Consider the following 72,089-nt stretch of genomic DNA (forward strand, 5'->3'; position numbering starts at 1 on the left):
TTCATCCGAAAATGAGCCTACAAAGCGACCTTTTTCCTTCTATCTAAAGGGAATTGCTTGTCAGATATCCTTAGATTCGAGGTGTTTAAGAAACCAGACTCTCTAAGAACGAAGGATTTGACAATGAAATTAAGCTAAGAATGAGTATGCAGATTAATCTAGAATGAAAGATGCAATGTAATCTAAGAACAAATAAAGCAAACTAGATTAAGCATATGTATGATTAAACTAAAATGAGATTAAACTAAGAATGAGAATGTATGCAAGAAATGTAAGTAAATGTGAGCATGAATTTCAATAGCAATTCGATAGCAAATTAATTCATCCTCCTAAATGAAGAGATGAGGGTCTCTTAAATAGACTTTCCTGAAATCCATCAATGGTTGAGATCAATTCGGATCAATGGTTAGGATTGAAGATGAGGTTCAGTCATAAAGGGAGATTCCCAAATTAAAAGGAGTTAACATATTTAATTTGAGTAAAAAAAGGAGTTAACTGATTTAACTCATTTTTGATCAATAGTGAACTAGAAATTTCCCTTTTTTGAACTGAAGAGAGATTTTGTTGAGATATTTAATTTAATAAAATGAGATATGCTCTCATAATTACTTTTTCTATTTAATTAAATAATCTTTAATTAATTAGAGACACTTTTCTTATTTAATTAAATAACTTCATTTAATTAATTAGGAATGGCTTCCCATTTAATTAAATAACTTTGTTTAATTAATTAGAAGTAAGTACTCCATTTAATTAAATAATTTCATTTTAATTAATTAGAAATACCTTTTCCATTTAATTAAATAATTACATTTAATTAATCAAGATAGACGTATTTATTAAATTAAATAAATTTAATTCCATAGTACATTAGCCTTAGGATATAATTATAATTTAATTAAAGTATAAATACTTAGTAATTAAATTAAATATTAATCAATAGGTTTAATGCGACTAACATGAGTTCATACTATAGAAATTAAATAAGAAATATGATGAATGAAGATTAGGGTTTTCTGCATCTGACAATTAAGTCAAGTAGCGAATAGCAGAATGAGAATTGCCTATTAGAATAGGACTTAGAAATTATCAGAAATACACCAGAATTGGTTGAGATGGAAATGAGCCAATTTTGGGGTATTACATTTTGCCCCTCTTTGAATGAATGTGCGAGCAACACATTCAATTCAAAGATAATCAGAAAGCATGATGTGAACATGAGATTGGTTCTGAAGTTGATTACACGAAGACCAATTGATAAGCTTTTAAGGATTATCTCTAGAACAGAGCTTAATCCCAAGAAATCCAAGTAGAGCACCTAGATACCTAAGATTGGTAGCATTTAAAAGAGTATCTCCAGAATAGAGCGTAATCTTTAAGGATCCAAATAGAACGTCTAGATACCTGAAATTGATAAGCATTTAAAAGGTTTCTTCAGAACAAAGTTTAACCTTTAAGGATCTAGATAGAACATCTAGATACCCGAGATTGAAAGCATTTAGAAGACTATCTCCAAAACAGAGCGTAATCTTCAAGGATCTAGATAGAACACCTAGATACCTAAGATTGAAAGCATTTAGAAGACTATCTCCAGAACAGAGCGTAATCTTCAAGGATCTAGATAGAACACCTAGATACTTGAGATTGAAAAAAGATAACAAGGTCCAATCATGAGTCATAGAATCATCCCCAGAACGAGGCTTAATCCTCAGGAGTCGAGGTTTAGATTGTACCAATACCTGTCCATTGAACTCTGAGAAGAGTTGTTATAAGGTTAATCAATTGATGAAAAGATAAGATAGATGGCAAAGATGCCAGATAGAAGGGAACAAAATGCCCCGAGTGATGAGATGCCCCAAGTGATAAGGACATAAGATGGGAACCAAATGCCTCGAGCAATAAGTATTTAATGATGTAATCATCCTGCCCCCTTGGGAGCGAAATCAAAAGATGACACACCAAAAATATGATTTGAAGCAGTATATCATGAGATATAGAAGAAATTTGAGATTCAGCAGCATCTAGAAGATATCAAAATGATCTAAAGAATATTCAGGGTTGATTTGAAATGATTGCGAAGTCACAAAGACCAAGTTTGACCAAATATTGATCAGATTTAACCCTGGTTGACTTGAGTTGACTATTTTCAAAAAGAATTTTCAAAATATGGAGAATATAAAGTTGAAAGGATTCCAAGAATTACAAAGTATCAGAAAGATTTGGGCTGCACAAGCGTTCGATCGCGTCAGTCCCCAAAATTTTAAAATGCATTTTTGAGGCTCTTAGGTGTGTCAGATTTCGAATTTGATCCTAAAAATGGATCCGGAATGGTCCAATTAGCCAGGGGTGTGATTTTTGCGCAAATCTAAGAACTTTGAAAAATTTGGTCAACACCTATATAAGGGCTCGAAGGGTCATTTTCAATTCATTTGTGCTTTTTGTCTTGTAGTGATTTTGAGCTCTGATAGAGGCATGGCAGTGAATGTGAGATATCATCGTTCTGAGCACTCCAAACGACACAGCTGGCCAGCAGACTACGGACCACTAGTAAGTCGTCGATTTCCCATCTTCATACTTTTGTTTTCACGCATTTCGAGTTCATTTATGCACGTTTTTAGCATGTTTTAGGATTGTCAATTCTTTCTTCGTGCGAGACCAATCTCTTCTCACGCAAAGATCTTCTTTCTTCATGCGAAGAAATAGGATGCACTGTTTCTTCGCGCGTGGCTGGAGGATCTTCGCGCAGGGCTATTTTGGTTTTGCACGAGGATGAGGATTCTTCGCGCCTGGCGATTCGTGTTTCGCACGAGAAACTCTTTTCTCGCGCGGGTAGCTCTATCTTTGCGCAAAGAGATATTTTTTCACACGAAGGCTAGATTCTTTGCGTGAAGAAAGAATTATTTCATGCGAAACTGGATGTCTTCATGCAAAATCGAATGTCTTTGCATGAGATTTCACGAATCTCGCACGCAATTCTGTGACAGTTTTGTGATTTCACACTTAGAAATTGCACTTTATTTCATTTTGATGCTTCGATTTGACTTGATACTGATCGTTTGTTTGTCATTTTTTGTTGTGTATGCAAGAGGTCTTCGAAGACATTTCATTTCGATCTCATTATCCGCCATATGGAGAGTTATTGCGGAGTTTGGATGACGCAGATTGGGCACACATTGCCCGATTGGGTTTGTCTTCACTATGCCGAATTCCAGCCATGATGGTGAATCACGATTTACTGACTGCTTTGGTAGAGCGTTTCCATTTGGAGACGAACACATTTCATTTGCAGATGGGTGAGATGATGATTACCCCAAAGGATATATGGAGGATACTAAGGATCCCATTTCACGGTGCCCGGGTCGTCTATGATATAGTGCCTTGGTTAGGGACAGAGGCACTTTCCATTGTATTCGGGAGAGAGCTACTGAGAGGTAGGGCCATCAGCTGGGATGAGTTGATGCATACTTATGGACCCACACACAGGTTGGCATCCGTGTTGGTTATATTCTTGAGCTGCTTCCTATGTTCTGACAGGGGACAGCATGGGTTAAAGTGTGGATGGGGTGTCATGCTTCGTAGGATGCTGGAGGCACTAGAGATCTTTGGATGGGGTCAATGCATGTTGGCCAACCTTTTCCATGAGATGCACGAGGTCGTCTTCCATGAGAAGAAGACCATGGTAGCAAGAGTTTATGTTCTACAGATCTGGGCCTGGGAGCATCTCCCTGTATGTAGGCCAATTTTTGAGGATGCCCGGGAGCCTATGGAGCCCTACATATGCAGATATTGAGGGCATATTACCCAAGCCCACCTGAGTAAGACTGAGCACTGGCAGACACATCTTGATGACCTAGTGTCTGTTGTATGGTGACCCTGGAGAGAGACAGAGGACTGGGATGATGCCCCCAGAGAGCTTTCATGGATGTTTAGTTTTCGATCGCTGGCGGGTAGGACGACATCAGTGATCGAGAGATTTATGATCTCACGAGTGTGGCTGCAGTATGGTCGACTACAGGACATTTCACTAGAGTATTATGCCTATGCCAGGGTGCAAAAGGATATTGAGCGGGGATGGCCTCCATGGATGGATCCAGGGTGATCCATGATAGATATCTGTAGTTTAGCTGTTGTTCAGTGGGACTACCTGCCAGAAGTAGTAGATGCAGGGATGATGCTTGCATATTAGGCATTTTTTATCAGCCATCCATTCCCACGCTTCACAGATCCACTAGGGATGGCAAGGTAGGTACAGGGACAGGGATAGGTGCCCCAGCAGTAGTAGGCACAGCCACAGATGCCACCACAAGTCCACCACCGGGTACAACAGATGTCTATTCTTCCACATCAGATGGTATCAAACCCAGGTGTTGGGGGCAATGGGGCAAGACACAATCGATGGAGGAGGCAGAGGACAGAGGAGCAGGCCCCTCAGCAGTAGGTCCCACAGCAGCAGGTGCCTTCACAGCCACAGGTACCTCCACCGCAGCAAGCACCTCCACTGCAGCAGGCACCTCCACAGTAGCATGCACCAGAGATGGTTGATGAGGATATGTCAGATCAGCTAGCAAGTGGGGTACAGGATGCGGTTCGACAGTATCGAAAGCGGGTTCGTGCGGCCTCCTGACAGTTGGGAGAGTTGCAGATTGCATTGGCAGTCAGGGATGCGTAGTTGGTAGAGCGACAGTGAGAGAAAAAATTTCAAAGAGAGCACGCAGAGACTGCAGAGCGGAGATTGGAGCTGGCACAGGATGAGATCCGCTTCCAGTCAGCTCGGGAAGCATACTATTATGCGGCATATACTAGTGCAGTACCTGATGAGACATTGTAGGTTCAGTGATTCTCTCAATATGCACGAGAGTCTGGAGGTGCACGACCTCCTGTCAGGCCGGATATGCCACCACCGCCTCTGCCACCTGCTGCCCCTGCACCTCTTGCTCCTCCTGGAGGCGATGGTTCGGGACAGAGTTAGATGTTCTGTGTCTGAGTTTTGGTTTTGATCTCTGGCTATGTATCAATTGGTGTGCCAGCACCACATGTATCATTTTTGATCGATTGCGCTCGAGTAGCGCCCATTTTTGTACTAACCCATATATATATATATATATATATATACGAGATTTTGAGCTGAGTATTCCTGTGTACATGTCATTGTCTATTTTGTTTTTCTTTGATGTACATGAGATGTATGTTGTACTTAGATAGAATGCATATGTATGAACTGACGTCTTACTTAGTGTTGCATGTTTTTGTTTGACAGTCACAGATATTCCATTGAGGAGTGTGAATCGACGAACCAAATGTTTGTGCAGTCATGGAGGAATCTGAGGCATGTGGAGTATGAACAGAATTACCATCGAATTGCATGCTAATGCAAATAAAGTATGTAATGCAAGACTATGTTAAATGCAACCCTAGGTCTAGTTACCAAGCCTCGACGATTTATCATCATTGGATATAAAATAAAGCTCGTATGTTATACAACTCCCACTGACATTGCAATCATGAAAATATGAATATAACATACTTTATTGGGATGTCAAGATTAAATGTAAGCATTCGAGGTACAAGAAGCCAGAATGACCAAAACATTTGTCCCTTTTAATGTAGCAAGTTAACATAAGCATCAAAGCATAAATGCTAGGATGACATGAATGTTTCTTGCATGACTGGCACACCAAACACATGGGAGATTCCTCTTATACTAAGTATTTAGTATTCATTATGTCTGCAACGACCCTTGCATTCGTAACCTAAGACAGAAGTGTGCTAGATATACTCGCAGTGACCCGTATGTTCACTTAATAGGATGAGTATCAGTATGTACTATAGAAATGAAGAGTTCACTCCAAAAAACTAGGAGAAGAACCAATGTCATTGACGTATCTATATAAAAGGAGTCGCGGTACATACGGCCATCCAATACGAGATGGAGGCTCTTACAGTGGACACCCCTCTTATAGGAATAGATCAACTTATTGGAACTAAACCGCAAACAGAAAGCAAAGAAAAAGATCATGCCCCCCAGTCATTACTTCTCTAGTCGAAGATGACATCATCAAGTTGCTCAAGGAGATATGATAAAACAAAACAAAGAAAACAAAGAAAATGCTCAACATATCCAAACAAGTATATCATTTTTTTTGAGTTTAATATTTTCGGGTTGATGTCAAGTGCTAATGTCCAGAACATGTAAGAAAGAAATCTCTTCAGTAGGGTGAGTACAGTAGGTAGACACAGTTAGAACGACTGGTGACTCAGGTCAAAGAGGAATCTTCATGATGAAGAACCTAAGAAGGACTAAGCAACAATAGACAGACACAGCCAAGACGATTGGTGACTGACGCAAAAGAGATCTTCCATAAAGGAATCTTGAGAAATGACTCGAGCAACGATAGGCAGAAATAGTTGAAACAACTGGTGACCATTGTGGAAGAGATTCTATGAGAAGAATCTCGAAAAGAGTGACACTGGTGACAGTAGGCAGACACAGTCAGAACGACTGGTGACTGTCGCGTAGGAGATTCTATGAGGAGAATCTCAAAAAGAGAGTGACACTGGCGACAGTAGGTAGATGCAGTCAAAATGACTGGTGACTGTCGCGTAGGAGAATCTATGAGGAGAATCTCGAAAAGAGTGACACTAGTGACAGTAGGTAGACGTCGTTAGAATGAGTGGTGATTGTCGCGATGAAGATTCTATGAGAATAATCTTGAAAAGAGTGATACTAGCGACAGTAGGCAAATGCAGTCAAAACAACTAGTGACTGTTGTGTAGGAGATTCTATGAGGAGAACCTTGAAAATAGTGACACTAAGGGGGAATGCCCCCAAGCTGTGACAAGACTCAATCCATGGATACATGAGCAAGAAGTAGGAAAGCAAAAGCATGAAAGTGACTATGCAGAATAGCCAGAAGATGTGCTGCAAGATGGAGCATTGGGAACAAGAGGCGCCTATTTACCAAGTTTTCACCTTCTTGGCAGGATTTCCTTTTTTTGTTACCATGATACCTGTAGACACCTAAAAACCTTTAGAAAATAAAGTATTTTTATTTTCTGAAAAATCTCTGATGACATCATCATTTATTAATTAATTATTTATTTAATTAATTAATTAATTGTTATGCCATTAAATCCCTTTATCTTAATTAAAAATATTTAATTAAGGAATCCCTCCCTAAAATGTTTAAATCTTATTTAAACATTATTTCCTTATTTATTAATTATTTAATTAATAAATTGACCAAAAATCCTAAAATAAATAAATAAATTATTTTTTGCCCAAAACTTGGCCAATTTCCTTATGACCAATAACCTCTTCCAAAATCTTCTAATCCTTCTTTAATTTCGATTAAAGGCTAATCCCATCACTTCCTACCCCTAATCCCAACTCAAAATATTTAATTAAGATTAAATATTAATCCTCATGTTTATTAAAAAAAGTTTTAATAAATATCTCCTCAACCCAAACCCTTGAAATAAATAAAACTTTATTTATTTCCTAAAAATCTAATTTATCCTCACCCTAAGAAGTTCTAGACTCTTCTAGAAAGTCTTCATCCTCATCCTAGGAAATTCTAGACTATTCTAGAAAGTCTTTATCCTCATCCAAAGTCTAGACTCTTCTAGAAGATGTCTTTAAAACTAATCCTAATCCCCTCCTAACCATGTCACATTCCCTAAACATGGGTTAAGACTTACTAACCCAAGCCAAAGTTAACAAATATCTCCTCCTTCACCCACCCTCATTAAATGCCATCCACTTGCCTATCCCTAAGCTAATCCTAAACCATCCTAATCCATCCTCTAATAATTTGCACAAGCCTAAACAAGCTTAAAACCTTCCTAATCAAGTCCAAGTCGAAATTGCTCTCATCACCCTCAAAATATCTCAACCATAAAACTTTATGAAGTCCACTAGGTCATAAATGACTCTTGCAAGCCCTTTTATTGCTCTTACAAGTCATTATGAGGGTCTTTATGAAGATTTTATCCCTTGAGCCTCCTTTTTTGACTCATCCTTCCCCTTTCCTCCATCCTCTCACCATGTGACATGTGTCACTCCTTGATTGGCTATAAGGAAGCACAATCCATGTGCTCTCCTCTCATGCAATCTGAGCCCTCCATAAGCTTTTTCTCATCCTTGCATCTTAGCCCTCAATCCCTCAAGCCTCTTGCCTATAAATTGGATCCTTCCCCTTTGCAAAATAACACAATCCATGAAGTAAAGTTATAATGCTATTTTGAGAGCCAAATCCATAGTAAAGCCATCTATCCACACCAAAAATCTACAATCATCCATTGAAGCCTTTGGAAGCATATTGAGCATACATCCTATCCATTTAGATAAAGCCACTCAACAAGAGAGCTTCTCATTGAGAGAGCCCATTAATGGCTCATATTTTCAATTGAGAGCTCATCTTAGTCTATCTTGAAGTTTATGAATTTTGTTTAGTTTGTAGAAGCTTTATTTAAATTTGGTTTCTATTAGCATACTAACATTGCTCATATACAATACCTGTTTCCAGGTTTTCACCAATGGCACTTTTCTTTTCTTTTTTCAATTTTTTTGTATTTTTCTCTTTTGATTTTTTTTTTTTTTGTTTTTTTTTTTGGACTTTTTCTGATTTTTAGATTTTTTTCAGGACATTTAGATATGTACAGAGAGCTTGCTGAGATTAAATCAACTGTAAAACCACTTTAGGTGGAGAGTATTCATAGGCTCTTTAAGCACTTCTCCTTTGGTTGTGGAAAGCTGATAGGCGCCAGATCCATATACTGCAGTAATGATGTAAGGACCTAGCCAGTTTGGTTCAAACTTTCCCTTTTGCATTCATTGTTGTTGATTCTTAGGGTTCTCTCTCAGGACGAGATCACCCAGCTGGAAGTCACGTGGCCTAATTCTCCTATTGTAGCTTCGTGCCATTCTTTGTTGATATGCTCGTAGATGATCACAAGCCACTTTTCGTCGTTCATCCAGCAACACAAGCTCTTGAAGCCAAGCTATCCTATAGTCATCATCAGTGATAAGGCCTTTCATAGAGATTCTCAAGGTAGGAATCTCAACCTCTATTGGAAGTACAGCATCCGCCCCATATACCAATGCAAAAGGAGTCATACCTGTTGGATTTCTAATGCTTGTTCTATATGCCCATAGGGCTGGATTGATTTGGAGATGCCAGTATCTCCCTGACTTACTGACTGTGCAATGAAGAATTTTGAGGATCGCCTTATTGGATGCCTCAGCTTGGCCCTTACCCTGGGGGTAATAAATCGAAGACCAATGTTGTGTAATCTTGAATTTCTTGCACAGTTCTTTGAGGTCTTTATTTTTGAACTGTCCTCCATTGTCAGTAATGACTGAGGACGGTATACCATATCTACAGATGATGTAGTTTGTAATAAAAAGTGCTACAGTTTTGCCATCAGCAATTGTGAGAGGGACTGCCTCTACCCATTTCATGAAATAATCTGTAGCAGTGATAATGAACTTATGTCCATTAGAAGAGGTTGGGTGAATCTGCCCCACCAAGTCAAAGGCCCATTGTTGAAATGGCCATGTCGTAGTAGATGGAATCAGCTCTTTGGTTGGAGCGTGAATGAGATTCCCATATAGCTGACACTGCTTGCAAGACCTAGCACATTTAATAGCTTCTTGCTCCATTTTAGGCCAGTAGTAACCGGCACGAAGGAGTTTATGAGCTAGTGTTAGGCCATTGGAATGAGATCCGCAAATGCCTTCGTGAACGTCAATTAGTGCGTGTTTGGACTCGTCAGTTTCTAAACACCTAAGGAGTGTTCTGTCGAGACCTCTCCTATACAGATCGTCAGCAATAATGACATAATGTGAAGTGTTATGGATTAGGTAACGTTTCTCATTTCGAGTCAGACCTTCTGGAATGGTTTGATTATGAAGGTAGGAATAGATGTGATGGTAGCGGGATGATTCTTGTCCTATAATAGAACAGATCATCTTGGAATCAGGTGTGTCATAGGCTGGGTAGTGTAACGCTTCCACCAAGAACTCGTGTCAGAGATCATTTTCTGGTATTTGTAGAAGGGAGGCCAGAGTGGCCATGGTGTCAGCTGCTTTATTATCTGTGCGTGGAACTTGTTGGAAGGTGATCTGTGCAAAATATTTCGTTAAGTCATCAACCATGCGTTTGTAAGGAATTAGTTTTTCATCCTTTGTTTGATACACATCATTTACTTGGTTGATGACAAGCTGAGAGTCACCGAAGACATCCATCTGATCTACTCTCCATTCAACTACAATTTTCATACCATTGATCAAAGCTTCATATTCAGCAATGTTATTTGTACAAGGAAATAGAATCTTGTACGCTTTGGGCAATGAGTATCTCTGTGGTGTGATGAAAAGTAATCCAACACCTGATCCTTGTTGTGTGAAGGACCCATCAAAGAACATAACCCATGTATGGTGAGTGAGTGTTAGAATTGACTCATCTGGAAAATCAATGTTTATTGGTAGAAGACTCTGTATGGGTGCCTCGGCCAGCTGGTCTACAATTGCCTATCCCTTTATAGCTTTGTGTTCAACATATTGGATGTCAAACTCACTCAGTATCATGACCCATTTAGCCAATCTTCTTGTAAGAGCTGCCTTACTGAGCAAGTACTTTAATGGATCTATTTTAGCTACAAGCCGTGTAGTGTGGGCAAGCATGTAGTGTCTCAACTTTTGGGAAGCAAAGACAACTGCCAAGCAAGCTTTCTCAATAATGCTGTAGTTTTTCTCATAAGAGACCAATGTTCAGCTCAAGTAATAAATAGCTCTTTCTTTGTTGTCATTGTCTTCCTGAGCCAACAGGATTCCCAAAGATGTTTCAGTGGCTGAAATTTATAAAAGAAAAGGCTTCCCATGCATAGGAGGCATCAGGATTGGTGGATTGACAAGATATTGTTTAATCTATGTTAAGCTTTGCTCACAATCCTGGCTCCAATTGAATTTTATACCCTTATGTAAGGTCTTTGTGAAGGGTTGTGATTTATCCGCCAATTGTGAAATAAACTTGCAAATAGATTGAAGCCTCCCCTGTAGTCCTCTCATCTGACTGATGTTTCGAGGTGGTGGCATGTCCATTACTGCTTGTACTTTTTCTGGATCTACTTCAATTCCCTTTGCAGAAACAATATATCCTAACAGTTTTCCTGATGTGACACCAAATGCGCATTTCTTAGGATTGAGCCGAAGACTAAACTTTTCCATATGATCTAGGATTGGTCCCAAATCGTGCAAATGAGTATTGCGTTTAGCGCTTTTGACCAAGGTATCATCAACATAGTCCTCCATGGTTCTATGCATCATGTCATGGAAAATTGTAGTAACAACTCACTGATATGTAGCTCCAGCATTCTTTAAACCAAATGGCATCACATTCCAACAAAAGGTTCCCCATGCACATGTGAAAGTTTTTTTCTCTTGATCTTCTGGCGCAATTTTTATCTGATTGTATCTAGCAAAACCATCCATAAGTGAGTACATCTCATAGCCAGTCGTCATGTCCACGATCATATCAATATTAGGGAGTGGAAAGTCATCTTTAGGACATGCCAAGTTAAGATCACGGAAGTCTATACAAACTCTGATAGACTTATCATGCTTGGACACAGGGACAATATTGGATATCCATTCAGCATAATCAATTGCACGAATGAAACCAACCTTCAAAAATTTCTCCAATTCGGCTTTGACTAGAAATGCAACATGAGGATGCATTTTCTGAAGCTTCTGTTTAACTGGTTTGATACCTGGTGCTATGGACAAGTGATGCATGATAAGATCAGGATCCAATCCTGGCATGTCAGAATATGTCCAGGCAAAATTTATTTTCTTCTCCTTGAAAAAGGCAATGAATTGTTCCTTTTCTTCAGTTGATAATGACTAAGCCAGATGTATCACATGAGGATGTTCTTCTGTGCCTAGGTTAATTGGCTGTGTCGACTCTATTAACATTGATGATCTCTCTTGAAAGTGACTGGGAAGGACATCAAATATCTCATCCGCGGGCGCCTCAGAGAGGTTTTCACCCTTGGATACATCTTTTGTTTTTACTTTTTTGGGATCCAACACTGCCACAATGTGGTTTTCACCATCGGACCTCTTGCATTTTTCCTTTTTAATTATGTGACTAAGATATTTGATGTCGGCTTCAGTCATGTTGATACTCTGCTAATTGGTGGAAGACGTTACAAGTTCAATAGTGTTTAGGTAATAGGCGAGAGCATAGTCATTATGGAATGTGGGGATTTTGTTAGATGCATTGGGGTTCCAGTCTATAAGCTCGGGATGTGCGAGTGAGAGAGTAGTGACTGGTTCAATTGCGTTCACAGTATAGTCATTAAATGCATGGATCAGCAATTTGAGACCTACGGCAACCTCACCCACAGGTGTATTCAAACGCCTTAGAGTATGAACGTTAGTAATTGATGACTCTAGGACACTAGTTGGATCAGACCCCCATGACCTATCCCTAGACGTTTCACTCACTTCGATTTGATTTTCATAAACATGCACTTGGTCAATGTCTTTATCAATAGTCGCTTTTGAAAGATTGTCAAATTCATATTCATGAGAATCGGTGCTACATGGTGAGAGACTATAGAACTCCCCAACAGTGATAGGGACATACTCTCCTTCAGCCTCTGGATTCTTACACAAATACTCAATATGGCATGACTGACTAGATTCTTCCTTTTCTGAATGATATTTGAGTTGCTCAGCATTGTCCTCAGAAGAATCACTAGTATCATCCACAGTTCTAACATGTGGCACAAGGTCATCTGGCTCAGCAAAGAATTTAGCAAGATTATAAGGAATAGGATGAGGGTAAGAATCCTCATCATCAGATTCTTCCTCTTGAGTTCTTAACTCAGATTGTGACTCATTTTCAGATGAACTCTCAAGTACAGGTATGAATTTATTGGATCCCAAATGGAAAGGGACCTTCTTAAACCCTAGGCCAGTTGTGTCACTATTGCTTCGAGCTGTTGCTTTGATAGGATCTATTAAACCATTTTTATTGCACCTAATAGGGTCGGTTCCCTTGTAACCAAAACGCTTCATAAGCTTAAGACCAGGCCCATACTTCTTAGGAGTGATTTCTCAAGCTTGTTTTGTTAGGTCTACTGGAGCCTCTTCTTTGTAAAGCCATGCAGCAATGGCTCTGTTTTCGCTTTCATCTTCTAAGGGAACTGTAGCTTTGACAAAAGAGCCATTAAACTTGGTCTGAGGTGTCAACATGAATGGCTTCTTTGCTTCTGAGGGTCTCCCAAAATGTCAAGGGGACTCTGGAATAGATGTTAATGATAGCACTGGTTCCATGTGGTACTCTCCCATACCAGTTTCTTTCAATTTAAATGACTGCTCAATTTGTTTCAGCTTATTGTTGTGACAATCAGTAGACTCGCAGTTAGCAGGGACAAAAGAATCAGCAGCTTTGAGCATATTGTAGGTGTAGCTAGTAGTGGTAGGAATAGTAACTTCGGAGCCATGAAATGGGAATTTAATGCATTGGTGGTATGTGGATGGCACAGCACGCATCTCATGTATCCATGGCCATCCCAACAGAATGTTGTAGGCTAAGGGAATGTCAAGCACCCGACAGGTGACATCCCTTTCGACAAGACCGACGCGAATTGGTAAAGTCACAAGACCTAGTGACTTTCATTCTACTTCATCGTACACTTTAATAGTGATCTTTTTTCGAGGATCAATAGAGTCCTCAGAATAATCCAATTGTCTAAGCAGAGCAGCAGAAATAATGTTTAGGCCAGCGTCATTGTCAATGAGTACCCGACGAACATGTGTCTGGTGGATCATAACCTCAATGTGTAGAGGCTAGTTGTGTGGGTGATTCAGTGAGTTGTCATCCTCCTCGGAGAAGGTCATAAGATGAGGTGAGGTCAGGTGACCTACAATGGATTGAAATTTCTCAAGATCAAGATCTTGAGGAACGTTTGCCTCAGTGAGGGCTTTGTCCAGAATTTGCCTGTGAGCAGGCGAGATTTTAAGCAGCTCAAATATGGAAATATGAGCATTGGTTTGTTTCAATTGATCTAGAACACTATAACTGTTTGCAGTCAAGTTCATCGTGTGTTTTGCACCTTGACCGGATGGACCAGCAAGGGCTTTGTCCTTGTGTTGTTGGGTATTTGAAATAGAAGGTGTAGGGCCTTTGAGCACCAACTTTGCATGAGAGCGAGTAACAGCATTAGCACAATATTGTGAAGACGCATTATCCATGTTATTGGAAGTAGGGCCTTTTAAGACAAATGGTGTCTTGGATTTGTCATTATCTTACTTGTCCTTTATGTTAATAACGTCGCAGCATTCAAAATCTACAGGTTCAACCATGTGAATGACATTGTCATCGTTGGAATACGTATAGTTGACCTTATTGTAGGGTTCTGGTTTTGAAGTCTCTTCTTTTTCATAAGTTGGGAAAGGTTCTTTAAACGCCTTGTGGTCCAAGTTTTTGTTATGTCCATCTACCACAAGTTCACCAGCATCAATCATGTCCAAGACATTATGACGTAAGTTTATACAGTTGCTGGTTTTGTGTCCCTTGTTTTGGTGATACTCACAAAATGAGGTCTCATTCCACCATGGTGGACGTGGTTGTGGATCATAGGGATGAGGTTTATCCATTGGTGAGATAAGCTTGTGTTGTAGCAATGTTTTGTAAACCACATCCAAAGGTTCTCCCAAAGGCGTATACTGTCGCTTGGGTCGTGCTACCCATGAGTTTCTCGGTTTGTTCCCAGACGCCTTATTGTCAGGAGGAGGCTTCTCAGCATTTTTGGCCGCTTTGAGGTAGTCTGTGAGGTTAAATGCTTCTTTAGCAAGTTTTGGTGTGACATTATCAACAACCCCATCATGTACAATTTCTCGGTTCTTGTTGACATGTTTGGTTTTATCCCTGTTGGAAGTGGAACCTTGTTTTGAGTCTCTCTAAAGAGTGAGCTCACCTTTCTTGACCATAAATTCTTCGATACAGATAGCCTGTGTAATCATGTCTTCAAAGGTATGTGGACCTTGTAGTTGGACTCTATACCCGAAATTAGGTAAGAGGTTATCAGTGAAAATGTCGAGCTTTTCCGTTTCTGGGATTTTACGAGAATACTTAGTGTAAAGTTGTCTCCATCGTTGGAGAAAAGTGAGAAAAGGCTCACCAACCTTCTGTTTAAGGTTGCATAAATCTCGAATATTTACAGGATGTTGAATGTTATGAGAATATTGCTAAACAAATGAATTAGCAATTTCGTCAAACGTCTTGATACCAAGAGGTAAATGTGAGAACCACTCCAAAGCCTGACCACCTAGGCTTCTAGGAAATAAACGCATGAGGTACGTTTGATTATGTATAAACTCCATAGACAAAGCACCAAATTCCCGCAAGTGATCTTGGGGATCAATAGTACCAACATACTTGTCATATCTGGGTAGTTCTACGCCTCATGGGAAAGGCGACATGTTTATACTTTTGTCAAATGGGAATGAACAAAGAGCATCCAATGTGTATGTCTTTTTGGGTTTCTCTTTCTCATGCATCATCTAAGCCAATTGGTCTTGCATAATTTTCAGTTGTTTTTGGAGTTTAGCAGTCTCAGTTTCTTCTTCACATGTGATAATAGTCTCCACATTGAAATGTGTGGGCAGTTTAGCTCCCTCTTGGGCGAGTTTGAGAAATTACTTTTCTTTCTCTTCGTTGAGTAGGATTCCCATGACCTTCTGAAAGTTCTTGGCTCTTTGACATTTTGCTATGTGTTCAGGAAGGATTTCCACCTCTTCCTGTTCCTCATCAGTGTCATATTCTTTCTCTTTCTCCTTGTCATCCCTAGATTGTTCTTGATATCGACTATGACTACCTTGTTCAGGTTCACGATTAGTCATTACAGGAACGTGTTCAGTTTCTATACGTTGTGTTTCAAAAGGGTCTATGGAGAAAGGATCATACATTGTATTTGGGAATGTAGGACCTCTACTTGTTTCAGTATCCTCTTGGTAAAAAGGATTCCTAATTTGTTGCAAATTGGAAAATGTTCATTGAACTTGAGATGACCTTGCAGGTGAGGAAGATCGTGAAGATGCCTCACTAGCCAAACTGGATACAAATTGTGTAGCGAAAGGTAAGCTACCTCTGTCTTGATTACGACCCCTAGCACGACCACGTCTAATGTTATCAGGATAAAACACGTTGCCACTTCTGCTTGTGACAGTCATAGGCAAGGACAAGAAGCTAGAACTTGGGCAAGGACTACACTAAGACTGAGTCTCAAAAAGGACAAGATAATAGCAAGAATGTTGTTCATTAAGGCACAAATGATCTGATTTAAAGGCTAGAACAGCCAGAGATTATGAACACTGCGACACAAAGTATGACAAGCATTAAGACGAGGACCAAAATTACTTATGAGATGAGACTAGTCAAGGTATAAGACACAGGTCTTTAGCTAAGTGAAGTGTCGTTGTTTTAGGACTGTTTGCAAACAGAAAGTGAGAAACGAACGCAGAAAAGGACAGTGTGCAAGCCACAGATAGCTAGAACAGACCCAAATTGTTAATGCTGATACAAAGTCTCGCGCGAAAAACCTTTATGGGTCGCGCGAAGAAGTTTTACAAGCCACACGAAGATGTTTCTATCTCGTGCGAAGGTCAGTAACAATTTTTAATTTCGTGCAAGAATGTTTACGGATCATGTGAAGATGCACAACAGAAGTTTAATTTCGCACGAAGATGCACAATAGAAGTTTAATTTTGAGCAAGGACAAATTGGCTTCACGCAGGAGCCAGATGATTTTGCACGAGACCCAAATGATTTCGCGCAAAAGGACAGAACAGTTTCACAACAGCGACTGATTTTGACCAAATTTTTTATCGTTCCAAGAACCAGGTAGATAAACAGGTATGTAGAATAGAAAGCAAGTGATTTCAAGCACGTCTAAAAACAATGAGCAAGGGCAAAAGCAACCTTGCGCATGAACAATCAAGTGACTTAGTTTTTGCTAATCCCTAAGAGAGCTATTTGTGTATGTTTTCAAAGAGTTTTGCAATCACGCATACATCCCTAGAAAATAAAAGTTGGCCTCTCTAAGGTATTTAGTAATGGTTTGACTCTGCAACTTTTATGACTCACAAGGGTGACCTCCAATCCCGGCACACCGAGGTTTTGACACAGTCCAAGAATTTAATCTTCAAGAGTTGCTAGGGAGATCTGACAACCCACAATGAACCACACCCGTAGAGATTTCTTCCACAAGGACATTTATATAGCAGTTGTCACTACCATGGCGAAAATGGCTATTACTGCTTGAGGTTCCGTCAATGCAGTTTTCCTTGTAGAGGGATTGTCTGCTACGGTTAACCCTCTCTAAAGGTGACAGACTCACAGTAGTATACCACAAGGGGACTTAGCTTCCAGATTCAAGGTTTTGACACCTTTTCACCTTTAGCCCAATAAAAAATAGACAGATTAATCTGACATGCTAAACTAAGATTATCTCTTAAAGATCTATGATATCATCTCCCTGTGATCTATCAACCTCTTTGGAGAAAGGATGCCTTAATCAACAAGTCAAAGATTCATCTATCTATGAGATGCTCAAAGTATCCTCCCCACCTACAAGGAATCCATATTAGAGAGGAGTTTCACTAGGAATCCACTCCCTCAAGATCCACAAATAGTGTTCATGGGGGCTTAATTACTATGTGTGTACAAATGTTAATTTCTGAAATAAAATCTATCCAAAAGCAATCAAAGAGCACAAGGTGGTACACTTAACGCTTTAACTAATGTGGGGTGAGTCCAAATATGTGGAACATTTAACCCCTCACACAAGCTAACACGAGTCCACAACTCAGAAACTAGTGAGTTGTAGAAAGCACAAAAGGGTTACCTAGTGGAGCCTTTAACGCTTCTATCTTGTAGACCCCTCCCCTTTAACGTGGTGTTGATCTTGCAACCACAGGGTGGAACGAGGGGCCGGCGGATTAGCGAGTCCAATAACCCAAAATAGCTATCTAAATCTATCACTAGTACCTAAGCCTGCTAAATGAATACTAACAGAGATCACACCCTAGTATCAAATTATGCATGTGTTGTAAAATGAAAATATGGAAGGAAACACACACAAGCTCAACACGAGGGATGTTTGTTTTAGATCCAAATGAAGTGTTATCAGTTGAGGAAGGTTACCTGATGATCCTCGCAACGCGTTTAGTAGATTTTACCTATTTTTTAGTGACTTTATCACGCTTTTCCCATTGTCTCGCAAATCGCTGTTATGTTGTTCCAAAAAAATTAGAAAACATAGAAACACTAGAAACCACGAACAGTCAGCAGAAAAACCAGAAAATGTGAAAATCAATGCAAAAATTTGCCTTTGTCAGTAGAGTTTCGCGCAAAATTCTTGATAGTCCGCACGAAGAAGTTTTACGGCCCACGCGAAATTAGATTCAACTCGCGCAAAATTATATTCGGCTCGAGCGAAGAAACAGGTTTCACGCGAAGTTTCGCGCGCAAAAGAACTTTCTCGCACGATGCAGAAAGAATCTTTGCGAGAAGATTTTGGATCCTCGCACGAAAATGAACAGTCTCGCACGAAGATTCTCGAATCTTTACAGAACAGTACGGACAGAGAAAAAAAAAATGATTAAAAAAATACAGAAAGAGGCCAGAAAAATTGATTTTTGGGCCCCATGGCGAGCGCCAGAAATGTATGCGTGAATATGTGGCCTCTGCTAACACACACACTTCAACACGGTCATTGTATGCGGATTCATCCCAAAATGAACATTGGATTGTTCATCTGAAAATCAGCCTATAAAGCGACCTGTTGCCTTCTATCTAAAGGGAATTGCTTGTCAGATATCCTTAGATTCGAGGTGTTTAAGCAACCAGACCCTCTAAGAACGAAGGATTTGACAATGAAATTAAGCTAAGAATGAGTATGCAGATTAATCTAGAATGAAAGATGCAATGTAATCTAAGAACGAATAAAGCAAACTAGATTAAGCATATGCATGATTAAACTAAAATGAGATTAAACTAAGAATGAGAATGTATGCAAGAAATGTAAGTAAATGTGAGCATGAATTTCAACAGCAATTTGATAGCAAATCAATTCATCCTCCTAAATGAAGAGATGAGGGTCTCTTAAATAGACTTTCCTGAAATCCATCAACGGTTGAGATCAATTCGGATCAATGGTCAGGATTGAAGATGGGGTTCAGTCATAAAGGGAGATTCCCAAATTAAAGGGAGTTAACAGATTTAATTTGAGTAAAAAAAGGAGTTAACTGATTTAACTCATTTTTTATCAATAGTGAACTGGAAATTTCCCTTTTTTGAACTGAAGAGAGATTTTGTTGAGATATTTAATTTAATAAAATGAGATATGCTCTCATAATTACTTTTTCTATTTAATTAAATAATCTTTAATGAATTAGAGACACTTTTCTTATTTAATTAAATAACTTCATTTAATTAATTAGGAATGGCTTCCCATTTAATTAAATAACTTTGTTTAATTAATTAGAAGTAAGTACTCCATTTAATTAAATAATTTCATTTTAATTAATTAGAAATACCTTTCCCATTTAATTAAATAATTACATTTAATTAATCAAGATAGGCGTATTTATTAAATTAAATAAATTTAATTCCATAGTACATTAGCCTTAGGATATAATTATAATTTAATTAAAGTATAAATACTTAGTAATTAAATTAAATATTAATCAATAGGTTTAATGCGACTAACATGAGTACGTACTATAGAATTAAATAAGAAATATGATGAATGCAGATTAGGATTTTCTGCATTTGACAATTAAGTCAAGTAGCGAATAGCAGAATGAGAATTGCCTATTAGAATAGGACTTAGAAATTATCAGAAATAGACTAGAATTGGTTGAGATGGCAATGAGCCAATTTTGGGGTATTACAATAATGAAGTCTTGTAGATAAACCAACAAATTAGTCGAATGGAGCTATGAATTTGCAAAGTGAGTTATATCTATACAAATCAAACTTGTTGTCTCTTTCTAACCATTGTGGTAGTAAAATTATGTAATCAAGGTTGACCAAATAGTCATTTTGTAAACCCTTTTAATCAAGGTGTCATTCTAATGAAGTGATTTGAATTCCTCTAACCAAGGCACTCCTAATAGGGTGATTAAATCCTTTACCAAGGTCACACCTAATAGTGTGTTTTGTAACCTTTAACAGGGTTGGCTCTTAATCAAGCTCACTTAAGAAGAGAGAAAAGTGTTAGCATGTTACTTGGTGGCTTTTTCCAGATTGGGTTTCCATGTTAAATCCTGGTGTTAAACATGTATGAATGGTATATGTGTGTTGCATGCTATTTACTATTTTTTATTTTTTATTAGTTAGCATATACTGAACAAAGAGTAAAGTGATAAATAAATATGATAAGTTGTTGAAGAGTTGCTATATGGACCGAGTGGTTTTATGAGTTTTTTTGAGCTGTTTGAAGTTAGTAAAAGTTGAATTAGTACATCTAGACTCGATGATAACTGATTCACCCCCTCTCCCCCACCCTTCTCTTAGTTATTAATTAGTATTAGAGCTTTTGGTGCTTGTAAGGAAAGTTTGAAGGGACTTAAGATAAAGATCAAGATATACAAGAGAGAGGTACCTAAGCTAAACAAGGAGAACTTCCCAGCATAGCAACAACTAGTGAAATTGCATATATTTGGAGTTGGAGATTTTGCATTGTACTACCTGGAAAATGAATACATTAAAGTTCCCAAACCCATGATTGTTGAACAAAAGAATGAGAAGAAGGAACATAATCAAATGATTATAGATCTGGCATCTTCCCCAAGCTATGTTGAATTTGATGTTGTGAAGGAATGCACTAGTGCAAAGAAAGTGTGGGATAAGCTAGCTCAAATCCATGGAGGAGACAAAAAAGTGTTGACGGCTAAAGTTGAAAGTTTGAGAGGTAAATTTGATGGCATGAGAATGAAAGAAGCCGAAACTTTTGCACATTAATGTGGCCAAATCAAGGAGGTTGTGAATGCTATTAGAGGAGCTAAAGGAATCATATCTAATGAGATTGTGATAAGTATGGTATTGAGAACTTTCCTATCTATGCAATTAGAGTATCTGTTAGATTCAAGAACTGAGATGTACACCTAGTAATGATCTGATCTTAGATAGTTTGATTGATAGACTTGTTGCATTTGAATTGTCACATTTTGATAATTATACACCATCTAGTATTGAATTTTCTTTCAAGTCTCAACTAACCCTTGATGGATCTAAGAGAAAGAAGGAGAATAGGCATGTGGACAATGATAGTGAGTCAAATGATGAACTTTATGACTTAGAAGCATTACTAGCAAGAACGCTACCAAGAGGAAAAGGAAAATACAAAGCTAAACTCCCTATTATCTATTTTACATGTAACAAAGTTGGTCATATTGATGCAAGATGTCCTGATAGAGATGAGAAGGAAGAAAGGGAGAACACAAAATATTAAGGAAGAAGAGACAACAAAGACAATCGAGGTAACAAAGACTACAAAGGAAAAGGTATGAAATCTTGTTACATTGCTAAAGAAGATAGTTCTGATAGTGATATTAATGAAAATGATGAGGAATTTGTTTATGTTGCAATGAAAGACAAATCTGATGAAGATGAGAAAATTGCATTGATTTTACATGTGAATAAGAATGACAAATGGATAATTGATAGTGGTTGTTCACATCATATGACTGGTGATACAAGTTTAGAAAGTTAGAACATTATAATGGAAGTAGTGTTAAGTTTGGAAATGATGCACCATGTTAGGTGAAAGGTAAAGGATCAATTATACTAAATGAAAAGATCAAATTTGAAAATGCATATTGGATTGATGCTTTGAAAAATAACTTGTTGAGTGTGGCACAGTTGATTAGTTCAAGCTACCAAGTTGAATTTCAAAACAAAAAGACAAAGATCTATGATGTAATTGGTGATCAAACAAGAGCTATTTTCTTTTCTATCTAGACCTATCTAAAGATACTTGTCTATTTCCACAATTTGAAGATATTTGGTTATGGCATAAGAGTTCATGTCATGTAAACTTTGATAATTTGGTAAGCATTAGCAAGATTAAAAGAGTTAGAGGATTAACAAGATTGAGCAAACTTGATAAGGTGATGTGAAAACAATGTCAAATGGGAAAAATGACAAAGTCTAGTTTCAAGAGAAAGACTTATTATTCTAATGATATTTTGGAGTTAGTGCATACTACTTTATGTGGTCCTATTGGAGTGTAAAATTTCTATGGTGACAAATATTTCATTTTATTTGTTGATTGCTTCTCTAGAATGATGGATGTGATTTTTCTTAAAGAAAAATTTGATTCATTTCAAATGTTTACGTGGTATTTGAATAGAGTTGAAAAGGAAATAGGCAAGAGTCTGAAGTGCTTGAGATCATATAGAGGAGAAGAATTCATATTAGATGTGTTCATCATTTTTTGCAATGACAAAGGAATCGATAGACAAATGAGTGCACCAAGGACTCCATGACATACTGGAATAGGTGAAAGAAGGAATAGATCAATCATTGAATATGCAACAACATTGATGATAGAGAATAATGTTTCACAAAAATATTGGAGAGAAGTTGTAAGTACTGCATTCTAAACTCTGAACCAAGTTCAAGTGTTCAGAAAGGTACAAACAAAACACCTTTTGAACTTTAGTATGGCTATGTATCTAATGTCAATTATTTCAAAGTTTTTGGAAGAAAGTGTTACATATTGAAAGATGCAAGGCATATAAACTTGATGCAAAGAGTGATGAAGGTATATTCCTAGGGTATTCCACTAAAAGAAAGACATATAAGTGTGTGAATTCTAACATTGACAAAACTATGGAAAGTACAGATCTTGGAGTTGATGAATTTGCAGAAAAGAATGAAGAGGAATGCAAGAAAGAACCTAAAGATTGCAGAAATTGTGTCTACATCTATGAAGGAGAACCTAATACTTTACCTAAACCAGAAAAAGAGGTTGTCAAGCATCAGCAGCCAGGCACTGTCGAGGTTTGGCAGAATATTTGTTTCTTTCCATCTACCCAAATAGTATACTAATTTAATCTACCATCATTAAAAGTTTGTTTATCATGCTATCAAGGTCCACCCTAAAGAACATGACAATAATCCATAATATCACACAAGACTTCATCATGATATTTCCCAATTTTGAATTTAACAAGAAATTTCTCACTTAAAAGTAATTTATGCTCCTTTTGGATCCAAGCAACATGAAAAGGCTTAGGACGTATGAATCTCTACAATTGCAATTTGTTAACCAACTCCTCAGATGATAAATTGTCATAACTTTCACTATCAATTATTACCTTGCAGCATTTTCCAACTATCCTAAATATGGTTTTGAACAATTTTCTTCTCAAAATAAGTTCTCAATTAATTTCCTTATTCCACAAGATCCTTCTTAACATAAGGTTCTCACTATTTTCAAGTTCATTAGGTGTCTCAGTAACTTCCTCATAAGCCAAAGTGCTTCTTCTATTCCCTCAAATCTTCTTTCAAGAGTTGGTACATTCAATTTAATCTCTATGTCCTCCTTCTCCACGTGTATAGAAATTACCCTTAAACCAAGATATTTCTTCTCTTTTTCTGCCATTATTGTTCCTAGTTTAACCAATATAGCTACCTCTTATGTAATTACCTATTTTACTGACAGATTCTTCCTTTCATTATGATTCTCCTTTATCTTTTGGTTGCACTGTCAGATCTACTACTTTCTCCATATGTGTCTCCTTTGGTTCTCTAAAATCTACTACATCTTCCTCTCTATCTCTGATCATGTCTCTTTGCCAATCTTTATTTAGCCTTCAAAGCGTATTAGTATGCTTCTTCTACACTACCCATCTTAACATAGATGATCTCATCTTGAATTAATGTCCTTGAACCATTCAGGTATCTAGTTACTTTCTTAACTTCATCATCCACATGTCTAGATTTGATATCTAATATGTAGAATTCCTCTATATATTCCTTCACGCTCATGTCATTTTGTCTCAAATTTTGCATCTTCCTTAACAAGGTCACCTAGTAATCAACAATGATAAACTTCTTTTTCATCTTTCCAATTATCTTTGCCCATATCTCGATCTTTTCCTTGCTCCTTTTTCGTCTCTCAGTTTAAAAATGATCCCACTAAAGTAAAGCACGACCCTTCAACTTTGTGACTAATATCTTAACTTTCTTATTATCAAGAGTACCTTCATACTCAATGTATTTATCCATCTTAGTGATCCAATCTAATACAAAATTAGTCTCAAGTCTTCCATCATAGCAAAAAAATTCAATAGCAGGTCTAGTATTCACCCTAGTCAAAACCCTAATAAGCCTTTCCTCATCTTGTTCATCCTCAGGTTAGGGTTAGGATTCGGTGCTGCCTCTTCATCATCATTAACATCTTCAATATGTACAACTCTTCTTTGGATTGTCTCCATAACTTCAAGTCTCATTGCAATCTGCATCAACATGTCCATATTAGCATTATCAACATTTACTCTACCACAAACCATCTTGACAATAATTCTTGCAAGATCGTAACCTTTTGCAAGTTATAGGTCAGATTTTAGATATGTCGCCCTACAACCAAATTCAACAAGGTTCTCCATGATCCAAGCCTCAAGAAAGAACTTGCTTTGATATGACATAGGGAGATACAGGGATTCCAGAACAACATGTGAAATAAAGTCAACTTAGACCATCTAACACTCCTTGCTCATAGATGCACACAAAATCTATACATAAATTAATGAAACCGCAGAGAACATGAGGCTAGATGCAACATATTTTTAGGTGTAATTATTTCACTTCACATATAAAAAAAACTACAACATGCTCAATTGTGAGGCCTTTCGAGTTATGACCTTATTATAGAAAGGAATTTTACAATCTCAAAGCCTCAGCTCACATCCTTTATTTTCCATCTTCCATCTTCTAATCCTTCTCCACACTTTCCTATATTTAACCAAGCTTATTTTATAGCTAGCTAAGTCACAAGTTTGCTAGTCAAGCATCTAATTACAGTATAGGTCCATACTTGGAAGAGTAAACCAAGTTCCACATAAAGGATAATGTGAAATCATGCACACTTAAAGGTACGTCCATGCATGTCTTAGGAGTTGGCACCTAATTGTGCAAGATGCCACCTAATCAAAGTAAAGTGTGTCGATCAAAACAACATGCTTCACTAGATAAAAATAAAAGGAAATAGGGACCACAAATAATGACACAGAACTTGAGAAATAAGGAACAAAAGAACTTGAGAACTTAGGATAAGGATCTAGGATAGGTCCTAGACATGATGACAATTGCGCACAACATGAAAACAAAAGCAACAACAACTACTTCATGAACAACATACTCATACAAAAAACAAGAAATATTTTTGGTTGATGCAAGATTGCTCAAAGACCCAAAATGCTCCTGCATCATTATCAATATGAGAGAATTGTGAATGTTGATTTGTAGGTTATATTACTACATTTCAATAACAGGTTGCAAGACATGAAAATTCAACAACAGAGAAGTGAGACACACTCTCGAAGTCTTCTCCAAGTTGCCACAATGAGAGTCACAAGTTATATACATAATGAATTAGAAAAGAAAGAAAATTAGCTCCCATTGATAATACAACCACCCATCATTTTGTGGCCATTATTTTCTATCAGGGGTGACCTCAGAAAACATGTATGACAGAGATGTAGAAGATAAACACTAACAAGAGTTAGAGAAGATGAAGGGCAATTTATGACTTAAGACAATTTACACACAAGAACAACCATTGAGGGACCATTGGTTGAATCAGTTGTGGGGAATGATGAGCCTCAATTTTGGCATACTTAGGCTAGTAGATAATATGCTTTTCATATACTTTCAAGAACCTTTTCAAAAGCTTTTTATGTTATTACATAGATTTTAAGTATTAATTATGGACAATATGTGGACTTTTATAATTAGCATCATATGCTAATATAAGTACGTCTTTATGTTATACCATGCTTGAATATTTCTTGTTTTGATGATAACATATAATGTATTTTAAAATTACATGCCTAAGAACTTCATGTAGTCATTGTAATTATGCGTCCTACAGCCATTATGGAGAATTAATGCTTTAACTTTAATATAAGGAATAAATATGTGGATGGAATGATGAATCATATGTAAGGTTTTATTTTGAATTAGCCCAAGATTGTAGTATTGTTAGTTACAACATGCAGGTACCGAAGTTGAGAAGCAGACAGGGCCGCTACTTTAAGAATACTACTGTAGGACTATGTCAAAGAGGGACTCTTCAACAATAATCAAGGAAGCAGTTGACGGTTTAGCCAATGTTCATTGTAATGCATTAAAGGATTCTATGAGAGGTTTATGTTCACCATATATCTAGCAGTAGTGCTTCTTTATAAATCCAACAATCTAGGGCAATGGTTCCTTAATTCTCCTAACTGTTCTGACTCTTTCCTTGTTCTCATTTAAATCCTTCTTCATTGTAAAAAATGATAAAGCTATAATACTTTCGAGGAAGCGATTAGTTAGTTAAGAACTCTAGAATAAAAGGGTCATATTCGTTCTTAGTAAGAATTAGGATGATAGGTTAATGCACTTTGTAAGAACAAGTCAGTTATGAGCATGTTGTTGTACTTGTTGAATTTCTTATCAATAAAGTTATGATTTTTTTCATCTAGATCTTTTTTGTTAATCTAGACACTACCTAAGGGGGCCCACTTAGGGAGTCATCCTCTTTCATTTCTAGTAACATAGGTTAGTTATCAATATTTTTAGTTATGCTTCCTATATTATTTTTCAACAGTAACTCCATGTGACTACTCTAGCTGGTAGAAATATAGAGTTGTTTGTTGTTCCTACAACCACTAGGAACAAAATTGTATTTACTTGTAGTAGGAGTAAAGTAGTAAAATCAGCATTTACATTTTAATAAGATGATTCTAGGTAGAATCTATGTCTGAAGAGGAACTTAGTGCATATATCATGGTGACCCATTTCAAGTTTAATGTCCCTGGGTTGATGATTAAATGATGTATTGGGTCCTAATTTGGCTACTAGTTGCGATGTCCAATCCCTAAGTAAATGAATATTTTTTCCTATGTCATAAGTCATATCTAGGATACTAAAGTCTACATTATTTAAGCAATTGGTTCAATTTTGCATACACATTATCCTATAAGGTCCAAAGAGTGTATTTCCTTGCATTTTGTTCTCCTTCATAATTCAAATTTAGAATTGGCTCCCTTTTTCCTTTAGGTCCTAGCTAATCTATTTTGGCTTCTAAAGAGGAGTCATATTTGGAGATTTTCCTCTTTCCATCACATACATATTTAAATGGCTTAGTGGACCGAAAAAGCGAAGATTTGCATCTTATTAAAGTCTCCCTTTTTCTCGAAAATAATTAGACCAATTGAACAACTTTATTGGAACAAATAATATACAATTGATTGGATATTTGTGCATAAGCATTGGACGAGTTATGGAAATTTTGTGTTGGTATAGAGAATTTTTAATGAGACAACATAGAACATGTATGAGATGTCAATGCAAAATGACCACTTTAAAACTCTTACGTGCATAATAAATTACACATTGTTCATCATAACTACCTAGAGGCCAAAATGATGCTATACACATTTAAATTACATGCAAATTTTTTTTTTTTTTATAATCAAAATCTAATGTACCTCATAAGAATCTAAGCTATAATAACTAAATAGTACCCTTCCTCTAGAAGTTCCTTATGAGCATTGATTTCTTAAAAGAAATCATAATTACAAACCTCATCACAACTTAATCCTTACCTCCAAATTTTTTTGATTCGGTAAAAATTTGATCCATTAGATATTGACCCATACGTACCTAGTAGAAGAGTGACTTCCTACAAGCCCAATATCAACATAGACGTTTATATATTGTGGCAACAAACACAATGGGCAACTTTGACCTTGAATTTCAATAACGCCGTGTCCAATATTTTTGGTTTAAAGGGTAACTGCTTGGTCACTTCTCTCGTCCTCGTCTTATCATAGCACAATTGCGGGTTTGCCTGCCACGTGCCACCATCATAAGCATACGTACTAAGTGATCCCTTCCCCAAAAACAAAATATCTCACAGTTCCAAACTCCAATAAATATCTTAGATATTATATTGTGTGTACTGGCAAAAATTAGGATTATATAAATAACCTCACTCTATGGTAAGTGAGACGTCCAATCCGAACTCATTTTCCTTTGCTTTCCTTCTCGAAACTTTCCAACTCTGAGGATAGAATTCGTTGCAATCTGCATCAACATGTCCATATTAGCATTATCAACATTTGCTCTACCACAAACCATCTTGACAATAATTCCTACAAGATCGTAACCTTCTACAAGTTATAGGTCAGATTTTAGATATGTCACCCTGCAACCAAATTCAACAAGGTTCTCCATGATCCAAGCCTCAAGGAAGAACTCGCTCTGATATGACATAGGGAGATATAGGGATTCTAGAACAACATGTGAAATAAAGTCAACTTAGACCATCTAACACTCCTTGCTCATAGATGCACACAAAATCAATACATAAATTAATGAAACCATAGAGAACACGAGGCTAGATGCAACATATTTTTAGGTGTAATTATTTCACTTGACATATATAAAAAACTATAACATGCTCAATTGTGAGGCCTTTCGAGTTACATGACCTTATTATAGAAAGGAATTTTACAATCTCAAAGTCTTAGCTCACATCCTTTATTTTCCATCTTCCATCTTCTAATCCTTCTCCACACATTCCTACATTTAAGAAAGCTTATTTTATAGCTAGCTAAGTCACAAGTTGGCTAGTCAAGCATCTAATTACAGTATAGGTCCATAGTATAGGTCCATACTTGGAAGAGTAAACCAAGATCCACATAAAGGACAATGTGAAATCATGCACACTTAAAGGTACATCCATGCATGTCTTAGGAGTCAATTCCTAATTGTGCAAGATGCCAACTAATCAAAGAGAACTACATCAATCAAAACAACATGCTTCACTAGATAAAAATAAACGAAAATAGGGACCATAAATAATGACATAGAACTCGAGAAATAAGGAACAAAAGAACTTGAGAACTTAGGACAAGGATCTAGGATAGGTCCTAGACATGATGACAATTGTGCACAACATGAAAACAAAAGTAGCAACAACTACTTCATGAACAACATACTCATATAGAAAACAAGAAATATTTTTGGTTGATGCAAGACTGGTCACACACCCAAAATGCTCCTGCATCATTATCAATATGAGAGAATTGTGAATGTTGATTTGTAGGTTAGATTACTACATTTCAATAATAGGTGGCGAGACATGAAAATTTGACAATAGAAAAGTGAGACACACTCTCGAAGTCTTCTCCAAGCTGCCACAATGAGAGCCACAAGGTATATACACAATGGATTAGGAAAGAAGAAAATTAGCTCCCATTGATAATACAACCACCTATCTTTTTGTGGCCATTATTTACTATCAGGGGTGAGGACAACATGTATGACAGAGACGTAGAAGATAAACACTAACAAGAGTTAGAGAAGATGAAGGGCGATTTATGACTTAAGACAATTTACACACAAGAACAACCATTGAGGGACCATCGGTTGAATTAGTTGTGGGGAATGATGAGCCTCAATTTTGGCATACTTAGGCTAGTAGATAATATGCTTTTCATATACTTTCAAGAACCTTTTCAAAACCTTTTTATGTTATTACATAGATTTTAAGTATTAATTACAGACAATATGTGGACTTTTATAATTAGTATCATATGCTAATATAAGTACATCTTAATGTTATGCCATGGTTGAATATTTCTTGTTTTGATGATAGTATATAATGTATTTTAAAATTGTGTGCCTAAGAACTTCATGTAGTCATTGTTATTATGCGTCCTACAGTCATTATGGAGAATTAATGCTTTAACTTTAATATAAGGAATAAATATGTGGATGGAATGATGAATCATATTTAAGGTTTTATTTTGAATTAACCCAAGATTATAGGATTGTTAGTTATAACGTGCAAGTACCAGAGTTGAGAAGAAGATGGAGCCGCTACTTTAAGAATACTATTGTAGGACTATGTCAAAGAGGGACTCTTCAACAATAATCAAGGAAGTAGTTGATGGTTTAGCCAACGTTCATTGTAATGCATTAAAGGATTCTATGAGAGGTTTACTATTCACCATATATCTAGCAGTAGTACTTCTTTATAAATCCAACAATCTAGGGCAATGGTTCCTTAATTCTCCTAACTGTTATGACTCTTTCCTTGTTCTCATTTAAATCCTTCTTAATTGTAAAAAGGGATAAAGCTATAATACTTTCAACGAAGCGATTAGTTAGTTAAGAACTCTGGAATAAAAGGGTCATATTCGCTCTTAGTAAGAATAAGGATGATAGGTTAATGCACTTTGTAAGAACAAGTCAGTTATGAGCATGTTGTTGTACTTGTTGAATTTGTTATCAATAAAGTTATGAATTTTTCCATCTAGATCTTTTGTGTTAATCTAGACACTACCTAAGGGGGCCCACTTAGGGAGTCATCCTCTTTCATTTCTAGTAACATGGGTTAGTTATCAATATTTTTAGTTGAGTTTTAGTTATGCTTTCTATAGTATTTTTCAACAGTAACTCTGCATGACTGCTTCAGCCGGTAGAAACATACAGTTGTTTGTTGTTCCTACAACCACTAGGAACAAAATTGCATTTACTTGTAGTAGGAGTAAAGGAGTAAAATTAACATTGACATTTTAATAGGATGATTCTAGGTAGAATCTATGTCTGAAGAGGAACTTAGTGCATATATCATGGTGACCCATTTCAAGTTTAATGTCCTTGGGCTAATGATTAAATGATGTATTGGGTCCTAATTTGGCTACTAGTTGCAATGTCCAATCCCTAAGTAAATGAATATTTGTTCCTATGAAATAAGTCATATCTAGGACACTAAAGTCTACATTATTTAAGCAATTGGTTCACTTTTGCATACACATTATACTATAAGGGCCAAAGACTGTATTTCCTTGCATTGCATTCTCCTTTATAGTTCAAATTTAGAATTGGCTCCCTTTCTTCTTTGGGTCCTAGCTAATCTATTTTGGGTTATAAAGAGGAGTTATATTTGGAGAGTTTCCTCTTTCCCTCACATATATATTTAAATGGCTTAGTGGATCGAAAAAGCAGAGATTTACATCTTATTAAAGTCTCCCTTTTTCCCCAAAATAATTAGACCAATTGAACAACTTTATTGGAACAAATAATATACGATTGATTGGATATTTGTGCATGAGCATTGGACGAGTTATGCAAATTTTGTGTTGGTATAGAGAATGTTTAATGAGACAATATGGAACATGTATGAGATGTCAATTCAAAATGACCACTTTAAAACTCTTATGTACATAATAAAAATGAGACAATATGAAACATTTATGCGATGTCAATGCAAAATGACCACTTTTTAACTCCTATGTACATAATAAATTACACAATGTTCATCATAACTACCTAGAAGCCAAAATGATGCTATACACATTTAAATTACATGCAAATAAATTTTTATATTTTTATCAAAATCTAATGTACCTTATAAGAATCTAAACTACACAAAGCTAGCTATACTAATTAAATAGTAATCTTCCTCTAGAACTTCCTTATGAGACGTAATCCGAGATTGATTTCTTAAAAGAAATCATAATTACAAACCTTATCACAACCTCATCCTTACCTTTGTAACATTTTAATTCGATCAAAATTTAATTCATTAATTGACCCATACGTACCTAGTAGAAGAGTGACTTCCTACAAGCCCGATATCAACATAGACGTTTATATATTGGCGACAAACACAATGGGCAACTTTGACCTTGAATTTCAATAACAGCGTGTCCAATATTTTTGGTTTAAAGGGTAACTGCTTGGTCACTTCTCTCGTCCTCGTCTTATCATAGCACAATTGCGGGTTTGCCTGCCACGTGCCACCATCATAACCATACGTACTAAGTGATCCCTTCCCCAAAACCAAAATATCTCACAGTTCCAAACTCCAATAAATATCTTAGATATTATATTATGTGTAGCTCCTAACTCCAACAAATATCTTAGATATTATATTGTGTGTACTGGCAAAAATTAGGATTATATAAATAACCTCACTCTGTGGTAAGTGAGACGTCCAATCCGAACTCATTTTCCTTCGCTTTCCTTCTCGAAACTTTCCAACTCTGAGGATAGAATTTGTTCAAAACTACTCGCTAACCCATGCGTTGAAAATAATATCATATCCCGCCCACGTGGCAGTTCCCTATTGGAACATGGGACCTCAGTAACTAATAGCAGGTCTGCTCTGCCAAATGGCAGTTATTTACCAGTTACCGACTAGGCTTTTCCCGTTTTCGTTATGCCTGACCGGCGACTGTCAGTGGACTGCATATGATTTATATTAATAAAAGTATATATGGGACTTAGGAAGTCTTCTGGAGTTGTACTACTTTGGGTAGACCGGAGAGCTCTGCGAACGTTAAAAATAGCTGCACCAGGAATCAGGAGAGTTCTGAGAAGTTTCTTCTTTGCATTGACCATTTCTGCCTTACTGCAATCTTTTGTATTTGTTTCTGAGATGTATGATGTTTTTCATTATTTTAATTTTTCAGGCTTTTGGATCTGTCCGGAACGGGTGTGCAAATGTACAGAGAAGGATGCAGTGGTCACAGTTACCGTTTACATAGTAGGAGTGCGATTGGAACCCGGTCGGACTGGTTTTTGAGAACTTGTAGTGAGTTTCAAGATGAAATTGCAGGTAAGTTGAGAGAGAAAAAGAAATGAAGTATTACATTTTAACGATTTTATTATTATTATTTATAGGTATCTTTAAGATCAATGGAAGTGATTTTAATTTTGGTTTTTAAGAAGAAGTATTTTAGTTTTATTTTAAAAAATTACAAATTTGGTGTATGAAAAGTAGATGTTTAATAATGTTTTCTATTATAGTTTGGATTAAAAGTAGATGTTCGAATGTTTGGAAAAGTGGTTATAAAGATGGCAATAGATACAACAAACACCTAGAAGAACTCTTGGGCTTCATGAAAGAGAGATTAAATGTGCTGGATTTCTCAAATTTCAAGTTTAATAGGTTTTCATGAGAATATGTGTATTTGAGTGATTTATAAATATTTCATATCTATTAGTATTTAGGCTTAACATGCATCTTGCTGCTATGTTTAATGAGCTTGTTGGATCAGCTATTAGCACATTTGTCGAGTGTACTAGTCTAGCTATATCTGTAAAGCGTGACTACATCTATGTCTTGTTTTTCATTATTCTTGAACTTTTGATTGTTATTTATTTGCTTTTATCAATCTATTATCAAGATGGAATAGGTAGTTAGAAAGAAGAATCAATTATGAAAAATTAATACATGATATGTGTCGATACATATTCTCTCTTTACACTTAGACATTTTTAAAGATAAATGTACGCTCTAATGTGAGAGCTCATAAATTTGTCTTGTCATTTTTTATTAATTCGCATAAGTATTTGTTTTTAGCAATATATTTTATAGAAATAGTTGATTATTTATGTAATACACTGATATTAATAATTGCTCATGTTTTAATTAAGTCAAAAAATAATAATTTCGTAAGCTAACAGCTACCTATTGATAATGCCTACTAGTTGGAAGAAAAAAAATTAATTAGACTAATTGTGCAACTTTAATGGCATGAATAGTATGTTGATTATTCAACCATTTGTGCATAAATATTGAATCAATTATGTAAATTTTGTGATTTCAAAATACAATTATGGGAGTAACAAAGAATATATATTGGATGTCAACTCAAAATAACTACCTTTTGACCCTTGCTTACATAACAAATAACAAATCTCATAATATTCAACGTAGCTACCCAAAAGCTAATATAGTAGTTACGAGCACTCAAGTCCCCTACAAAAACAAAAACAAAAACATCAATCAAAATCTATCCTTTTGTATTATTTTTCCAATCTGAATATAATTTCACCATAGGAATGCTATAACTAATAGCAACATTTATTCCCCTCAATTATATTACTTGTCCTAGTCAATACTATTGCATTCACTTCTATTAATTAGTGAATTAATTTGCACCAACAAAAGATTTTATTTTTTCCTTACAATAACTAATTATCATTTTTCTTAAGTTTCTATTTATTTTTTCAAAAAAATAATGATTTATATGAAACATGATTGTCTTATACCAAATTGTGTTATAGGACCAAATTTTTGGAAGGCATCGTTCACTTCCACATTTAAGGACAATTTAATTTCTCGTAATATTTACTCAACATAAACTATTTGTAATCTTATTGATTTAAAACTTTGTACATGAAAAAAATAGTAATATTTCGTCCATTAAAAATCTAAAGCAACTTAATATTGAATTTTATTATTTTAAAATAATTAAAATTTTAATTATTATTACCTATGTATAAGTTTTAACTTTGTATACATATATTAGTCAATAAGAAAAAGTAAAAAATGTACTATATTTTGAATCTAAATTTATAATAGAATAACTTTTATTTATTGAATTACCATATTAATAATATTTTGCTTCATGTGTAAGTTTGATTAGAAATAGAATATTACTATTATTATTTACTTTCCTACATGTTGTGTACACTCTTTCAACATGATTATCTTATTAGTTAACTTACTAACGTATTGGGATGGGTAAGAAATGGTTATCAAAAAATCGTAACTTGAATTTTGTAATGATGAACATCAAACATTAAGATTGTGGTTATCAAAAAATCGTAACTTGAATTTTGTAATGATGAACATCAAACATTAAGATTGTGGAAGTCTATTTTATATTTATTCCTAAAACAATTTTTTTTTCTTCAATTCATCAAACAAATGAAAGGAGGGGGGTTACTTTTTCCATGTTGGTAATTGTTATTGCTAAATGGTTATTCAAAAACGAAAATAAAATTGTTGTTAAATTTACCTTCCATGCTTTGATAGAAAAATGATTGTTATAGTGAACAAGCTATTGTCAAAAGTTAACATGAAGGCATACTAAAATAAATGTTGACGATAAATTTTAAACAAAATTGATGATATAATGGCCTCGAAAAAAATATGCCTTTACATAATGTCTCCTACTATAGATGAATAGTGTATCTATTCATTCTATAGCTTGCTATCAATTTCTTATCTTCTCTTTTCAATCCCTAAAGTTTGAAAATAATATTGCATAACTATAATAACAACAAGTACATGCCAATACGTGGCAATTGTTTTGTATCATTATTTACATTATTTCAATATACAAAATTAACCAAAATCTATCTATCATCAAGAACTTCCAAGTATAAGAAGTTAAACTTTAATGTTTATGGCACCTTTGCCTCAAGCCTGCTTCATTTAAGAGTCAAAGATATTCCACTCCCAAAAAATTTACATATTCTTTTTAAATTCATTAGATATTATCCTATTCTTATTTCAAAATGCGGCGCTATAAAAGCCTTCTTGCCAGTATTGAGGCTTGTATATTTTGGCGACACTAGATAGGGGATATGACCTAGTAGCCAACCATGTTCTAATGGCCACTACATCTATTGTTATAGACCGCCCTCCAACAAAATCGCTCATAAAAAACCCCCAAAAATGATAGCACATGTACTATTAGCCGATCACACATGTATTTAATAATTGATCATTTTTTTCGATTTCTTAGTTGTTGACTGGTCCATTTGTGCAAAAAGTACTTGTCTGGTGAGCTGTTATTTAGGGTTGGAGGTGAATGTTTTAAAAATGACACTTTTAGACCACCCTCGCACTCTACGAGATCTATAAAGAGCTTCATTAGCTTCAAACTCTTCCCTCAGCTCCGAAGTACTGAAGTTAGCTTAGTCGCTCCCCTTGATCTTCGATTGCAATGGCGACATGTCCAATACTTTTGGTTCAAGTCCTTGGTCATTTCACTTGTCCACGTGTCATCATGGACGCCAGTGTGGGGTTTGCCTGCTACTTGCCCCAATCTTGACCGTACGTATTAGCCCAGGGTTCCACCTAAAACAAATATCTTCGTTCCAAACTCCAACAAATATCTCCATATTATAATGTACGGGCTGGCATGCTCTGGGGTGAGTGAGATGTCCTACTCCAACAGCATTTCCTCCTGGAAAGTTTCAACTCTCAGGATGATGACAGTTTACAACTCATTCAAAACTACGGACTCAAAAACTTACCGAGGGGGCAAAGGGAGTATTGAAATAAAAAAGCTCAGTACCTGGCAAGGGCGGATGCATTGCACAATCCGCCGTATACTTACAAAGTAGATCTTACATCCGCTGAACTGCAGTGATCCACGTGGCTAAATTTGGTTGGATGTAGCTTTAGTAGTGGGACCAAATAACAAAAAGCACATCTTCTCTGTGTAGTGGCAGTTGTTTACCAGTTTCCGACCAGGCTGTTCCAGTTTCGTTATGTGTGACATGCGACCGTCAGGTGATGGTATATGATATTTTTTTAAGCGGCCCATATATACTTACAAGTCGTCTGGAGTGGTACTACTCGGGTAACCGTAAACAAGTCCTCGAACATTAAAATAGCTGCACCTGCAGTAAGGAGAGTTCTGAGCAGTTTCTGCTTTGCATTGACCAATTTTTTAAACTGTAATATTTTATATTTGTTTCTGAGACGTATGATTTTTTTGTTTTCTTGCTTTTGGATCTGTCTGCTCCAACCGTAGATGTGAACAGAAAGATAGTTCTAATGTATTGAAAAAATGGAAAGGAAAGGTGGTTTTATAATCCACGACACTATGTCATAGTTTTTGGGTTTACATATGATGACAGTGATATGGGACTAACTCGTACTCTTTTTTGAGAGGCACTTGGCGCTACAAATGAGGCGTACATACCCTACCCTCCAGTGGGATTTGAACTTGTGACCTCTCTTTCAGAGTACAAGTTCTCCACCACTAGGCCAACTCAAGCTGAAGATTAGTTACAAAGATGGCGAGATATAGAAGAGATACCTAGAGGAAATTAAACATCAATTATTTCACTTCATAAAGAGGAGATTAAATCTGGTGATCACCTGCACAAGCCATTCAAATTTCAATTTGGAGATTAGTTGTAAGTTGTTTGTTGCATTACAATCGTTGATGATTTTAGTAAACTTTGTATAGTTCTTTTATGTATTGTTAGTTAGTGGGACGGCTTAAACATCACACACTAAGTTTAATTTCTAAACCAAAATTGTTAAATAGTCAAAGTTGACATTTTGTTGCCAAGCTTAATTCTTCCCTTAGTGTGTGATGTTTAAGGGCGACTCCACTTAGTCTGTCCAGCTAGGTCTATACAATTTTACAAGTCTTGTTGAGCTCGTCTGTTCTCCAGTAAAAAACAAAACAATCCTGTTCAAGTTTTTTAAAGATTGTTATTTGTTTTCTTTTTATTGTTTACAGATAATAAAAAAATCATGCACAATCATATTCATAAATATATAATTAAAAATACAAATAAAATTATTTAAAATACAAATTCTAAGCTAAATCTTTTAAAACATTCCATATAAGTAAGCCTCTTATTTTTTCGAACATTTCGTGAGACTTATCTTATATAGAAGGAACTGAAAGCAGTCATACTTGGTATGCCCTCGTGGTCTTCTGGCCTAATGTCAATATAGAAACGCCTTCCCAACGCGCTGATACGATATTTTGGCGAGACTCATAATGGACAACCAGATACAAACAATTTCGGCTAAATTTCAAATGTTTGGTCATTGCATATGTATAGGGTGCACCTGCCACAGGCCAAAAGCTGGCAAAGCTACACGTTTGGCATCGCCGACTTTATTTTCCAAAGCAGAGCCCTGTTTCCCACAGCTTTCCTTTCGCATGCTCTGCAAAGTGACTGCTTAACCTTTCCAACCAATGGTCATAAATTGGCAACAAATGATTTCGGAATAGAAGAGAGGATTTATAAACCTTTCCAACCAAGATTGATAAACTAGGAACAAAAGGGAATCGAAGAGAATATTTATAAACCTTTCCGACCAAGCTTCATTAATTAGATCCAATTATTTCAGAGTAGAATAGAAGAGAATGTTTATAAACCTTTTAAATGAAGACTCATAAATTAGCATCAAATGATTATTTTGAATATTGGAGCACATTTATAATGTAAATGGGTTAAAAATAGTTTATTTTATTTTATTAATTTGTTGGTGAATTAATTAGTAATGAATGAATTCATTTTATATTTTAAATTCTAATATAATAAAAGATAAAATAAAGATTATATCTTAATCATTGGTGACTTTCATTTATTGACTTTTTCCTTTTTTTCTTCTAATTTTTTGTTTAAAATTTTGATATTTTTTCTATTTAATTTGACAATGAACTCTCTAATTCTTTGGAATATCTCTTTACCACATAAATCTTGAATGAAAAGAAATGATCATTTAATTAGTTCTGTAATTGACTTAGATGTCATTGTAAGTCTTATTTTTCAAAATAAGGTCCTTTATGTTTAAATTGTCTCAACTCTATAAGATACACACTCTTTCTTCCCAAACCTTTTTTTTAAATTTCAATCTTATGTGTTTCACACCAAAGACAATGCAAATTTGTTCACAAATGGAGTATGAAAATATTATTCTCCAAGAAAAATTTACCTCTGATGGACAAAACCTTTTGTCCATAGATAAAAGTGAAGTTGAATTCTTCAAGATATTACTTTTCTTGTCTATCCATTTTTTCCTACCAAGTCTTGAGTAATTTATTTTTAATTTATTATGAATGTTTGTCGTTATTGAGGCAAACATTCGAGTGAATGTGGTATTTTATTACATTCACTTTAGTTTTGTTTCATCCATGACATTTTCTCTTTCGTTCAAGACATCTTTAAAGACAATATAGAGTTAATAATTTACCTCCATTTATTTGATTTTTTCGGACATCTTAAAATAGATACTATAATAACAACTTCATTAAGAATTGTACCTATTTCAGTTAAAATAATTGTAAATGAGAACAAAGTTCTTAACTTGAATTTTCTTGGGGTCCTACATTTTTGGATTCTTTCAAGGGGTTTAGACAACCTATTATTTCTCGTGTTCCAATTAGCATTCATTTAATTCAAGTTACAATAACTAACAAATAATCTATTGGGCTAATAGCCACCCATTTTCTAGAGATCAAGTTAGTAATTAAACCACTTTGCACAACTTTATTGGCAACAAATAGCACACTATCATTGGCACATTTGTACATAGGTATTGGCTAAATTGTACAATATTTTTAAAACAAACAAGTAATGTGACAATATGGAATATGTCTCAAATGATACTTTGAATTTAATACTTGTTTACTCTTGCAACATATTAGATCTCACATGTAGATTGAAAGTAGTTGATGATTTTTGAATGAATCTACTTGAGAATAATTAGGGAATCAAATATAATAATGGATGGTCTAAGGAAATTATATTCACCACAATATTAGTAGAAGGACTAAAGAGTTTTGATACTAAGATTTGTCTTGCTCTTATGAATAGAAAAATTATTAAATAGTTTTAGTTTCTGAAAAAAAAATTGTTTATAGAACAACATGCTTTTCTCTTTTCTCATTTTGAAATATTGATCTCTTGCTATTCAATTTGATGATGAACTTTCTGATTATTTCAATCATTTCTTTGATAAATAGAACTTTAAAATGAATTTGTTGCTAAATTACTTGCATACTTGACCTTAATGTCATTGCAAGCTTTCCATTTCAAAATAAAGGTTTTTTTTTTTTTTTGTTTCCAATGTCCAAATTGTGTGGAAGACATAAATTCTCTCTTATGAAATCTTTATTGGTCATTTCTATTTTATCTATTTGACACCGAAGACAGTGCAATTTTTTTCTCAAATGGAGTATGCTAATCTTTGTTGTTTTGGTGAAAATTAAAACACTTGATATTAAATTCTTCAATATAATAATTTTGTCTACATATTTTTTTCTTTAAAGACATGTGATTTTTCTTTAAATAATATTATTTGTTTGTCATTATTGAGACAAGCATGATAGTGAATGTGATATTTTCTCATTCACCTTTAGTTCCATTTCATCCATGACCTTTTCTATCTTGATTAAGACATCTTTAGAGACAACATGGAACCAATAATGTACCTTCATGAACTTAAAATTTTGGGACATCTTAAAAGATCCACCATAATACTCACTCCTATAAGAATTGTACCTATGTTAACTAACGAATCTCACATAAGACTAGAATTCTTAACTTCAATTTACTTGTGATCATGAATTTTCTAATTCTTTATACACACGAAAATATTACTCCTTATATTTTCTATTTATAAAACACACCATTAAAATTACTAATATTTTACATTTGATAATTATTTGACATTTGATAATTTTCTATCTCAATTTTATTTTGAAAAGCAGAACAAATACTTTCAAACCTTCCAAAATTACAAAATACTTATTGTCTATTACTCTTCAAAATAATTCCTCATAAAAATCAAATTTAAATTCTTCTACTTTTCCTTCATCACAGTGAAAACTTTACATCCCCACATTAACCACACTGAGAAAAAGTAAATTCTTTCTATTGAGAATACGACGATTTTACATCCAACGTTTTGTGGATGCTCTTCTAATCAAATCCACCAAAGAAGGTACATGCATACAGCATACACTACATACAAACAAGCCGTCCTAATCCAACCTCTTTTCACTTTGGTATCTTGCTGTGTAGTTTCACCTCTGAGAATGGTCAGACATCACAGCTAACCACAAAAGCAAGCGCATGTAGATGAAAATTTGTCATTTACTTAAAAGAGGATATCTGATATCTGTGGGGACATTGACTACAGCATCCACGTGTAAGTTCTTTATTAGGGCATAGCTATGGTGGGATCCAGTAGCCCAAAGCGCGTACGTCTCTGTCTCATGGCAGTTTCCTACCGCTTACTGTGATGCATATTTTATAGCTTTCTCACCAGACCCTCCCTCCTCCTTTATGCTGATTTTGACATATCACTGGGCGGTGTGCTCAGCATTTTTAGTATATATATATCCATAACGGAGTCTTCTCAAGTAGTGCACTAAATTATCTAGATCAGCACAAACAGGGCTTCCTTTTTTAGCTGTAGCTGATACATTTTTCCTGAATATTTGTGTGATTTAGAGGAAGAGAATGATGAAGGCGAATCCGGTCGGTACTCTGGAATATTTCTCAGATCTATTTAGGCGTAGTTCAAGGCATAAGAAGCAGAAAACTTTTCAGGTAAAAAACAAATTCTTTTCTCTCTCTCTTCATATGTTTAGGAGTTGGTAGGAGGGTTTGTGAGTATGAAATGGAGAGAAAACATTGTCTCTCCAGCATGTTTATCTTAGGTAAGTTGAAATGGGTTTGTGTAGTTACTGGTATAGTATGTTATGTTTATCAGGTAGATTTAAATGGGTCTGTTAAGTACGGTATGTTAATCTCGGATAGAATTCAATGGATCTGTAAAGTGTGTTATGCCCACATGAGATAGGTTTAAATGGGTTTGTGAAATATGGTTTGTTCATCTCAGATCAATTTCAATGGGTTTGTATAGTATGTTGTGCTGATCTCAGATAAATTTAAATGGGTCTGTGTAGTCTTTATGTTAATCCCAATTTCAATAGGTCTTTATTCTATGTTGTGCTTATCTCAGATGATTTCAATGGGTCTGTGTAGTATTTTATGTTTATCTCAGACTAGCTTCAGTGTGTCTGGAAGATTATGTTATGTTTATGCAAGTCAAATTTCACTGTGTGTGAAGTAGAATCTGCTAATCTCAAACAAGTTTCAACGGGTCTGTACCGTACCTTATGTTGTGCCTGTCTTAGAGAAGTTTAAACGGGTCTTCTGGTCTAGCACTCTTCATCTTGATTTGATGATGGATCATTAAGTACCTATATGATTCGTTCAAAAAAACATTGATCGTTGATCATAACATTTCAGACAGATTTAATGGGTTTTTCTTAAATGGTATAGAAATAAATGGCCTTAGTTTTACAAGTCAAAATTAGTGGGTCTGTAAGTTACAATTTATGTTTATCTCAGACAAATTTAAATGGGTTTGTTTAGTAGCTGATGGCAATCACTAACAATGATTTCTTGAATGGAATACAGACAGTTGAGCTGAAGGTCAGGATGGACTGCGAAGGATGTGAGCTCAAAGTGAAGAAAGCCTTGGAGCGCATGTCAGGTAAACATCATAGAAAACCCCAATTCCTCTGTTTATAGAAAGACCTAAATTGTGGGATCTGCAATCAGGAGATTTTCATAGATCAGAAACCTTTTTAAGGCTAACATCTGATTAAAAGCATTAAAACTGCAGTTTTTTTTGGCATTTGTTTCTGATAGTTGTGGTTTAGTGTTTTTTATCTTGGATCTGTGTGGAACAGGTGTGCAAACGGTGGATGTGAACAGAAAGATGCAGAAGGTAACAGTAACAGGGTATGTTGAGCCGAACAAGGTGCTGAAGAAAGTGAAAGCCACGGGCAAAAAGGCAGAGATATGGCCATACGTCCCATACAACTCTGTAACACAACCAATGGTGACTGCACAGACATATGACAAGAAAGCACCAGCTGGGTATGTGAGAAAAGAGTCATTCAATAATGCGCCCAACGCCAACCGCCAAGATGAACAGTACTCATCCATGTTCAGCGAAGAAGATCCAAATGCATGCACCGTTATGTGATTTTAAAATCGTATTCTTATGTAAAATGTACCGTTTATCTGAGAAGATTACTCTGTAATATGTAAAATATTAGTTTTCCACTTGTGTCAGTCCTCAGCTTCAGGACTGCTTTAGGTTTTTTTAGGGGGTATGAATGGAACCTAGGGACTCGCAGTGGATTAATATTTTATTATTATTGTATGGCGGGTTAGGGTTTCGAGAACAACTGCTGTAAGTTTTGGCTGGATTGGGGCTTGATAGAAATAAGTCTGATTTGGTATCCATCTCAGATTCAATTATTGATGGTAATTATGTAAGCCACATGACGTGCAGTTGTTGGTCGCTGTTGTCTTTGACGTCGTGAGGTGGAGGTCGCTTTTGGAGTGGAAAATGGAGTCATGGACATGTGAAGGCATGAATGAAATGAGCTGGTTTGTTAAAGACTCAGTCTTACCGTAATCAATGGAATTGTGAAAATATCTACATATGTGTTTCCATACTTTTGTGATCGTACCATGTGGGCTTGAGAAATTGCAGGATTGACTTTGGGATGTATGGAAGATGTGATCTTCACACAAATTATATGGTCTTCAAACAAATTATATACCATGGGAAAGGAGCTGGTAGCTTTTTCACCTTTTTCACCTTTTTCCAGGGTTATGTGTTTAAATTATGTTTATTTTTATTTATGGCTATTTTTAATTACTTTATGTTTTGGCACATTTCTTAGATGCAATTTGCTTTATTTGTTGGTCAATTATGGCGGGGAATTTTTTGGTTTTTAGAATTAATTTATTTTTTCATATGTTTAAATTTTTGAAAAGTTATATGTCTTTGGTTCTATTTGCTTTTGATAGACACAATCATTGCTAGTTTTGTGAAATAAGTAAAAATTCTTAAATTTTGACTAGTGTTGACAATACTGGTATTATAAAATTGGTATAAAAAATGACAACAATCTTAAAATAGTGTTGCATTGAATATTTAGTAGTGTTTGGTGTAATGTGAAGATGAAAGCTTTTTAGGTGTAAAGAAGACAAATTTGTATGAAAGGAATTATTGCAATTTTTATTGGTCAATACTTAATTATAATTGAGTTCACATTCAATGCATATCATTTTTTGGAGTCACATCATTGTTAAATTTATTTTTTGTTTCTTGAGTTTACTAGTTAGCATTGTATGCTAATTATCACAATATGATAGAGAAGTAATAATGCTTTGCAACAGAGGTAACTTGCTTTCACTAACTCCAATGGAATGGAAATCCAATATTAAAAACATGATATACACAATAACATTACTATTTTCATTACAATATTTTACAATATTTTTATTATATTAAGGTTTATTGCAAGGTAGCTAATGCATCTTGTTTGATGTTAACCAATATTAACATTAAGGTTTATTGCAAGGTAGTTAATGCATCTTGTTTGATGTTAACCCATTTGTGGTCTACTTGCCTGGTAATGTTTTTGCAATTTGTGCTTTGTTTGCATCAAATGTTGTATTTTATTTCATAGCCAAGCAATAATGATTCTTTTGTGTTTGTAAATGGCAGGTTAAGCATAGTGTTTAGCTAGAAATTTTAACGGTCAGTATGTGCATTGTATTTTACATAATGTATGACATGTGGCTATGCCTACTTTTAATCTTTAGTCGGTTGAGTACATTGTTGCATATTCAACGAGTGATGATGTCTAAATTTGGGTGATGTATGTATTTTTCAACTCCAAAAGTATACATAATGTTTTTAAAGCCATCTTGTTCCTTCGCTAATAGTGTACAAATTTTTAACATGAAAACCTTGGTGGTGCAATATTGATGAAAGTTGTTTTCCTTAAACTTTTGCTCAATGGGAGTGAAAGAGTAATGTGGATTGCATGGTGAGTTCACATTTGTTGGTAGTTAAGCAATGCATTCCCTAGTTTGTATGTGATTGTAACTATTCATTATAAACATAAGTACATTGTTGTCGTGTTTGACGAAATGCAAACAATAATGTCCTGTCTTATTTTTCCATATGTAAACTATAATAAAATGTGTTAGCATATGCATCCAATATAAATAGTGTCTCTATTTTCATATCATAGTGCTATAACTTCCCTAGCAAATGCATTTATCCACATATCAGTTAGATGCCTCTTTAACTAGATATTTTTTTGTGATAACATTGTTACACTAGAGTGCAATCTGCCTCATTAATTCGGAATTTATGCAAGAAATCATCAAATGCAACTTCCTTTAGGGTACGTGCACAAAGACGGGGGACCAAAAAGTTGCCACTTTTTTTGTTTTCCCATCCAAGCAATATTATTTACGTACTATTTAGGACATACACAATATGGTTTGGATGGCCCAAAGCATTGCTCATGCACATTATAGTGCGTACACATTATCAAAAAAGTAAATAAAATTGCAAACCTGTGTTTTATTCCTCATTTTCACTTTGACACTTTGTTTGAGAGCTCTAGCTTCCCTCTGAATTGGGAATGTGCCTTGTATTACCAATTTCAACACCGAATCAAGCAAAAATGCACGAAAGATCTTGATCTGGTGGAAGAGGTAAGTAAATGAAATAATTTGTTTGTTAAATTTTAAGTTCATTATAAGTTTTGAATCAATTTTTTTACAAAGTTTAATTTAGATTGTATTATGTTTTTAAAATAACTTTTTTAATTACTAGGAAAGAGTAACATGGGAGTAAATAACCCTCTAAATGAAGAGAATGAACCCCAACCGCCTCCACCTATTCAAAGACCTCCTGATGCATCTGAAAATTTATTAAATGAAATTTGAAAATTTGAAAATTAAATTAGAAGTAGTGGTTAAGAGGTTAATAAAAATCATTTAAACAAATCCTAAAGGGGCATAACTTGCAGAATCTCTTGCATCAATTTTGACCAATGTAAGCTCAATTAGTTGACAATTGAACTTATGGCTTAATAAGAGAGAACAAAAAAATTATTATGAAAATAAGTTGTCATACAAGGATGTCAAAAAAAAGATTATGACATTTGCAAATTGTTTTTAAAACAAGGGCAAAATGACACTTCAAACTACAAACAAGAGATTCTTTATTCATTGGTGTATCAATGATGACATAAAAAATAATTTCTAAGACAAATAGTGGATGATATTTGATGCCCCTCCCTATAATAATAATGAGGTTCCTATTTATTTCTCAAGGAAAGTCTTTTGTAGAGTTCATCCTTAGGAATTCCCTAATTATTTTGATATTCTAGTCTTAGGGTAGAGGTGGTGGGTCTCCATTTGAGAGACATGGGACACATTGCGACCCTAACACACCTAGGGAACATTGATTACATAACAAAAATATTTGTGTGCTATGCATAGTTAGTTTAGCAATGTACTTATTGATAACAATGTGAATACACCAGATTACTATTTGTGCACAATGCATTAGTTAGTTAAGTACATTTCATTAGTGAATACACATCATCTAAGTATTTAAGCAGAATGTACAATTAATTTTGCAATGTATTCATTAAAAATATTATATAAATGAATCGGGAATAATTGGGTATTCGTTGAGAACATTACAAAAGTAAGGCAACAATGTGAAATCTGAGAGTGCATTGAAAAGAACACAAGTAGATTGACATGTACATTTAATATTGTGGAATACATATAGAACTAATTGTGCAAAATGCAAAGCTAGTTTTATAATGTACTCATTGACAAAATTACAAAAGTATTTTAGTAATGTGAGAAATGAGAGTAGGAAGCTTGCATGAGTACATAAAAGCTTTCAATGTGAAGGATTCAAATAATTTAACTTGATTGAGATGTACATTTCATAAGTTAAAATATCACATAATAAACTATCCAACATATTGAGTTTTATTTGTAATGTATTGAGTGACAACATTATATCAAAGAACAACATTAGAAAAAAATAGACAACATCAATTTTGGGAGCATAGCGAATATAACTTTACTAGAATGACCAATAATTTTCATCAGTGAATACAAATCACATAACTAATTGTGCACTACACACAGTTAATTTTCTAATGTAATCATTGACAACATTACAAAATTAAGACAACAATATGAAATATGTGAGTAAAAGTGAAAGTAACAAAAGTAGATTGACATGTACACTTAATTGTTGAAAGCATTAAAAAAGTAATTGTGCAAAATGTAGAACTAGATTTCTTAAGTACTTAGTGATGACATTACAAAACTATTACAACAATGTGGGAGATGAGAGTAGGAAGCTTGAACAAATACAAAATAACTTTAAATATGAAGGTATCAAATAACTTTAGTAGATTGACATGTACATTACATAAGTAAAAATATCACACAAATAATTGTGTGAAATCTTGAGAGAACAATGAATTCAACTTGAGTAGATTGACAAGTACATTTGATCAATGAATACACGTCATTACTAATTATGCACTATTCAAAGTTAGTTTTGTAATGTACTCATTGACAACATTACAAAACTAATTGTGCAAAATGCAGACCCAATTTCAGAATGTACTCATTAATGACATTACTAAACTATTTTGATGATGTGAGAGATGAGAGTAGGAAGCTTGCATGAATATAGGATAACTTTCAATATGAAGGCATTAAATAACTTGAGTAGATTGACAAGTACATTTCATTAGTGAATAGATCACATAAGTAATTGTGCAATATGGAGAGTTAGTTTTGTAATGTACTCATTAACAATATTATAAAAATAATATGCCCAGTGAAACCACAAAAGTCTAATGTAGTCATCAAAAACATTAGTTTTGTAACATAGTAATTGAAAATATTAGAAAACAATTGTAGCCATAAAAAGACATATACTTTTCAACATATGTTAAGCATCGCCACAAAGCATTCAGTAAGAAAAGATAGTAAGCAATCAAAGCAGTAAAATTGGAAAAAGAACATGCATTAGAAGCTGCAAAATTGGAAAAATTACTTGCATTAAACTTTATGAAAGCATACATTAAGCATTCAATAATATGGAATAAGTAGGATAAAACATAGAGTAAAGAGGCATATACATTACAAAATATGTTAATAATCACCATGAAGCATCAAGTTAGTAGTCAAAGAAGTAAAATTTGATAAAATATGTAGATAATGTTGAAGCACTAAAATAGGAAAGAAATATGCATTGAACAGTATGTTAACAACATGAACATGCATAAAGAATTTGGACACTGCAAAGACTAATCTAGGAGCATTCAAACAAGAATTTTTCAAAGAATCTTAACGTGGGATTGCATCCTTATTATAGGATTTTTTCCATAGAAAATATGGCTAGTGGATTTAATTTTGAATTGTGGTGGGAAGTGATAGGTCATTTTATAGAATGAATTGCATTTAATGTTTTCTTCATGTGATGACTTCCTAATTTCAAATCTGTATTATATATTTTTTATGCTTCCATCTATTTAATTTAATTCAATTGGGGAGCCTTACACCATGATATGAATTAACAATGTCTAATTTTTCTTATAAATTTGGTAGAATCAAAATATTTCTATACAAACAAAAATCAACTAAAACAATTATTAAACGACAAGAAAATGAAGGTTATCACTTAACTGCTAACAAAAATGCTTAACACTGTACATACATTCACAAGATCATCAAGTCAATGTAAACTTGTTATGGAATGAATATTAGGTGAAGAATGGAAAGTAGCTAATTGAAAACCAAAGCAATGCATACAATGCATTCGAGATGAAGAATTGATATATTCCAATACATATGCATACACTCAATGCAAACTAAATAATGCATACAGGTAATGGTAGCTCGAGGAATGGATACAATCAATGCCAACTTAACAATTCCTATAGTTAATGTCAAATTTACAATGCATACAGTCAACATTAACTTGACAATTTAAACAATAAATGTCAACTTAACAATGCATATAGTCAATGTCAACTACACAATCCATGCATTGTTGACAACCTAATAATGCAATAAGGTACTTGAATGAGGAAATGCATTTGAATAGAGGTATGCAAATGAGTATATTAAGTGAGTCAAAAAAATAAATGACAAATTAAGAAAGCTCATAAATAAGGTAAGTATTGCAAAGGCGGGTGGTGGGAAGCATTTGTTGGTGCAGAAGTTTTCAGAAAAGTACCATGTAGAAGACTATGGTTAACAGAGAGAAATATTCATGTTTAAAATAAAAAGGAGGAAGAAACTGTGAATATTTGCAAATAGTAGAACACCAAGTAATTATCAAATTGATAATGTAACTAAATGAGGATAAAACCCTAATTGACCAGTTATAACTTCGACCCAGTTGATTGAAATGAAAAAATTCCTTTTGCATTGCATTATAGGGGTTAGAGACATGCTATGTTTAGATTTGAGCCTATGATGAATCCATTTTACTAGTTTTCAAATACGATTCCAAATGCAATTTCTAAAGTTTCACTAGCATCTAAAAGTGTAGATTGATTGGTAGTGTTGTTTGGGATGTCATAATTCTAAAACTGTGATAGATTGAGCCAAATAGATTATACCACTATGTTTTACTCTAAAAATAATTTTAGTGTACCAATTTTCAAGTCTTGACGAATCCGTCTACACATTTTCCCAGATCCATTTCGTTTGTGAAAATCATTATTCTGCTAGTGTTCCCAATTATGCAATTATGAGAACCCAACTTTGAAAACCTAAATTTGTTTTCCAATCATTCTTCATAAGCCCAAATCATAGAATTTAATTCTCCATGTTCCAATAAACCAATCCTCCAGATTTCCTACCACTAAGTGATCACTTGGCTGATTTTCCAAGCCAAATTTGGATGTGAAAAATTATTGTTTCCGACATTTTTTTATTGTAGGGAAGTTTGAAAAGGATAACTTTTTCAATCAATATCTTTTGACTGAGTAATCCTCATGAGAAAATATTTGGTAAGCTCACAATGTGTATCAAAGAGAACAAGTGTGCAAGGTTTCAGGGCTCAGTGAGGTCTTTGGGTCAGTTTTTAAAACTGGTTTAAAGGCCTCTTGGAAAGAATGTGCAGTTCGCAAAGGGGATAAAAGTGAGTTTTAGTTCTTCAATTAGTGCTTGATATTGATTTTAGTCAATAAGATGAGCTCGATGGATTAGTTCCAAGGTGTTAGTTGTTTGAAATGCAAATATTTTTTTAGTCAGACCTACTTTGGGGCTTGACCAATTCAATCAAGTGATTAAAAATTTGTGTGGTTTGAAAATGTGTAGAAGGTGGTATGCTAATTCTGAACATTATTATTTCAAATGATGATGCTAATATTTTAGTGTTGTAAAGGGTAAAGGGATGAATAATGTTTGATATGGTTAATGCAAAATGATTTTTTATTCCAAATGGCATTCCATATGCACACATTATGAATAGAGATTAGATGAATGTGTGGACTTATGCAAATAATTAGTAATAAAAGAAGAAATTTCATGAAGTGGTGTTTATCTTGAAGTGGTATCTTCACTAAAAGAGTGATTGATACAAAACATGAATTATGTCTTGAAGTAAATATTTTAATATGGAAATCTTGAAAAATGCTTGGCTAGAAGAAGCTAATTATACCAATCCGCTTTGGAGGAGTAAATCTCGCCACCAATTGGCTCTTAAAGACTTCTCTCAAAATTGGTGACTTTTTAGAACAGTTATCCAGTATTTTCCAATAATGTCATCAACAAATACGATTGAAGGGATGTCTTTGACCACTAAAGTATTTGTATTGGGGACTATCTAGTGAAACATTTCCAAATTTTGTTGGGACAATGGGTGCTAGTTCCTAGAAATTTTTTGCATGCAAGAAAAATGCTCCTCGTCAATGGTTGATCAGAAACTAATAAATTGAGCACAATTGTGGCATGAACAATCCTGTGTGATGGGTGCAAGTAAGGTGCTTCCATTATTTGTGTCTCTGTCTAATCCATCAGATCTATCCTTCTTTTTGAAAGTCTAATTTTTGAATTATGAGGAGATTGTGTGGGAATAGAGGTAAATGAGCTAGTTTCCAACTTGCTAGGCAATGTCTTGAGCTTGTAGACATTACCATAGAAAACATAGAGGGCCCAATACCTATAAAACATTGTTATAGGTGAGATGGGCCATGTTGGGGCTAATCCAAGGTTAATGCTTAAGGAATACATCAAGGAGCACACCAAACATCATGGCTAAAAGAAATAAGAATCTGATGTTCATCTGTGTATTCTCTTAAAATGGAAGCACTTCCATGTTAATAGTGCTTAGCCCTCCAAGTAAGGGGTTTGGGGTTATGTTAAGCACCTTGAATGGGTCTTTTCATGAATCTGGTTGTTTCCCCTTATTCTTGCCCCCCCCCCCTCTCTCTCTCCAGCCTCATTCTGATAACTTCCTCTTTGAAATTGAGGACTTTGACTTTCTGGGTCAAGGATGACCTTCTAGGTCAAGGTTGACCTCAACCCTGACCTAGGTCAAGGATGACGTTGACCCTAATCTAAGGCAGGGTCGATCTCATCCCCAACCCTAGGTCTAGTTTTCAATTTATTGGGAGTTTCACGATATTGAGCTTCAAAAAGTTTCATTTTCCCACTTCCAAGTCTACTATTTTGGGTTCTGACAGGGAAGACTCTTAAATTACATTTAATCTAGGTCCATTTCTAGGGGTTAAGGTTAATTTGGATTTAATGCTCCCATGTCGGTCTTCTCTAGGAGCTTGTGCCTTAGATATTTATATAAGGAAGCATTCTTCCCTTATTTTGACATATACTATCTATCTACTATCCATGATTCATAAGCGCATCCACAATCTATGGGCAAAGTTATTATCTACTTTTTTATAAAGAACATCTACAATCCATTATCAAGCATTCAAGTTTTTCATTGAAGATCAAGGATTGAAGCATTCAAGCCTTTGAAGGGATTTGGTTTAAGCATTCAAGATTCATCATTTAAACCCTAGATCTAACCATCATGGTGGTGTGATCTTCCTTCAAGATCCTTTGTTCATCTTTAAAGATTTATTCATTCTTCTATCAAGGTGGATTCTAAGCATACAATCATGGAGGTTTTGATTTACATTTGTTAATGTTATGTTCAAGCTTTCATAACAATATACTTGTTTACACTTCGAATACAATTGCATATCTATTGAATATCATAGCTTCATTGTTGGATTTACTTTTGTTGGTGTAAATAAGTATTCACTATTTACACTTTACTTAAGTTTATTTAGGTCAATGCATTATTTTATTATTTCTTAGGTGAGACACTTAGGAGTTTGTATACTCTTATGAATTTTCATGTTGACAACACTAGAGAAAGAAACTCTAATTCAACACATGGTGTCTACAACACTAGAGTTTGCATAACTAACTGAGTTGTCATGTAGACAACACAATTATTAGCACTTGTATTTTAGCACATGGTGTCTACAACATAATTTTATGTGCTACACCTTTGCAGGCTTATCCTCTCATATCGCACTTACTCCTGTGCTTAATGGAGGATAATCCACTTCTGGTGGACATGTGCTTGGTTGCAAGACTTATTAGTATGCTGATTCCTAGGCATTCTAGAAGCATTCCAAAGGCCTTTATATACAGGCACTCCTAGTGTACTTGGACATGAATTGAATACTATATTGTTATTCTGATCATACACTTTCAGTCTATTCTTGTGCTTGTGCTTGAGTTCCTTGATCTTGAGTGAATTTTTTCCTAAGAAAAATTCTTACATTGTATCAGAGCTGAGGGAAATTCTCTTCACATAACCATTGGAGACTGATCTTGCTTTACCTCTCTAAGGACACCTCAACCTAGATATAGAGTATCACAGTCATTGGGAGCGTCTATAGCCAAAATGGACCTTTCCAAATGCATTTGGAATGTCGATACGGTAAAAATTGACTATAAATTCGCCTACCCTAGGCCATAGTTGAATTTGAGGAAAAATGTTTTTGCAAACTGACATCCGAAGGCCTGATTTGCAAGTATGCTATGATCATTATTTAGATCTATAATTTTATTTTCATATCGAATTTATTTTTTCTTTGCAATTTCCATCTATTTTTTCATGCAAATTTTCAGAATTGTTTTTTGCCCATCAGGCCTGTAGAGAATTTTTTTTTGCAAGAATTGGGTGGTCAAACCCTAGCCCCTACAGGTGGAATATTCCATTTATTTTGGTACAAAATCACAATTGGTACCTCTACAATTTTTTGGCATCAACCGATGATCGATATTCAATCCAGAGGCTGAACCCAACATTATCGATGGGCACAATACTCCACTAGCGGTTAGCACTTTGGTTTTAACCCTATGACTTCTTGGTTTTACATACCTCTACATTCACATAACCCACCAATGTGGGACTAATTGCTATACCCTTTGACATTTTTTTCAAGATTTCGGTGCGTTAAGAAAAGTTTGAAGCAACCACTAGCATTTCAACTGGCTTCCTAGAAGTCTACATTCTGTCCATAGCATTTATTGGTGATGTGATCTCATTTCCTAGCATTCAGACCCCAACAAAGATTCCATCACTAACTCATGACATCAGTTCCCGCTGCTACAACTTTCCAGCCAATTGTTGACTCGCATAGTTTCCTATCACAGCAAAGTCGTTGCTCACACTTCCAGCTACAGACTCACTGACATTGTCAAACCCTGATCATTGGCCACTATTTTGTGGCTTATAGTGCCATGTGGCATTCAAAATAATTGCCACCTATGAATCGCCAAACCATCATCTCCCGTCCACCATGTGGAAGACTAACACATCAGCGACACACAGTGGATCCACGACATCTACAACGTACAAGCTAGCAAGGAGCCTGGTTAGCATCCATGTCAGTTGCCCCATTGATTTTTTTTGTATAGACCTTATGACCGTACAACTACCATGTTAGCGTATGACCTTGCCACATCATCAAGGGGGCCAATTTTTGCTAACGTCATCATTTTCCTAGCCTAAATTTGACAACTATCTAATCATCATTCCTAGGCAAATTTTAACTGCTATGATGGTCATTTGACCATCAAATTTAACCTTATAGTTTTTTGCCCAAACCCTTATCTAGATTTAGTTTTGATTTGACAATCTGACTTTCGGAGGCCATTACTCAGTCATCCGAACTCCAAATTAGGTGCAAGTTTTTTTGATTTTGGGTAGTATTTCTTTAACTTTTTAGTGGTGCTATTCTTTTCTAGTTTTGGTGCATGGATTTGTTAGAAGTTTCATTTTCTTATGACTATACCTATCTAATCCTACATTTTGCAACTTGAAATGCTCCGTATGGGCCAATCTAAACACACTTTTAAGTTCTATTTTTTTGGTAAGTGCTTAATCTTTTGTCTACTTTGGAGATCTATAATCATATTATAGGCTTGTGTGGACAAAAATATCACTTCCACACTTAAGGCCTTTTATGCATTGTATTGCTTTGATTACTTTTCAATATTGTTGTACATCTGAGCTACAGTGCTTGGTGATAGATTTGAGCCTTAAAAGGTAGTTGTAAATAGAAAAATTAGTAGTCCACTTTGTACATTTTGACAAGTGGCCTATTGTACATGCACTACATATAAAGTGCCAAAAACATCATTTTTGGGAGGGTGTTTTAATTGAGTGAATGGGGGGGGGGGAGGTGTCTCTTGTGTTTTTATCTCTCTTTTGTGCTCTTTTTCATTTTTTGCATCATGGGTTTACCTATAAATCCACTTCTAACTTCACACAATTATTCGACATGGAAAGATATTGTATGGGGTAGATTAATGGAAAAAGATTTAAATCTATATGTTGATGGTACAATCATAAAATCCACAAATGCTACAACTCTAGTTGATTGGAAAATTAAAGACAAACAGGCTTTAGGAATTATTGGGACTTGTGTTCATAGAGATCTCTTCTTCCACATTTCTAGCTTTAAGGAAGCCAAGCCTATTTGGGACAAACTTGAAAGGTTGTATGGTAAGGTGGATGAGGAAAAGGGATACCAGATTAAGGATGATCACTTCTCTTGGATCTTAAGAATTTTGACACAATCCAAGATTATATAAACATAGCCAATGAGTTGAGAGCACTACTTAAGGATTGTGGTAATCCCATGAAGGATGATCGATTGGTTCATCACCTTTTGAAGAGGTTACCTTTAGAGTATGTATCTTTTGTGTCGAGTTACAACACTCACAGGTTGACCATGGGAAGTGCCTTCACTAAGCCTACATTTGATGCATTTGTAGAAATGTTGCTGATGGAACAATCCAAGTTGATAGATATGAGACTTCTCAAGTCATCAAAGAGCAAAGCATTGGTGGCTAGTAATGAGAACCAATCAAATAAAAGTGGCAAAAGTTCTATCAACATCAAGAAGAAAGAGTGGAAGAAAAAATCACAATCTGAGACACAACAATCTTTCTTCTTAGAGCAAGGCAATTCTTCTCCAACAAGAAGGGAAACAATGACAAGAAGGATAAACTTTTTTGTGCATATTGCAAGAAACCAAATCATGATGAGCATCATTGCAAGACTAAGAGGATCGATGAGTTGGAAAACCTACTCAAGAAGAACAAAATCAATGTGCCAAATGCTTCCAAGGATTTAACTCCACCCACTTTAAAGGGAAAAGGGCAAGCACTTATGGAAAATACAAGTTCTTTAGTGGAATGGATTCTTGACTCAAATGCCTCCTATCATATGGGTTCTTCAAAAGGAGACTTTTCTTCATTGAAGCAATCTAAGGTAACACACATCTTTGTAGGAGATGATACAAAAATGGAAGTTGAAGGGAAAGGACAAGTTGAGATGGAAAATGGGGAGTTCAAGGAAGTTCTCTATGTTCCCAACCTTAGCTCGAATCTCCTCTCAATCTACCAAATCACTCACTATGGAAGTGACAAAAAAGTTGAGTTCCTTCCTGATTCAGTAATGGTGCAAAATCTAAAGAATGATTCATTGGTTGCAGTGGGTAAAGTCAATCATCACAAAAGGCTTTATTCTTTTTCCCAATTTGTGCCTAAGTATCCTTCACATGCCTTGTTGACTCAATCTCATTCACAAAGAAGACTATGGCATGAATGGTATGGTCATCTTGCCTTCCGTTATCTTCAACAAATTTTCTCAAAAAACATGGTAAAAGGTCTATCTACAATCAACTTTTCTAAGGGTGAATGTTCAACATGTTTAGTGGATATGCATCTAGAGGAGAAGTTTGATAAAAGGAAGTCTTCAAGACCACTAGTTCTTCTTCAATTAGCTCACATGGTTCTAGCAAGTTCTTTTTGATGACTTTTCACTATACATGAGTCTTCTTTCTTGAACACAAGAATGACATGTTTGACAAGTTTCTAGCCTTCAAGAGTCATGTTGAAAAGAAATCAAGGAAAGCCATCAAGGTTCTTCGCATGGACAATGAAAGTAAATATGTGAACAAAAGGCTTAAAGACTTTGGCAAACTTGAGGGTATTGATCTTCAAAATCCACCAACATTCAGTTTGCACAAGATAAGTGTTGTAGAAATGAGGATTACAACACTTAAGTCTATGGCAAGTTGCATGATTCAATCCAAGTCTCTTGATCCATCACTTGAAATTGAAGCTATTAGTAGTGCCAATCACATACTTAATAGGTCTCCTCATAATACCTTAGATGGAAAAACTCCTTTTGAGGCATGGTGCAGCAAAAAACTAGTTTTGAAATACTTCAGCGTCTTTGGTTGTCTAGCATGGGAAAACATATCTTCAAGGGAATGCAAGGCACCAACACCAAGGCCTTGTACTTTCATCAGATATGAAGACAGTGCTAAGGAATTTAGACTTATGGAACCTGAGACTCATGAGATTTTTATAGAGAGGAATGTTCACTTTGAGGAAAGTTCACCCAACTTATCCTCTAATCCTCTCTACACTTCATACACTGTGGAAACTGATAGTGATAGCAGCGATAGTGATTCAACAGATTCAGATATGTGGGGTCCTATTAACAGATACAACACAATGTCATAGCATCAACACATTCTACATACATACATTACCATAGTGATAGGTCCAACACAATAGGGTACACCTTGTCTTTAGCTCTAGCATCAAGGGATGACTTCTTCACAGATATTTCAAGTTTGTTTGTGGAGTCATACACAAAAGATTTGGGAGACATCATTGATGATATACATCTTCTCTTTGATGAAGAAGATCCTTCTTCAGTTGTTACGAGGGCTCACTCTGACCCTCCTATCTATTCTCTACATGATTTGTCTTACTAGGTTGATATGATTGTGGATCCTTATGCACAACAGTTGTAGGAAGTCTCTTCATCATTTGAGGAGACACGTGGTTCTTTGGGATAGGTTCTACATCCATCCTTGTTAGATTTGTACTTTTTCTTTTCAATAGTGTTGGAAGGGGCTACCATTAGTATCAGCACAATAATAGTTGAGTAGGTTTCAGAGACACCATTCATCTTCGAGATTCTTTCTACACATTGGGGAAGCATCTCATACGTACCTATGATATTGTTTCTTCCAAAGGGGAGGAATATTATTAAACAGTTCTGGATCAGCTTCTACCTTGGAGCAGCTATCACTGATTGACATTCTACATTAGCCGGGCGGGGGGGGGGGGGGGGGGGGACTACCTTGTCTCTCTCTTCTTCTTATCTCTTTTGGGGGGGACCTTTTCCTCTATTGGGATTGTGTTCCTTCTCATACTTCTCTTTTGTATATACTTGATGCATGTCATAATGGGGGGGTATTGATTACTCCATCCATGCATGCATCTTGATTTTTCATCTCTCTTTTTGGCGGAGGGTTTTTCCCATGAGGTTTTCCCTCTTTCTCCACTTTATGAGAGATTTCATTGCATTATGTTCATGGGTACCTAACATGGCCTAGTAGCTGAGATCCATTATGCATTCTTTATCCTAGCTTTCATAACCTTAAGCGCATTCCCCTAAGTTGCACTTAAGGGGGGGGTGTTGGTGTAAATAAGTATTCACTATTTACACTTTACTTAAGTTTACTTAGGTCAATGCATTGTTTTATCATTTCTTAGGTGAGACACTTAGGAGTTTATGTAGTCTTATGAGTTTTCATGTTGACAACATTGGAGTAAGCAACTCTAATTCAACACATGGTGTCTACAACACTAGAGTTTGCATAATTAACTAAGTTGTCATGTAGACAACATAGTTATTAGCACTTCTATTTTGGCATATGGTGTCTACAACATAATTTTATGTGCTACACCTTTGTAGGATTATCCTCTCATCATCACACTTACTCCTATGCTTAATGGAGGATAATCCACTTCTAGTGGACATGTACTTGGTTGTAAGACTTATTAGTATGTTGATTCCTAGGCATTCTACAAGCATTTCGGAGGCCTTTATATACAACCACTCCTAGTGTACTTGGACATGAATTGAATACTATATTGTTATTCTAATCATACCCTTTCAGTCAATTCTTGTGCTTGTGCTTGAGTTCCTTGATCTTGGGTGAATTTTGCCCCAAGGAAAATTCTTACAACTTCTACTACTTTCTAGCATTCCTTATTTCAATTCCATTATTAAGGTTGATTCCAAACTAGGTTTTGACCAAGGCAAACTCCTCACCCAAACAACAAAACCATTTTTCTTGCAGATATAGATGTGGAACAATAAATTAAAGAGCATATTTAGATAGCCTTTTCATCAAACTTGTGGGATCTATGAACAAAAATTTCATCTGAGCAATGTAGGTCAATGTTGGCTTTTTGGGGTACAATTGTGTCCCAGGGTAAGATTGTGCCTTGCTATCAAGGTCAAGGTCGAACTCCCCTCAAAAGGACAAATTTTTTCTAAGTTTTCTTTATCTCGACATTTCCAGTCCAGAATAGGTTGTAGAGATCCTTGAAACTGTACACAGACACCAGAAATCAGCATTTCTAGATTTATCCTACATTAAGGTAAGTATTTGTCTTTTATCTATTCAAGATTTAAGCACATACTTCTCAAATAGCAAGACCATAGGATCTCCTTTCTCCCTATTCTCCATTGCATGATCCATTTGTGCATTGACCACTTTCTTGTGCTTAATCAATTTGGATCATTCCTTTTGGGAATTCAGGTTGAGGATAGATCATATTTTCTTCCTATTCATTTTGGTGAACTTGACATGCTTACCCTCTTTTCTTTTGTGGAATTAGATGCCCTATTGTGTTTTGCAGTATAAAATTTCATATTTGTTAGGTCTTTTCGTGCATTAAGATTAGGTTTAGTTTATGCTCTTGCATTTTAAAATTCAAAAATATAAAAAATCTATATATTCAATAAAAATATAAAAACATTTCTTGTATTTCATTTTCTATGAAGATTATGAAGATGCTTTGGTGTGTGGTTATGTTCCTTATTACTCTTCTTTTAGCATCTCTTTACCATAATTATGAGTTTTATGCGAGTATCATTCATTTTATTATGTTCATGATCTTTCATTTTATTCTCATTTATACTTTTGTGAATTTAATCGATACTAGTCTTCCTACATTCAAAAATTTCATTAAGGATTCATGTTGTAGACTTATTATTCTTTTGGATTATGTGAAGGATTTTTTAGATGATACACCATCTCTTAATCATCCTAATCTGAATCTTATTATTCCTAATCTAATGCCTAGATCTCCATCTGTTAGTCCTCATTCTTCTTATGATGACATTCAAGCAATAGTTTAGGATACAAATGTGCAAGATTTTTTGGATTTACCTTCTCCTCTGATTCATGATTATATTAAAAGAAAGGGTGAAGACACTTCTTCAAAACCTATTATTCCATCTTATACAACCTTTTCTTACGAGCATGATAGACAATCACCTCATGTAGAAGATTTACATGATATGTACACTACATGATATAAGATGATTACTAAACAAGGTTATAAAGGTTTAGGGATTGGAGTTAATGAGCATGGTATCAAATATCTCATTCATGAACCCTCTAAAATGGATTTTCATGGTGTTGGTTGTTTGAAATCTCAAGTTAGGGAAGGTGATGTTAATCATCGTCCTCCTCTTCATAAACTTCTTCCTACACTTACCTTGGATAACTCTAATATTTGTCAATGAGTGGCTAAATAGGTGTATGTTGAATTAATGAATTCCAAAAAAGAAATCTTTAAACCTATAATGAAAGATGCGTTATCTAAGTACAAATTTCCTTTTCATTATTGTAATATGCACTTACTTGCTGATTGTAGACATTTTAAATTGTGTGTTTGTGAATGAGCTGCTTTAGGAATTATATCTCATTCTTGTGTAGTTTTGTAATTCCTTCATAATTTTTATATAGTGGATTCCCATCCTTTTGATATAATATAGATGTATTCTCCTCTTATCTCTAGCTTGGGGGCCAATAGGTGTATTTTTATCCAATCTCCTAGGATCCATTAGGTCTTTTATCAGGCTTAATTGGTATTATTTCTTCCTCATTTTCTATGATTTTGTATTTTGTTTATGCTCATAAAATTTATTCAAGATATATTTTCTATGACATTTTTTTTGCAAAGGTATCCCTTGTCTTCTCCTTGGGGGGCAAGGTTCTTCATTCTTTCTCTTTGTCTAGGGAATTGCATTCCTTAGCGTAGTGGTACTAATTTATATTGCAATATTATTTCTTCATATTGACAGATGTTTTGACTATGGATAATATTTTTATATAAGAGGTTGCTATCCTATATCATCACCTCTTCTCTATGTTATAAATTATGTTGTTTATAAACTCTTACCCTTACTTTGGTGTTAGAGTTGTTTTCCTCATTCCAAAGATTCATTTTCCTCTTCTTTATAAGGGGCTTGGTGATTGAATCTTTGTTCCCATTTGATTTATCAAAGATGATATTTTATCTAAAAGCACTCCTCTATGGTGGGTGTCTTGTTGGTAAGATCTCTTTCTTTGAGGATCCTTTTTCCATAAGTGACATATCCTTTTCATGATTATCTATACTCTTGGATGTAGGGGTTAATATCCCTCGTTAAGAATATGGTATACATTATTGTTAAATAGGCCATCTCCTTGCCTGGTGAAGTAGGTATCCTCTTCCTCTTCCTTATCCTGAGTCATAGACAACCATGATAAGGTGGGAGACATATATAGGGTCTCCTTTTTATTATAGTTTTTATTTATATGCTAAATCTCAGAAGGTAACACGCATAAATTCTAAATCTTGAAGAGACACACATTTTGCAATTTTATATATATGCTAAATCCTCTAAAGGTAACACACATAAGTTGCTAAATCCCGAAGGGACACACATTGCTAAATTCTTTGAAGGTAACTCACATAAGTTGCTAAATCCTGAAGAAATACGTATTTTTCAATATGCTGAATCTTTCGAAGGAAACACACATAAGTTGCTAAATCTTGAGAAGACACACATTTCATATTCATAGTGATACAAGAAGGTGGATCTATGGGTATTCCAAAAGCCATCAGAAGACACATTACAATTGCAAGCACAATTTTTGGGTGAACTATCAGGTTTGGCTTCCTATTGGGCTCTCCCTCTCCCCTGGTGATTCATGGTAAGGTGGGCATCTTACTGGGCAAGGTAATCACTTCTTATTTTCTTTCTTTTCACTTTCATGCTAGTAGGACTGGATCATGAAGCTATGTTATTTATAGCGTTTCTCTTGTCTTTCTTATGTAATCATTTATGCTTTTATGATAGCTTTACAAATATGATATTAGTATGAGAAATATTTTTTAGCAAGGTTTCATGTGCTAGTTGATTTGGGTTTGTTTAGTATTAACCCTTTCTTTTGTGTTGTTTCTATTTTCTTTTTTGTTTTCGTACCCTTGTGCATGTATGTTGAGTTAGAATCCTTAGCCTAGGGGATTGCATCCTTAGCTAAGTATTATTTTATCTTGTTATAAATCCACTTAGATCTCTTTCTTCTCCTTTACCAAGAGTTTATATTGTGTTCATACTCTTGGTAAAGTGGGGACTAAATGTATCATCTTAAAATGGAAGCACTTCCATGTTAAGAGTGTTTAGCCCTTTGAGTAAGGGGGTTTGGGGTCATGTCAAATGCCTTGAATGGGTCTTGGATTTGGATATTTTCCCCATATTCTCTCTCTCTCTCTCTCTCTCTCTCTCTCTCTCTCTCTCTCTCTCTCTCTCTCTCTCTCTCTCTCTCTCTCTCTCTCTCTCTCTCTCTATTTCCAACCTATTTTTGATAACTTTCTCTATGAAATTGAGGACTTTGACTTTCTAGGTCAAGGATGACCTTTTAGGTAAAGGTCAACCTCAACCTTGACCTAGATTACAAATTACCTTGACCTTGACCTAGTGCAGGGTCAATCTCATCCCTAACCCTAGGTTCATTTTTCAATTTCTAGGAGTTTTAGGATATCGGGCTTTAGAAAGTTTCATTTTCCCACTTCTAGGCTAGTCGTTTTGGGTTCCAAAATGGATAATTCTTAAATTACATTTAATATAGGTCCATTTCTAGGGGTTAAGGTTAATTCAGATTTAATGATCCCATGTTGACCTTCTCTAGGAGTTTGTGCCCTAGATCTCTATATAAGGAAGCCTTCTTCCCTCATTTTGATATCTGCAATCTATCTACTATCCATGATTCATAAGTGCATACATGATCTATGGGAGAATTTATTATTTAATTTTTATGAAGAGAATCTACAATCTATTGTCAACCATTCAATTTTTCCATTAAAGATAAAGGATTGAAGCATTCAAACCTTTGAAGGGATTTAGTTCAAGCATTCAAGATTCATCATTTAAACTCTAGATCTAACCATCATGGTTGTGTGATCTTCCTTAAAGATCCTTTGTTCATCTTCAAAGATTTATTCATTCTTCTATCAAGGTGGATTCTAAGCATACAATTATGGAGGTTTTGATTTCATTTGCTGATGTTATGTTCAAGCTTTCATATCAATATACTTGTTTACATTTCAAATACAATTACATATCTATTGAATATCATAGGTTCATTGTTGGATTTACTTCTACTACTTGTTAGCATTCCTTATTTCAATTCCATTATTAAGGTTGATTCCAAACTAGGGTTTGACCAAGGAAAACACCTCATCCAAACAACAAAACCATTTTTCTTGCAGATACAGGTGTGAAACAACAAATTAAACAGCATATTTGAATAACCTTTTCATTGAACTTGCAAGATCCACAAACATAAATTTTGTTAGAGTAGTGCAATTCAAGGTAAAATTTTTGGAGTACAATTGTGCCTTGGGGTAAGATTATGACCCGCTATTAGGGTCAAGGTTGACCTCCCCTCAGAAGGATAAAAGTTTTCTGGGTTTTCTCCATCTTGACATTTCCAGTCTAGAAAAAGTTCTAGAAATCTCTGAAATTGTACACAAACACCATAAATAAGGATTTTTAAGATTTATCCTACTTCAAGGTAAGTATTTTTCTTTTACCTATTCAAGATTTAAGCACATACTTCTAAAATTAAAAGACCATGGGCTCTCCTTTCTTCCTATTCTCCATTGCATGATCCATTTGTGCATTGATCACTTTCTTATGCTTAATCAATTTGGATCATTCCTCTTGGGAATTTGGGTTGAGGATAGATCCTATTTTCTTCCTATTCAGTTTGAAACATTGCATTCAATGTGAAGGGCATAGAAGGGTTTGGATTGAGTGAAGTTTCAAAAGACAATCAACAACTGGCTAGGTTCATTGCCTCTTTTACTCTGTAAGGATTGGCATTATGTGGGATTGTTGAACCTGATGATTGATAAAACAATGATTTTCATCTTTGAACTGAGTAAACACTCCTTTTTGTAGTTTGTATGGGGATCATAATTACCAATTTCTTACTCAATGTGTGGTAAAATTTGATATTTGCACAAGAAGGGATGGTTTTAGAATGTCATTTCAATCCAAAGTGGTTAGAGGTCAAATCATTTCAAGGGTTGTTGAAAAGCATTTTGTTCTAAAGAATTTTAATTTACCAAAGAGTTGGACAAGCACCAATCAAGCATGGATAGCTGAAGTTATATGGTTCGGTGATGGATTCCACAATATGTGTAGGAGCTTCCATTGTCTTCTCTATTAAAATGTCTTATCCCACATTTAGGAGGTGTTGAGTTTCTATTATGTTTATAAATAGAAAAACATATTAGTATAATGTCTTAAAAGACACAACCTTTTGAAAAGGAGACTGTGTATGCATGGGCCCACTTGGCTAGTTGGTGGTGACAAGGCAAAGGTTTTGACCGAGCATGCAAACAAAGACTGACAACTTGGATTAGTTGGACAAATAAAAAATTGCCACATGGCACACATCATGATGACATGATGATGATGTGGCATATATTTTGAGGAGGTTGAGTTGGGAAAGTAGATGATGTGGCATGCATCCTAATGTAGGCTTAGTGGTCACACAGTTGGTGGTTGAGTTGGAGGTTAGCGGTTAGTGGTTATGACCATGCAAAGCAGTTTAGTTTAGCAATTTTGCGTAATCAATAGTCAAAATGATAGTTTCAGGCTAGTAGTTTTGACCACGTGATTGGTAGTTAGTCATGTGGTCAACAATTAAAAGCATGATTAGAGGTTTAATACTCTGACTATGTGATTAACCACTAGTGGTTAGTTGCACAATCACTCCAATTAATAGGTAGTTAGGGGATAGAGTTGCAAAGGAGTGAGAGCATGATACGTGGCACTGTGGGCCCTACGAGTAGATGAGGTGGTAGATCTATGAACCAATAATATTGTGACACATGGATATTATGTGGCAGAGCTACGAAGTATGTTGGTGGCTATGCAGATCTAGCCAATTAAGGAGTGCTACATGTCAAGTCCCCAATCAGCTAGGTTTGACCCAAAATGAAAATTGAGAGAAATTTGAAAGTTGCCAAAAAATAACTTTTTATCCTTTTCCTTCAATTTTCATGTACACACATTTTAAACCAAAATTGGTTTTATCATATAGTTTAGACTTTAGCATAAATATTAAATATTTGCAAGAATTAGGCCTATGAACCAGTTTTCAACGTGCAACTTTAAATGGCTTCCCTGGGCATTTCTTTGAGGCCAATATAGGCTTATGATATATCGTCAGAAAGCTCTCAATGCATACTTTCCAAATATGCCATCAGATTCTACATAGGTATTAGTGATAAAAATAGTGATAATTTTCATCCAAGGTACTCTTTTTCAACTGCATTATGGTGTGAGCATTTCAGATTTAGTTTGTGGCTAATCAATTAGATGGGTATGCAAAAAATTTGGAGAGATTCATTATAGCAATATTATTTTGCCTCAAAATCAATTTAGTAGGGGTTTTGGAAAATTTTGTCAAAAAATTAGATATTTTATCAGAAAGGGCTTTTTCCATCATTTAGAGAGATATTTTTAGAGTTTGTTATTCAAAATTATGGGATTTGATCCAATTTTCAATTGCAGAGAGAAGATAGAGGCTTGGCTTCAACAAATGGAAGAATTTTTCAAGTGGACAAATGGCATCATCATATCAAATTTGGGATTCTCCCTTCTTCTATATCTTTCTTTCTTCTCTCATTGTACAGAGTTGGCCTTTTAGGCTTTTGGACAAGTTTTAATAGCTATGATACCACCTAGGTTGGATGTTGTTGGTTCCAAACTATTGAGCTTAGCTCTAGCTATGATTCCACCATTCTCCTCAATAATTCTCTTGTATGAACAACAATAATAAATATAGAATCCATTTCTAATCCATTGGTGTGTTTTTATGAGTCTTTCATGTATCCTGAATGTACTTGTTTCAAAGGAATGAATATAAAGAGTAACAAGTTATTTAGTTTCATTTTGAGTCTTGTTTCCTACCTTAACTATTTGAAAACTTTTGTTAGCTATGGACAAAGAACATAGGTGATGCAGAGATGAGGGTTGTCAAAAAAAAACCTTGGAGAAGCCCTAGTTTGTGCTGATCACTAAGCCAACATTGAATGGCATAACACTCAAACTCTGCACCTTTGAATGAAAGCATGACTAAGAGACTATTATTAGTTCATACAACTCAAGTTTAGCAAAACTTGATCTTTCACTTGCAAATGATGAATACACAAGTTTTGAGTTTACCATAGGTGATAGGGGTTGAACTCACAATCAACAAGGTTTGGAACCCAATGCCTAATAGGGTTCATACACCAAATTCACAAATTCTATCCTAAAAGTGTTGTAACGCCTAGTAGCCCTCCCACGACAAATTGGTATCCTCAATGCAAAACTCCTAAGGGACCCCAAGAACAAATTATAGTTTTCAATACCCTTTATTGGGTTGTACATGCTCCCAAGAAAGTAGGTTTTGGCACCACATTCTAACCTTCTAAAGCAAGAATTCATGATATGCCTAATTGCCCCTATTAGGTTTGATTTACAAAGGAAGTGCTAAACATTTAGAGTATAGGACAAAACTAGTGCATAGAATAGTTAGATTAGGACATAAATAGAAGGATTCTAGAGTTTCATAAACAAATTCAACCCTACTATGTGCATTTGCTGCTATTATAGTAATAGAATGAGTTGTCACATGGAGATGCCAACACAAATTCGCTTGCTGTGTACGACCACCAACTGCACCTAGTATAAAACCACCAAAATCTTAAAATACACACTCATATCTCTCATTTCCCTGAGAATCAAATTTTTTCAATGGAGAGGATGAGAGATATGGTCATTTCACTCTAAAACCCTAGGTAGGTAGGGTTTACAGACTAATTTTACAAAAAGACTTATAACTTTTGCCTCCAGTCGCTTTAAGGGCTCAAAATAGGTTCAAATGAAAGCTAGTTCTCTCAAAATCACCAAGGTCTAGTCCTTCAATCAATCATGTCCATACAATCCGTACAAAAGGCAGAAAAATAGATTTTTTTTTCCTCTAGAAAAACTAGTTGATTTTATTGATTCAAAGCAAAACTTACATCTATCTATCTTCCACCCACTTGTAAGGGCTTATGAAGACCTTCACACATTTGATCTAACCAAAATTTGAAGGTTGTGACCGTTGGGGGGAATTATTACAAATAAAATTTTATTTATATAATGTGTATGTTGCATTATTACCATATTTATGCAAATTAACTTGATCCATTATTCTAACATGACCCTAAAGGACTCTAACACTCCCTAGCATCTTTATCATGACCCTAAAAGACTAATAGATCCTTGTGAGCTCATGAAACAATTGGTTTATACAAACACCAAAAATTGTTCAAGGATCACACAAACAAGATCAACATAAAAGCGAAAGAGCCTATTAGAGAAATATGCTAGAACAAAAAGGTTTGAAGCCCTAGGAGACCTTTTAATCACTTCGATGTTGATGAGGGTGCTCATGCACCATGCTGCCTAGGTTGTTTGAAACTCAAGTTCCCACTTGAGGCTAATTGATCCAAAGTGCAACCATGCTTGATTATGTCCTATTCAGTCATCCAAGTGGCATCAATATCAGGAAGACCTTTCTATTTGACAAGGTACTACAAATATATTTTATGCCTGGTCTTTTTCAAGACTTTTGTTTCAAGGATTTTCTCCAACTAAAGGAGTTGGCTTGGAGGGAGTTCTTGCAGCCAATTAGCATGTGACTCCTCAACATCCATGGTACCTGTCATATCTACATTTCCTTTAAAAGGAGTTAGATCATAAATATTAAAAATAGGAGAGATGGAAAGGGATGGTGGGAGAGTGATTTCATAAGCATTTTCACCAAATTGATGCAAGATTGTGCATGGTCCTATTTTCTTCATTTGTAGCTTGGTGTGTTGGTCCTTATGAAGCCTTTCCTTTCTTAGATAGGCCCACACTTTGTCACCCACCTTGAAGTGAACTTCCCTTCTCTTCTTATCTGTGAATGCCTTATACTTTTGAGATGACTGTTCCAAACTGTCCTTGACTTGTTCTTGCACCTGTTTTGTCATTTCTGCCAGTTCTTCCCCTTTTGCACTGACTTTAAAATTAGTAGGAAGTTCTCTAAGCTCCATGGGTCCTTAAGGATGCATGCCATAGACTATTTGGAAAGGTGTTTTACTTGTGGATCTATTCAAGGAGTCATTAAAAGAAAACTCTGCTTGAGGTAGTAGGAGGTCCCAAATTTGTGTGTACTATTTTGTTAGGTATCTAAAGAGATTGCCAAGTGATATGTTTATGACTTCTATTTGACCATCCATTTGTGGATGGTAGGTAGAGCTAAATTGAAAATTTGTACCCAAATTTTTATGCAAGGTCCTCCAAAAGTGGCCTTGAAACTTTGCATCCCTGTCTAACATAATGGACTCAGGTAGACCATCAATTCTAACAATTTCTTTGAAGAATAGTTGTGCAATGTGTGATGCATCATGGCTATTTTTGCAGGGTATATAGTGTGCCATTTTTCTAAAACGGCCAACCACCACAAAAATGTTGTCATAGCCATATTTTGTTCTTGGAAGTCTCATAAAAAATTCCATTGAAATAGCTTTCCATGGTCTAGAGGGTATGAGAAGGGGTTGATAAAGACCTTGATTGGTTGATGTACCTTTGGCTTTTTGGCATATGACACAAGTTTCAACAAACTTTCTGATGTTGTGTTGCATTTTTGGCTAGTGATGGTATCTTCTAACTGCTTCTAATATCTTATCTAAACCAAAATGGCCACTCATTCCACCATAGTTTTTTTCTTTAATAATGTTATCCCTCATTGTGCATCTAGGGATACATAACTGATGTCCTCTAAAAAGTAGACCATCTTGAATAAGATATTCAAAAAAATCAGTATTATATCTACCCAATAGTGTAGTGCATACCTAATAAATAATGCGGAGGAAATCAAAATAATGACAATAAAATAATGGTAATATGAAATTGATTCTAAACATTGCCAGGTTTTTTCACAAAGTACTGAACCAAAAGCATAGGGAATCTAACAAGAATCGATAAGAAAATTGAATCACCATTAAAAACAACACATATTTTCACTACATATAACTATTTGTAGATTACAAAATGGATCTTCTAGAGAGCCATTTGCATTTCCTTATATTCACTCACTGTCTATCAAACTATTATCTTTTCACCCTTATTGATTCTCTATCTTGATCACATTATGAGATGACTTCTTTAAAGATCATCTTTCATGATTACAAATTGTTCTTTAACTACCCAAGTCTATTTTTGTTCCTTTTGGAATTTTGAGAGGTGCCCCTGCATCATAGAAGAAAAATATGGGCCTTGTCACTCGGATCACTGCATTGACACCTCTGCTGATTCCTTTTTCACTATCAACCAACTCCCATCTATGGAGTTATGCTAATTGCCTCAATGGTGCTTCCCATTCCTTAGTCCACTCCTCCATGCTACATCACAACCTTTGTCCCTCAATTAGGAGTCCATCATGCCTCTCTACCTAGTCTATTGGTGACACACAAGACCATCTCCTATGGCCTTTGGTAGACCTTCATGTCCACCCACTATAGCTAAATGAAATGGAACCAAATTTGTAACCAAAAAACTTCGCAAGAAGAATTCAAAACAATCACAATAGTACCTGGTGTAGATTGCCTTCCATCTACATGCTCATAATCATCTATGCTCTGATACCACTTGATGCAAAGGTGAGGGTTGTCAAAAATAAACCTTGGAGAAGCCCTAGGTTGTGCTAATCACTAAGCCAACATTGAATGGCATAACACTCGAACTCTGCACCTTTGAATGAAAGTATGACTAAAAGACCATTATTAGTTCATACAACTCAAGTTTATCAAAACTTGATCTTTCACTTACAAATAATGAATATAAAAATTTTGAATTTACCACAGGTGATAGGGGTTGAAATCACAATCAACAAGGTTTGGAACCCAATTCCTAACAGGGTGCATACACCAAATTCATAAATTCTATCCTAAAAGTGTTGTAAGGCCTAGTAGCCCTCCCAAGGCAAATTGGTATCCTTAATGCAAAACTCCCAAGAGGCCTCAAGAAAAAATTATAGTTTTCAACACCCTTTATTGGGTTGTACATGCTTCCAAGAAGGTAGGTTTTGGCACCACATTCTAACCTTCTAAAGCAGTAATTCATGACATGCCTAATTGCCCCTATTAGGTTTGATTTACAAAGGAAATGCTAAACATTTAGAGTATAGGACAAAAATAGTGCCTAGAATAGTTAGATTAGGACATAGATAGAAGGATTCTAGAGTTTCATAAACAAATTCGACCCCTACTGTGTGCATTTGCTGCTATTACAATCATAGAATGAGTTGTCACATGGAGATGCCAACTCAAATTTTCTTGTTGTGTATGACCACCAATTACTCTTAGTATAAAACTACCAAAATCTTAAAATACACCCTCATATCTCTCATTTCCTTGAGAATTAGACTTTTCCACCAGAGAGGATGAGAGATATGGTCATTTCATGTTGAAACCTTAGGTAGGTAGGGTTCACAGACTAATTTTGCAAAAAGACTTATAATTTTTGCCTCCAGTCACTTCAAGGGCTCATCATAGGTTCAAATGAAAGCTAGTTCTCTCAGCATCACCAAGGTCCAGTCCTTTAGTCAGTCATGTCTATACAATCTATACAAAAGGCATAAAAATGGAGTTTTTTTTTCAAGAAAACAATTGATTTTATTGATTCAAAGCAAAACTTACATCTATCTGTCTTCCACTCGCCTATAAGGGCTTATGAAGACCTTCCCCCAATTGATCCAATCAAGATTTGAAGGTTGTGGTCGTTGGGGGGAATTATTACAAACAAAAGTTCAATTATATAATGTGTATGTTGCATTATTACCATATTTATGCATTTTTAACTTGATCCATGATTCTAACATGACCCTAAAGGACTCTAACACTCCCTAGGATCTTTAATATGATGTTAGAAGACTAATAGATCCTTGTGACCTCATGAAACAACTAGTTTATACAAGCAAAAATTTGTTTTCAAGGATCACACAAACATGATTAGCATAAAAGGGAAAGAGCCTATTAAACAAATATGCTAGAACAAAAAGGCTTGAAGGCCTATGAGACCTTTCAATCACTTGGATATTGATGAGGGTGCTCCTACACCAATAGGTCCAATTGCATCACATTTTGAGCTATATATCTTGATATATTTTTCTTTTGGTTCAAAATCAAGTAAATGCTTGATATATTTTGATAGGGTTGCATATTTCATGAGACTGATGTCCAATAAGTATGAGGTTCAATATGAACATTGATGTGTGATTCACAAAGTGATAGGATAGATTTGATATCTTGATGTGTGAGCTTTGTCATGAATAACTTGGATGTTTGTTGCGATTTATAGAATACCCAATGGATAGGGCATTGATCAACTACATGATCAATTCAACTTGTTGTTGCATATGTAGGATTTTGCTAATTCAAATTCAAATAATCAATTATCCATTTTCCCTTTTTTCTTAGGAGCTAAAATGATACCCTCAATCATCTTGTGAATTTCATAGGTTTTGTAACTTGCTTTTGCATACCTCTGTTGTTGCATGAGTATAGGAGAAATAAGGGTTTAATATTCTTTGTATAGATTTAGATATATGCTTTGGTAACTAGTACCATATGAGTGAATCTAAAGGTCTACACACCTAGGTTTTGTAGAGCCCAAAGTAGGAGTTCAACCTTATAGTTGACTCGAGTTCTAGACAAATTGTGTACATCATAGGAGATAGTTTCCCTCAGATGTAATGCTATCTTGTCTACTTGGTAGTTAAAATCACTATTAAATCAAGAGAAAACACAACTTATGAGAAAAATTGAGATTTGTATACGCAAAGTGAGTTGTACTTGATAGATCAAAGCCTATTGTTATTTTCTAACCATTGTAAACAATATTTGAATTTTTTTTAATCAGGTTTGACCTAACAATCATATGTAAACCCTTTAACAAAGTGATATTCTAACATAATGTTCTAAAGTCCTCTAACAAGGCCACTCCTAACATGGTGATTAAATATTTTAACAGGGTCACATTTAATAGTGTTTTGTAGGCTCCTAACAGTGATCACTTCAAAAGAGTAAAAAATTGGTGACATGTTACTTATGTTTTTTTTCCCAAATTAGGTTTTCATGTTAAATCCTAGTGTGAAACTTGTGTGGATGTTATTAATTGTGTTTTACTAATTAATTTTTATATTCTACAAGTCTATTATATTTAGGACAATGGAAAACTAGTTGATGTTACTAAAAGTTGACTGTAGAGACCGAGCTATGGAATGATAGGATCTAAAGTTGTTTAAGTGATTGTTTGTTCAATTGGTACATCTAGAGCTTGGGTAACTG

At 35.2% G+C, this 72,089-nt stretch overlaps 1 protein-coding gene across 3 annotated transcripts; it reads left to right on the top strand.

The window, feature by feature from the left end:
- Positions 1-32,607: 32,607 nt before the first annotated feature.
- LOC149536499 (heavy metal-associated isoprenylated plant protein 20-like) lies at positions 32,608-43,342 on the top strand. 3 transcript variants are annotated; one of them, XM_089803104.1, is made up of 5 exons: positions 32,608-32,673; positions 32,777-32,922; positions 41,316-41,414; positions 42,291-42,366; positions 42,536-43,342. In XM_089803104.1, exons 2-5 carry the CDS (start codon positions 32,911-32,913, stop codon positions 42,862-42,864), a joined length of 516 nt encoding a protein of 171 aa, XP_089659230.1. In that variant the 5' UTR covers positions 32,608-32,673; positions 32,777-32,910; the 3' UTR covers positions 42,865-43,342. The 3 variants fall into 3 exon arrangements, with proteins under 3 accessions (XP_089659230.1, XP_089659232.1, XP_089659231.1); XM_089803106.1 differs by having other exon boundaries at positions 42,566-43,342; XM_089803105.1 differs by having other exon boundaries at positions 32,608-32,922; positions 42,566-43,342.
- Positions 43,343-72,089: the final 28,747 nt, after the last annotated feature.

Source organism: Cupressus sempervirens, chromosome 10 (assembly GCF_028749045.1).
Source record: "Cupressus sempervirens isolate cs-2001-9-10 chromosome 10, ASM2874904v1, whole genome shotgun sequence".
Classification (NCBI taxonomy): Eukaryota; Viridiplantae; Streptophyta; class Pinopsida; order Cupressales; family Cupressaceae; genus Cupressus; species Cupressus sempervirens.

Coding starts and splice junctions, on each gene's coding strand:
- LOC149536499 (XM_089803104.1), top strand. Junction 41,415..42,290: donor AGAAGCAGAAAACTTTTCAG/GTAAAAAACAAA, acceptor AATGGAATACAG/ACAGTTGAGCTGAAGGTCAG. Junction 42,367..42,535: donor AGCCTTGGAGCGCATGTCAG/GTAAACATCATA, acceptor GTTGTGGTTTAG/TGTTTTTTATCTTGGATCTG.